At 36.0% G+C, this 62,667-nt stretch overlaps 4 protein-coding genes across 18 annotated transcripts; all 4 read right to left on the minus strand.

The window, feature by feature from the left end:
- Positions 1 to 4,443: 4,443 nt before the first annotated feature.
- Positions 4,444 to 5,067, minus strand: LOC122304501. Its single transcript, XM_043116776.1, has one exon. It carries the CDS (start codon positions 5,065 to 5,067, stop codon positions 4,444 to 4,446), a length of 624 nt encoding a protein of 207 aa, XP_042972710.1.
- A 23,487-nt stretch (positions 5,068 to 28,554) lies between these two features.
- LOC122303290 (protein FAR1-RELATED SEQUENCE 2-like) lies at positions 28,555 to 33,535 on the minus strand. 9 transcript variants are annotated; one of them, XM_043114996.1, is made up of 10 exons: positions 33,388 to 33,535; positions 30,872 to 32,176; positions 30,028 to 30,784; positions 29,877 to 29,933; positions 29,714 to 29,782; positions 29,536 to 29,601; positions 29,382 to 29,450; positions 29,228 to 29,293; positions 29,060 to 29,134; positions 28,555 to 28,996 (listed from the first exon to the last, which is right to left on the minus strand). In XM_043114996.1, exons 2-10 carry the CDS (start codon positions 32,131 to 32,133, stop codon positions 28,895 to 28,897), a joined length of 2,523 nt encoding a protein of 840 aa, XP_042970930.1. In that variant the 5' UTR covers positions 32,134 to 32,176; positions 33,388 to 33,535; the 3' UTR covers positions 28,555 to 28,894. The 9 variants fall into 9 exon arrangements, 7 of the variants coding, with proteins under 7 accessions (XP_042970930.1, XP_042970925.1, XP_042970926.1 ...); XM_043114991.1 differs by adding an exon at positions 33,133 to 33,179 and having other exon boundaries at positions 30,028 to 32,176; positions 33,388 to 33,492; XM_043114992.1 differs by adding an exon at positions 33,108 to 33,179 and having other exon boundaries at positions 30,028 to 32,176; positions 33,388 to 33,484.
- An 807-nt stretch (positions 33,536 to 34,342) lies between these two features.
- Positions 34,343 to 40,257, minus strand: LOC122303292 (protein FAR-RED IMPAIRED RESPONSE 1-like). 4 transcript variants are annotated; one of them, XM_043114999.1, is made up of 8 exons: positions 40,066 to 40,254; positions 36,344 to 38,531; positions 36,166 to 36,222; positions 35,536 to 35,604; positions 35,369 to 35,437; positions 35,212 to 35,280; positions 35,061 to 35,108; positions 34,343 to 34,966 (listed from the first exon to the last, which is right to left on the minus strand). In XM_043114999.1, exons 2-8 carry the CDS (start codon positions 38,405 to 38,407, stop codon positions 34,910 to 34,912), a joined length of 2,433 nt encoding a protein of 810 aa, XP_042970933.1. In that variant the 5' UTR covers positions 38,408 to 38,531; positions 40,066 to 40,254; the 3' UTR covers positions 34,343 to 34,909. The 4 variants fall into 4 exon arrangements, with proteins under 4 accessions (XP_042970933.1, XP_042970932.1, XP_042970931.1 ...); XM_043114998.1 differs by having other exon boundaries at positions 34,343 to 34,972; positions 36,344 to 38,498; positions 40,066 to 40,253; XM_043114997.1 differs by having other exon boundaries at positions 34,343 to 34,972; positions 40,066 to 40,253.
- A 1,002-nt stretch (positions 40,258 to 41,259) lies between these two features.
- On the minus strand, positions 41,260 to 50,129 carry LOC122303295 (protein FAR-RED ELONGATED HYPOCOTYL 3). 4 transcript variants are annotated; one of them, XM_043115002.1, is made up of 10 exons: positions 49,850 to 50,129; positions 45,768 to 45,945; positions 42,884 to 45,095; positions 42,722 to 42,778; positions 42,441 to 42,509; positions 42,249 to 42,317; positions 42,099 to 42,167; positions 41,958 to 42,008; positions 41,791 to 41,870; positions 41,260 to 41,673 (listed from the first exon to the last, which is right to left on the minus strand). In XM_043115002.1, exons 3-9 carry the CDS (start codon positions 45,050 to 45,052, stop codon positions 41,814 to 41,816), a joined length of 2,541 nt encoding a protein of 846 aa, XP_042970936.1. In that variant the 5' UTR covers positions 45,053 to 45,095; positions 45,768 to 45,945; positions 49,850 to 50,129; the 3' UTR covers positions 41,260 to 41,673; positions 41,791 to 41,813. The 4 variants fall into 4 exon arrangements, with proteins under 4 accessions (XP_042970936.1, XP_042970939.1, XP_042970935.1 ...); XM_043115005.1 differs by having other exon boundaries at positions 45,787 to 45,945; positions 49,585 to 50,129; XM_043115001.1 differs by having other exon boundaries at positions 49,585 to 50,129.
- Positions 50,130 to 62,667: the final 12,538 nt, after the last annotated feature.

The raw sequence follows: 62,667 nt of genomic DNA on the forward strand, positions 1-62,667 counted from the left end.
CTCAATCGTACCATCTTCCCACCATAGCTTAACCTTTAACCCACTTTTCAATTCTGGATGAAACAAAACAATATCAAATCAAATCAAATAATAAAATAATACAATTTCAATTCAAATCAAGTCAAATTAAATAAAATAAATTAGAATTTACTACAATAATTTCAAATCAACTAAAATCGAATCCATTTAATTTAAAACAATTCAAATTAAATAAATAAAATAATTTCAAATCAAGCCTTTAAAATTTTCTAGTATTGTACCAATGAAATATGTGGTTTTACCTAGAGTTTAACTGCTCTGATACCACCTGTGACGACCCCAACTCCCAAATACGAACACGTAGAAATCGAGGCGTTAGGATGATAACAACACGGGTCACGCATCCTATCGCCAAGTGCTGAGTGTGTGTACATGCAACACGTGTACATAAAAAATAACGCAGCAGTAATAAAAAAAAGTCCTTCAACTAAGTACCAGAATTTTGTTTAAATACAAACTCGTTTAAAACAAGCGTAGTAAAATATTACAAGTTTAACATTGTCACAAATCTAAAATACATAAAAATAAAGGCAAGGGAAAATTATTTCCAACAATACAACTCCAAATAAATATTCTGGCGGAGCCGCCTTCTCGGGTTTAGCCTCCTCCGCCTCATCTGTATCAAAGTCTATGGTATTAAAGACGGTACTACAGGTAAGTAATGATCCAAACACTCACAAGATAAAAAAAATATATTAAAACTCAACAAGATGCATGAACAAGATGCCATATGCATATGTATCGAAAATTCACATTTTTTCACGCACGCCAAAAATTTCATTTTTGGCCCAAAAATAATTCATTTTCCAACTCACGCCAAAAGTCACATTTGGCCCAAAATATTTCCTTTAAAACTTTTTCTCACCATTTTTCTAGAAAATTGCTCAAAATATAATTCTCAAATCAATTTCCATTTTCATTAACCGAATGCACCATGGCCTTCCCTAAGGGTCAACCACACACCTTGGCTCCCTTCGTCACACCATGGGTAGACCATATATGTGACTTAGTAACGAACGATGTCCAATTCCGCACCCAGCGTGTACATAGTCAAGCATCCTCTAACCCCAGTCAGCAGAGGGGCCACGGAGTCGGTACGAAAGCGTTACCATCCCGTCCACTCCCGTTGTCGCCCAGTGACAACCCAGTGGATGTCACTCAGTATATTGCGCTCCCGAGTGACCAGAGGAGCTCTACCGAAATAATGTCTCATCTCAGCTTGGGGTCGTAATAGACACGCACCCAAAAATTCATTTACACATGAAAACCCAGTTTTCAATATTCAACACATGTACATACATGCCATTATGTGAAAAATCCAATTTTTCCTTTTTAATCAAGAACATGCATGCTCCATGCAATGCAAGCGTCAAGATACAAAATATCCAACAAATCTCAACATCAACCAACATACAAAAACTCCGTCCTCCAATCTATCCGACTCCCGACTCCTCGGACTCAGTCTAGCATAACCAACTAATCACAATTTATTGTTAAAGAAAAAATATATTTAAATCTAAAAAGAAGTTTGAAAAATACTTACAGTGCTATAAAGGCAAATTTCTGGAAGATCAAACACCAACTTTAACTCCCAAAAATTAGCTTGAAAATTAACTACCAAAATTCAATTTTTTTTAGACTAAAATGGGTTTTGAAAACAAATGAATTTAAAGGTGGAATTTTCGGGTTTACAAGGGTTGATTTTTACTTAAATAAAATAGGATGATGAAGGCTGGAAATAGAGACTCGCGACAGGAAAAATAATTAAGAAAATCCAAAGGAAAACCCAGCTCAACGTTCACGACTTCGGGTCAAAAACAGGGGCACGGGCTGGCTGAAAACAGGGCACGGTTGAGTCCAAGAACACCCGAAAATCACAAGGTTTTACCCAAAATCTTGTACACGAAAAATTATAGAGATAAAGAGAGGAAAACCGGACACAAAATGACCAAGAAAAACAGAGCATTTCCGGGTATAAAAACAGAGCATAAATTCGTGATCAACACAAGAAGAAGGCAGGAGTTTTACACCAAAATATCATGAAATAAACAAGGAATAAAGAAGAGGGAGGAGACACACAAAGAAGCTCGGCCAGACCTGCAACAATGGAGAAGAAACCATGAAATAAAATGCAGAAGAAAGAGAGAGAGAGAGAGAGTTCGGTTAACATCAAACGGAAACAAAACAAGAAGATGAAATTAAAGCAAGCTAACCACACGAAAATTTGAAGGATTCGGTGTCACAAAGAAGGAAGAAACAGCCGGTCTACTGCAGGAGAAGAGCAACAAAAATGAAGGAGAAAAATAGAGGTGAATGGCGCAAGAAGGAAGAAGAAAGAAGGAAAAGCCCCAGACACTAAAACGACGCCGTTTTTGGGTAAGTTGACGGACTGGGCTTTTGGGTCACGACTGGGCCCGAATTTGGGTGGGTTTGAGTCCAAAATGCACATTAAAAATAATTAAAAGTTAAATAAAAACACTACAACAAAATATTGATAAAATAAAATATTTAAAGCTCAATAATAGAATTTTTAAAGCTAAAGAGTAATTTATTTAAATGCAAAACAATGATTAATAATAAGAAAGCAAAATAAAATAATTTACACAACTTAAAATCTTAAAATAAATCCTACGAATAACATATTAAATTTAAAACAAGAGAGCCGTTAATTATAATAATTTAAATAATCATTCGTTAAAAATACATGTAAAAAGAAAATATTACACCACTAGACGCACGTCCCATGGAGAGACTGGCATGGACAGATAGGAGAATATAATTCTGTTACAATGAGCTGTAAATATAAATTATTTTATTCATCCCTTGGTATATATAAATAGTAGTCGTAGGTACTCGCACAAAGCGGTAGTGCAACATACATGCAATTCCAATTTTTCTCTCCGATAACAGCACTATGTTTTATCACCTTTTATCTTGCACTTGCATCGTTTGATTAATCTGCTCTGGATCTGTGCCATTTTCAATATATATCCACTCAAATAAACAATATTTTCCAATTATATTTTGATCTGGTGATTGATTAATACATCTAATTTTATCGATCCTCTTTAGTGTGCACCAATTAAGAGCGCTGTAGAACTAGCTATAGTAGTAGATGTGTAATATATATAAGCGGTTCTTTTAACGAAACCCGTACTCCAAATGAGGACGCACCTTAATTTATCTAATTGATGGCCTGGAGTTTGTTCATTTTTTTCTCAACGAATTTATTATGTGCTCAATCAATCAAACACGCAACGGAATAACTTAGGGTGATTGAGAAATTCTGGATCTCCATTGTAAGATCACACTTCGAGGGGTCCTAAATCTACCGATTAATTAACCAATAAAGTTTGCTAATAAATTAATTGATTCAACATGCAATTATGCCTTTATTATTAACATAGATGGCCTTACAAACTTACAAATACAAAAACAGATTAATTTAGAGAAAATGAAACACTATGTAACTTATTTAAAAGATCCATAATATATATCAAAGTAGCTAGCAAACACCTCATGCAGCTTGCCTTTGAATTAATTCACTATATATATCTCTCATAATTAATTAATATGATTGTGAGAAGATTTCTACCAACAATATTTTTAAAATATTTTCTCTCACTGTTTCTGTTAGGGTATTAAAGATATACACCAATATATTGCTTACATGCATGTCTTCACTTCCATGATTAAGAAAAATCATCGATCGTGGTCAACATTTCGTAGTTTTGTCGTATAAAATACCCAATTCTATCAAAGATTACAAATTAATAATATCTTCGAGTTGTAATTAATAATTCAAGTCTTCAGTGCAGTACTAATCTTATCATATGCACTTAAATCAAATTAATCGGAATAAATCAAATATGCAGTTAACCTAATTAGTTTGAGCAAGTTAAGAATAAGATCAGGGTTGTAATTGACCTTAGTTTGGGCGCCTTTGGGCAAGTTATGGCAGTCGAGCTTAGTTAGCTCGTCGACTTAATTAGCTTGCCTATACTGAAATTAAGCTCGAGCTCGTTTTATTTTTTTTAACAAGTTCGAGCTTGATCATATATACATGCATACACACACACACGTACATACATATATATATATAACATATTTTTGCATGTTATTAATGTATGGCGCGGCATATAATAAATCTCAAACAATGAAACAACTTTGCTTTTAAAAATGTGTCGACAAATTGGGTTTTTTATAAGGTATTATTTCATCCGATTAATTCCCAGCAGAAACAGATCACGATACGTACCAAAATCTATACAATAGCATACATCCGACCTAGTACTCATTAGAGTAGAGCCAACAGAATTTAACAAACGGTAAATACAATAGAATTACAAGCATATGCATCCTGCATGATCTAAAATCATTTCAACTTCTATGACAAATTTTCTTTTACACGTTGACGGCATCGTTTGCCGGATGCTTGGTAATTAACCAGAGAACGAATTTCAACAACAACTTCCCTATCCAAAATAACAGGCGGATTATGTGAACCGCACCAGCAGCCAAAAGCACTACACTAAAAATGTCCGCTAAATAGATTCCTACAAGATAGGTCGGGTTCACCAAATACAGTGCGTTGAAATAGGCAACTGCCATGGCCCAGATTGCAATAATCATGGTTAAGGCCAAAAGCCATATAAAAAACTTGTATCTCACAGGCAATCCACTAATTTCAACAAGTAGAACGCTAACAGCTGCAACAAAAGACACGGTGTTGAAATTCAAGAAATAATGGTAACCAATATCGGAATGCTTAGATAGAAGTATTGATGTGCCTGCTGCCTCAGTACCATTTTCAGAATCTTGTTGCCAAACGCCACCTGGGGGGTTGAGCCCAGCTTGGAAAGTCACGCTCGCGATCACAGTGGCCACCAACATCAATGTGCCACGTGTCTCATCAATCCAATTGCCGTGACGCTCCAAATGTTTAACCCACCGACACAAATAAAAGTATCCAATTGCCGTGACGCTCCAAATGTTCAATAATGGGTTGAGCTGATTGTGCTTCCTCATCATGTGATGCTGGTAGTAGAGGAGAATTTAGATCCTTAGATCTTCTAACACCTGCTGCCTGCAGAATGTCTTGGATTTTAAGATATTTGAAATCTCTATGACAAGTCTCTGAGACATCCAAAGCTGTCATGTTGCCAATCCTATTTTTGGCAATGGCCTTTCTTTTTAATTCTGGTATCGAAAGTAAGTATTCTATGGTCTGCATGATAAGTACAACAACCATTGTTTCATCCAATTACTACGTTAACAGGCAAACCCAAAAAAAATGATCAATTCAAAGATATAGAATAATTTTTCGTGGGCTTATTACTACTCATGTTTTGCATGATCTCGGAGTATACAAAGCGGCACAACAAACGACGTATGGTCTATTTTTAGGTGGTATGAAACCGCACTTTGTAATTTATAACGTCCAATTTAATTCACTTAATAAGTAACTAATGTTGAACTTAACGCTCATGACTATCTTTATGACCTATCGGCCAATTTATGTAAGTTATTCCTATTAATTCCCAAAATGGGACTGGGGAGTGCTACAAGTGGATATATGTTAGGGACCGGTGGCCGGTTTTTAGTTGGGCCACACAAGGGGTCCTTACAATATACCAACGTTCAACGGTCAATACCGTGCATCTCGATCGAGTACATGTTGCCGCCTGAGAAATTGGAGCCTGTCTGGTGTTGTCCAAGCAAAATAAAACCTACAGCCAAACCGTATCCGAAGAAGTGTCTAAAATCAATTGGGAGAATCCGCGCCCTAGCTGCCACTAATATCCTTACAATTGCATGGATAGTAGAAAGGAAGACTATGCGTCTATAAAGCAGAAAATTAGAGCCCAACTAGATTGGTTTACACATCGATCAACTAGACAGAAATAAAATTTTAAAAAGAAATTTGACCCAAATGATAAGAACGAGAGACAAGGATTGGCTAACCCAAGGAATCTGGCTATGCTCCGATGTCATGTAGAAAATCAAAGAGCAAGAGAAAGTGGAGGCAAATTTGCACAAGGGGTTTAAGAGGTTCGACGCATCAGTCAAGCCTACATCGATCATTTAGAACAATGAAGTCTTGTAGTCACATCCACCGGAAATTTCACTCTTGCTCGTATTTCAAATCATGACAAGATGTATCTTTATGGAAAATCACTAGCCGTTTGCTAAAACAAACAAAAAGAAAGAGACTTTAAGGCTTCCAGTGGAAAGTCCATATGGATCAACGGTCAACAAAAAGATGCAACTCTAGAGATTGTTAAACGTACCTTCATTTGCCCGAGCATCACAGCTAAATGCAACATGGAGTTACCATCATTGTCTTTGGAGTTGACGAAATCTTCATCATTTACGGATTCCACCAATAATTTCAGAGCATCCAAACAATTATACTGAACACACAAATGTAAAACATTGTCTCCATACAGATTCACCCGAGAGATTGAGCGTGGATGTGCAATAAGCAATTCTTTTATCACCTTTACGTGTCCTCTCATTGCGGCTAAGTGGAGAGGAATTCTCTCCTCTTGATCAGAAACCAAGCACATATCCATATTGGCTTGCAACAATGCTTTCACAACATGGGTGTGGCCCTCTGCACAGGCCAAGTGAAGGGCAGTTCGGCCTGATGAGTCCACTTTTTCCACAAGTTGGGGTTTCCTTCTTAGAAGAGCATTAGTAAATTCGAGGTGGCCAAGCAAAGATGAAATGTGTAAGGGGGTTTCGGTGAAGGATGTGAGTGAGATTTTGTGAAGAATGAGCCTATCCCTTTGCAACAAAGTGTCCAAGGTGCTTACAGTCCCATTAAGTGAGGCTTCATAGAGAGCTACTGTATAATCTTCATTACCATGACTTGTATCCATCATAGAAAGATTGATCAGGTGGTATTAAGACGTAAAAACTGAAGAAATTTCTCCAAAGAGATTATGGATTTAGTACAGAGTAGAGATCGGTGCTTCCCTTCCCCTTGTAAACTAGTAGAAAAATATATATATAACCATTAGTAATGATAATATAACTATTATAGTGATTAGTATAACTATATAATACTACTATTATTACGCATATAAACACTTACAATATATTACTAACACAACTATACTATATAGTATGGTAAGTGTTAGTAATACTCATATAATAATAATATATTACCCCGACTCTATAAAATAAAACTGTAGGGTATCAAATACCGTGAGATTATGAATCTCAGTAAATAATCAACCAAACAACTCAAGAGATAAAAATACATTCATGCGACCAACATATATGCATACACCACATGAAACATGTATGAGACACAAAACCATTATCTCTCCGAAAATAATTATTTTCCAACGCACACCAAAATCTCATTTGGCCAAAAACAAAATCCATTAAAATAATTATTCACCATTTTTCCAGAAAATGGCCTAATAAAAAATCCACAATTTTTCCAAAAAATGTTTCACATATCCATAAATCATGAATCCGCCATTGCCCATTAACTAATTATCAACTTATTGTAGGTGGGAATCACATGAGGGACTCTACCACGATCCCTACTTACCACTATCCTTATCGTATGTACTGTAGGTAGGAATAACAGGCGGGACTACCACCATCCCTATCGCGCGCAACGTAGGTGGGAATCATAGGCATGACTCTACCACTATCTCTGCTTACCACAATCCCTACCATTCTTTTCCACACAAGGGGTACCTATCAAAGCACTGTAGGTGGGAATCGCAGGCGGAACTCTACCACTATCTCTGCTTACCACCATCCCTACAGTCCATTTTTCCTCTCTCTCAATCCTTTCATTTCATTCATTACAGACATACCAAAATTCCTCTCTCACATGAAAACCTAATTTTCATTTACAACATATGAACATGCATGCCATAATGTAATCAAATATCATGATACCAAAACACAACATAATACACACAAGCATAATTCATCTCAATAAACAACCCATCCTTAAATCTAACCCAACCCCCATACTCCTCAGACTCAAATTCTGACACAACCAACCAACTGCAGAGAATTTGTTAGTACAAAAATATATTTAAATCTCAAGAAATTCTTTGGAAAGTTACTTACAGTGGTGAAATATAATTTTTGAAAGATCAAGGAGGTGCAATAGGTGGCGTCACAACAACACAAGAGTGTATTTTAAACTATGGCTGTAGGTCTCAAAAATGGTAAAATTCGAAGGGGAGCTATGGGAGGTTTGGATTGGTCACGGAGGGGCTTATGGAGGTCGGTGGAGTTGATGGTGGTAGCTGGTGGCCGTGGGTGGCAGTGCATGGCGGAGATCAACCAAGAGGAGTGGAGAGAGGCAGTGGGAGAGTGAAGGAAGGTGGAGGCTCGGTTGGGATTGGGGAGGCTAGAGGAGACTTGCTGGGGAGAAGGGAAGCTAATGGTGGTAGTACAGTTGCCAGTCGGTGGCGGATGGCGGTGGAAAGTGGAGAAAACCGTGGGCCTTTGTGGACTTTGTGGGACTGAAAGGTGGGGAGTTAGGGGCTGAACTTGGTGAATGATGATGGCTGGAGGGTGGGGAAGCTATGGTGGTAGTGCGGTGGCCAGTGAGTTTATAGCCCATTGGGCTCTACACAGCTAGGTGAGAGAAGGAGGGGGCGTGGGGGTGGTGGCCAAGGTGGGCGAGGTCGTGGGCTGGGTGGTGTCGGCTGGTGGTGGCGCACGATGGGGCTGGCTTAGGTAGAAGGGATGCACGGCATGAGGGAGGGGGAGGGTGTCATGCGGGAGAGTAGGGGAGAAAGGAAGAGAAAGAAATGAGATCCAGTCTTTTCATCATGGATCTCAAAACTGATCAAATGAAAAAGTTTTAAAAAGATAACTTAAATTAAAAGCACAGTAACTAAATAAAATAAAATAGTAAATCCAACAATCAAATAATTTAAAAATAAAGAGCAATTTACATATTAAACAATAATTAATAACAAAAAAGACACATTGAAATAAATTTCCGAACTTAAAAAAATCATTAAAAAAATAACAAAACTCATATAAATTTTAAAACAAGAGAACCAATAATAAAATAAATTAAATAATTATTTAATTAAAATACGCATAAATACAAGGTATCACATATACTATATAGTATAGTAACTATAACTAACACTCATATAATACAAATATATTACTTTAAAGTCTATAACTAATAGTGATAATATAACTATTATAGTGATTAGTATAACTATATAATATTACTAGTATTACTTATATAAACACTTATAATATATTACTAACACAACTATATAGTCTAGTAATTATTAGTAATACTCATATAATATTAAGGAAAAGTATAGTTGCAAGCACAATTGTGCACTAATCTGTACACCAATGTGATGTAATTGGTCAAAAAATAGATTTTATTGAAAATAGTGTTAATTTAAATTTTAAGTATGAATAAATCAGTGTTGGTACACAGATTAGTGCATGACTGTACTTATATGTAGCAAAACTCTAATATTAATATATTACTTACATGTCTATACTATATAGTATAATAACTATTACTAATACTCATATAATACTAATATATTACTTACAAGTCTATAACTAATAGTGATAATATAACTAATATAGTGATTAGTATAACTATATAATACTACTAATATTACTTATTTAAACACTTATAATATATTACTAACACAACTATACTATATAGTATAGTAACTATGAGTAATACTCATATAATAATATTACTTACAAGTCTATACTATATAGTATAGTAACTATTACTAATACTCATGATACTAATATGTTACTTACAAGTCTATAACTAATAGTGATAATATAACTTTATAGTGATTAGTATAATTATATAATACTGCTAGTATTACTTGTATAAACACTTATAATATATTACTAACACTATACTATATAGTATAGTAACTATTACTAATACTTATATAATAATAATATATTACTTACAAGTCTATAACTAATAGTAATAATATAACTATTATAGTGATTAGTATAACTATATAATACTACTAATATAATATCCGAAGGGATAGGCTTTGGATACCAATTACGAGTAATAGAAGTATGTCTTCCAGATTCCCTAACAAAATAATCTCTATTATGATTTCCCTTAATCTTGTTTATTTGTAAGTCTTTAAATTGATTTTCAATATTATTAATTTTAGAGTCAGATAGATCAAGTGAATCTGTTTTACTTAATACATTAATATGAGATTGTCTTGAAGTAGATATAGTATTATCATTACTTAATTTTTCTAGTTTGCTAGAGATTTGTTCTAGCAAATCGTCTTTGGTCTTAGAAAAACTAGATTTTAAGTAAGCAGGTATTTCATGGGGGATAAATAAAGGAATTTCCCTAACTTTTTTAATAGGAGTTTTAATAGGGGATATAGTTAATATATAATAGAATAAATAATAGTAATTAAATGCATGAAGTGTAGAAAATAAGGACAGGCGGTACAACCGTTCTTGATGCATGAATAAAAGTAAAGAATAATATACGATAAAATCAACTTCATTAAAAACATAATACTTATAATGAGATTAATTCTCAAATGATTGAAGAGCAGGAGACATGGAAATGAGTTTACAAGAGAGAGAATATTTGAGAATGACGAGAGAGAGAATGACTGGGAATGGCTTCAGATGGGAAATTCTGAATACATTTCTTTACTTACAACCTACCTATTTTTAGGCACCAAAACATTAGCTTACAATAATATTACTAACATGTACAGTGACTCCAATAACTCATATACAGTAAATAGGCAGCTACATTAATTAAATGTGGGAGGCTGAACAGTAAATAGATAGATAGACAATTCTTGACTAACGAGTATCTTGAACAGTGTTATGATAATAGACAAAAATGACAATAATCTTCTAGAATTACATAATTTGAGGGTCATAATTTTCAAATTCCAATTCAAATGGATCTTGAGAATCTATCATCTATGAGGGATAATATGGTGATTTGTCATGAGAATGAGAGGCCTGTTGAGAGGGAGAGACCTGTTATAATGGTGATGATATTGTCTGCTGTGCTGGAGATAATCTGGCTTGATGGTCTTCTTCTTCACCACTGTCCGAGACTTGTGACATATTACTTGTAATGCTCATATAATACCATTACTTACAAGTCTATACTATATAGTATAGTAACTATTACTAATACTCATATGATACTAATATGTTACTTACAAGTCTATAACTAATAGTGATAATATAACTATTATAGTGATTAGTATAACTATATAATATTACTAGTATTACTTTTATAAACACTTATAATATATTACTAACACAACTATACTATATAGTATAGTAACTATTACTAATACTCATATAATACTAATATATTACTTACAAGTCTATAACTAATAGTAATAATATAACTATTATAGTGATTAGTATAACTATATAATACTACTAGTATTACTACTTATAATATATTACTAACACAACTATACTATATAGTATAGTATAGTTGTGTTAGTAATACTCATATAACACTAATATATTAGTTATAGTGATTAGTATATGTGATACCCCATATTTACATGTATTTTAATTAAATATTTATTTCATTTATTAAGATTATGGGCTTTCTTGTTTCAATTTTTAAATGATTTACGTGGCAATTTAAATTTTAAAGTGCTTTCTTGTTATTAAATATTGTTCATTATTTAAATTGCCCTTTATTCTAAATTATTTTATTGTTTTATTATTTTATTTTATGTAGCTACTGCGTTTAAATTACCATTTTGAAATCATTTTTGTTAGATCAGTTTTGAGAGCCAAGATGAAAAGACTGGATCTCATTTCTTTCCGTTCATTTTTCCTTTTCCCCTTTTTCTTTTTACCCTCTTTTCCTTTTTCCCTTTTTCTATTTTCCTTCTTCCTTTTTTTTTTCCTTCTTTTCCTTTCTCTCCCTGATTCTTCCCACGCGCGACTCCCCTCCCTCCTCTTCTCCCCGTGTCTTGGTTTCTTTCCCCTAGCCCTGCCATGCGCCACCATAGTTCGTCACTGCTCCTTCCATTCTCCTCCCCACCTACCGGCTACCACTCCCCTTCAATTTCAGCCCAACCCGTTCCGCCGTTCTGCCCCATGCACAGCTTCAAGCAGCCCCTTAGAGCTCTAGAGCCGCCTGCCTCCACAGTTCACTGCCATCTTTTCACCACATCACCTACAACCCTCCAGCTACCTGACCCACCCATCATCAATCCCGATCCATTCCCTTTGAAGCCCATCTATCTCCATTTTCAATTTGTCCCTTTTGGCCACCAACTGCTGCCCACGCTACCACCCACGACCAACAACCACCACCATTTGCTTCTCCAAGATCTCTAAACTCTTCCATAGGCAGTCCAAGCCCTCGTTTGTTCCCATTCGAAATTTGGCATTTTGAGACCCACGGCTTTGTTTAAAAAAATACTATTACATCGTTGCGCTTCCACCTTTAACACCACCTTGATCCTCCAAAAAATATATTTCATCACTATAAGTAATTTTTCAAAGAATTTTCTTGAGATTTAAAGATATTTTTACACTAACATACTTTCTATAGTCTAGTTGGTTGTGCCTAACCTTGGGTTCGAGGAGTATGGAGGTTGGGTCGAATTGAAGGATATGATTGTTTGTAAAATTGGATTGTGTTTGGATTTTTAAGATGTTGTGTTGGTGTCATGACATTCATCATATGTTCATGAATGCTCACGTGTTATAAATGAAAACTGGGTTTTTATGTAAAAAAGATTTTGGGTATGTTTGTAATGAATGAATTGAAAGGAATAAAAGAAAGAAAAAAGGAACCGTAGGATGGTGATAAGCAGGGACGGTGGTAGAGTCCAGCCCGTGATTTCCGCCTACAGTACATGTGGTAGGGATAGTGGTAGAGTCACGCCTATTATTTCCACCTACAATGACTGATAAATGGATATGTTTGGCCATTTTCTAGTAAAATGACAGTTTATGATTAAATAGATACAATGACCATTTTCTGGGAAAATAATTTTTTGGAAAAATGGTGGTTTATGTTTGGACCATTTTCCAAGAAAATGACAGATAGTATTTAATTATGTGTTTTGGGTCAAATGGAATTTTGGCATGCATTGGAATAATGATCATTTTTTGGAAAAGTGACGGCTTTTGGTCTCGTGCATGTTTCAGCATATGCATGCATATATATTGGTTGCATTAATATATTTTTATCTCTTGGGTTGTTTGATTAGTTACTTACTGAAACTCATAATCTCACGTAATATTCTTCCCAACAGTTCCATTTTATGAAATTGTAGATTTTGATATAGATGATGACATTGAGTCTGAGGGATTGGCTCCACCAGAGAAGTGACATGTGATTGCTTTTTTTGGATCATGGGATTTGTTTCCCTTTTGTCTATGTACTGGCCTTTTACTTTATTTTTACGGATAACTGTATAACTTTTTTAAAGACACTTTATTTTGGAAAATCTGTGTTTCAAATTCATGTACTTAGTTGACTACCCTTTATTTATTCGTTGCGATTTATGTTATACACTTTTTGCATGTACACACAATTAGCACTTGTCGTTTAGAGTGTATGACACATGTTGTCATCATCCCGATGTCACGATTCCGCGTTTCCGTATGTGGGAGTCGGGGATGTCACAGTATACCTACATAATACTACTGATATTACTTATATAAACACTTGTAATATCTTACTAACACAACTATACTATATAGTATAATAACTATTAGCAATACTCATATAATACTAATAAATTACTTACAAGTCTGTACTATATAGTATAGTAACTATTACTAATACTCATATAATACTAATATATTACTTACAAGTCTATAAGTAATAGTGATACTATAACTATTATAGTGATTAGTATAACTATATAATACTACTAGTATGACTTATATAAACACTTATAATATATTACTAACACAACTACACTATATAGTACAGTAACTATTTAGTAATACTCATATAATACTAATATATTACTTACAAGTCTATCTACATAGTATAGTAACTATTACTAATACTCATATAATACTAATATATTGCTTAGAAGTCTATAACTAATAGTGACAATATAACTATTATTATAGTGATTAGTATAACTATATAATACTACTAGTATTACTTATATAAACACTCACAATATATTACTAACACAACTATACTATTTAGTATAGTAACTATTACTAATACTCATATAATACTAATATATTACTTACAAGTATATACTAATAGTGATACTATATACATAATATGAGTATTACTATAACTAATATTGATTAGTATAACTATATAATACTACTAGTGTTTGTATAGCTATATATGAGTACGTATAAGTTATAGTAATTTAATATAACAGCTTATATATACACTATTTATAACATATATTATATAATATAATACATACAATATTTATCTATACATCCATATATTATAGTTAATTATATTATATAATTGAAATATAAACGATATAATTATAAATTATTATTATATACTTGAAATATTATTATATAATATTTTTAGTTATAAATATTAATATATTTTAATGTTTGATTTTGATGCATGAAATTTTGAGATTAACTTAAAAAAAATAACTACTTTATAGAGTTGCGTTCGATCGGTAAACACCACCGTTCGAAGTTCGAACGATATTAATGGGTCTACCGTTCGAACCTTTTACGTACTATAAGAGGGCCCGAGCCGTCGAAAGTCATTTTCATTCCTTCAAAAAGTAAGATTCTGTAAAACTTCAAATGAGAGCCGTTTCAAGCCCATTTCAACGTCGTTTCAATATATTCATCACACTATCAATAGTCAAAAGGTATACTTTTTAATTATTATTTTTGTCCGTTTTGTTGTTATTTTCAATTATATCTTAGAGAATATATAATAATCATTTTAGATTAACATTTAACATTGTAAGACTGAAAAATACAAGCCCCAAATGCTTATATTGATATTTTAGGCCTTGTATATAGTATATTTTGTTAGAAAAATGCAAGAAATTTGGTAGGTTTCTTTCATTTTGAATGGCCATTGAGTCGACTTAGTCATAGGCACATCTTAATGGCACTGTTCGAACCTCTTTGTTGGGCATTCGAATGGTTGGCACCCAAGAGTCATTCTCGTGAGATATTTCATAGCTATTCGAATGGTAACAACTAGACCATTTGAAAGGTTATATAGCGTTCAAATGCCTTCAGCTGGAAATTCAAAGGAACTCTATGTCACATTAAATAGATTTATATGTTTAATTAATTGTGTAATTTTATGATTAATTTTTATATAGACGGCTCAATGTCGCCACTCCTAATGTCGATGGTAGATACAACATCAATGTTCGGGATTGTTCTGTTCCGTTCTCAGTCGACTTATTAGTCGAATTTATTGGCATCCACATATACCATCGGCATATCTGAACACGATGTCCACGGAGTCTACAACTGATGTGGAGATGGCTGAGGAGACAAGTGAGGACAAGAACACTATTGCTAATGGACTTGATGGCCTACCAAGTCATGAGGTTAGGCAATTGATTGTTCATCCCGATGCACCTCTTTATGATGGGATGAAGAGCATTAGACATGTTCGTTTGTTAGACTTCTTCAAGATGATGTACTTAATCATTGCATCCACCATTGACTCTCGGCAACACAAGACGGAGGTTAGCATAGATTGGGCAAGATTTATGATACGAGTCGCTCGTATGATGTCTATCGACCGACCAAGTGTTATATTCGCTAGGATGCGATCAGAGACTACATACGTTACGATGGATATATTGTCATATGTGATCATGATCATACGATACCTATTAAAGTCCGGGCTCTTACCTGATGTTGCTAAGCATGTCTGGGCACCCAGTATTTTACAGTGTTCTAAAATTGATTAGGTTGTTAAAGAAATTCTACATATGATTGTTATAAGGAATTTTATAATTGCTCAAACTTGTATAAGGTTGAATATCAGTTGTTTAGTTGACATCATTGGTTGTTGCCAAAGTAACCCAAAGATGTTTGACCCAAAAACTGTGAAAAGAGTGTAAAGTTATTGCAAGAAAATAAAGACTATATTGTTGTATTAAGAAGAACTAATACTCTTAAGGTAACTGGATATTCAAACCATATTTTGTGAGATTACTCTAATGATGAAAAATACAGTTATGGTTATATATTTTGCTATCTAATAGAGTTATTTTATAGAAAAATATGGGGCAAATCTCTTACTGCTTCATGTGCAATAGGGACTGAGTTTGTGGTATTCTTTGAGGCCAAAATATATGGTATCTGACTGAAAAAATTTATCTTAGGAATTGGAATTGTCGACATATAGCTAAGCCACTAAGAACGTATGGCAAGAATTCTTCAGAGTATTTTTCTCCGAATGATGAATATTTAATGAAATTTTAAATACCTAAGTGTTAAGGAAAAAGTACAGAAACAAATATATACATATTAATAGTATGTTAATGATTATAATTTAAAGAACATGTCTAAAAGATGGGTTCTATGCTTATACCCATAATGTGAATATGTTGCAGAGATCATTGATATGCCGAGTATTTTGTTACTAGATATTAAAATATATCTATTATGGTTATTTCTGTTTTCTTGTCTTTCCACTTTATATGTACATTAAATGGTGTGGATGAATGACGATAAGATAATATCTGCAACAAACATGAATTAGAACCCAAAGGTATTACAGTATTAGCCTTAATTGTCCCAATTAAAAATCGCGTTAAATTAGTTAATAGTGTTGTGGTACATGGAAGGGAGGTTGTTGGTTATATAACAGAGGACTGCCATGACTTGTATTGACAGCTGGTTTAACATTGATATTATAATCACATAAAATGTATTTTGAGCTATTAAAGTTTCAGGAAATGAATTTACGCAGTATGGTTAATTTTCTGTGATAAACCCATGAACAGAAAATCTTATTTTATGGACGTATGGGCTAAGTGGGAGAATGTAAGAGATTTATTGAAACTCTATGTCCCACACACCCATCTTAATAGAGTTTGGAATAGTTCAAACCTTATCAGTTAATAGATGAGTTATAATGTGATAAGAAAACTCCCAAGAGATAAGATTAAAACTCTATATCTCTAATTATAGTCAAATACCAAGTCCGAGATTTCTTGATGGTCAGAAATCTATAAATTGGTCTGAGGGGTTCAAGGTTTCTCGCCTATAATATTATTGTGCCTCTAGTCATCGAGAGACACTCAAAAGTAAAGTTGTTAAGGTAATACTTCCCTCATAGCCAGATCTAATTTTTCATCTTACTAATCGAGAAATATATGTGTTTATTTATCATTCTTTTATTATTGTAGATCATATAAAATCAAATATCAATTATTAATGTTCATGTTAAAATATTTAACACTAGTACTACCATAACTTGCCCAGACTAAGGTCTATAAAAATTTCATTCTCTTAAAAGTTAACCGCGATATTGTTAATTAGTTGGCCTCGTTGTCAAACAGCGTATGCGCTTGAGTAACAACTTCACCATCCAAACGAACAGGCGATATATGAGAACCACGTCACCATGCAATCAGAAGCACTACCATCCAAATTCCAAATACTAATGAGACGGAAGTCCAGTTGATTTTTCTATAACAGCATCCCAGGTCACCAAATGCGCAGCCAAAAAATAGGTGATTAGCATGAACGTGATTGCAATATATAAGCATGGCTAATGCCAAAAGCCATTCAAAATGTTTGCTTTTCTTAAGAATTCCAATGGTGACTAGAAATACAACGCTCAGAGCTGGAACAAAAGAGGTGGTGTTGACGTACGAAAGGACTTTGTAAGCATCTAGGTTGATATCAGAGAACATTGTAGTGCCTGTTGTACAATTCCGATTATTGTATTTTCTATCATCTTGCCAAACACCACCTAGAGGGTTGCTCCCAATTTGGAAAGTAACGGTTGCAATTATAGTGGCCACTAACATCGATGTGCCACGTGTTCAACGACCCAATCGGATTGATCCCAAGGCTTAAAATGCTTAACCCATCCGCACAAACAAAAGTATGCCCTCCATTTCTTTAACCTTGACTGAGCAGTAGGCGCTGGCTCTCCTTCAATTAATGTACCTTGCTGGTTCATATTGTGTTTTTGGTAGTAGATCAGGAGAATTTAGATTCTTGGATCTTCCAACACCAGTTGCCATTAGCTCGAGCAGGGTGTCGAGGGTGATACCCCGTATTTTAGTGTATTTTAATTAAATGATTATTTTCTTTAATTTAATATTGGTTCTCTTGAATTTCTCGTTGGATTTATTTTATAATTTTTTAAATTGTGAAATTTATTTTGATGTGCTTTCTTAATATTAATTATTGTTTTTCATTTAAAATACTCTTTATTTTAAATTAGTTTATCATTCGGTTTTATTATTTTATTTTATTAAGTTACTGCATTTAAATTATTTTATCTAACTCGCTGTTTTAAAATTTATTTTCGTTGGATTAGTTTGAAACCTTAAGCAGAAAATGTTGGATTTTATTTCTTTTTCCTTCATTTTCCTTTTTCTTCTTCTTTTCTTTTTTCTTCCTTTTTTCTTTCCTCCTTCCCTGCTTTCTCTCCCACACGCGAACCCTCCCCTTCCTCTCGCGCCATGCTCCTCTTCTTCCCCTAGCTAGCCATCGTGCACGACTCGTGGCTGCCACCGCCCACCTCAACCTCTCCCCCTCACGTCCGCGACCTCACCCACCCCAGCCACCACCTCCATGCCCCCTCCTTCTCTCTCCTAGCCTTGTAGAGTCCGAAAGGGCCAAAATTTTGTGAATAAAATAGAGGGATAAAAATAAACAAAAAGTGGTCAAAATTTATTATTCATTAAACTGAGGGACAAAAAGGTAAAAACACAAATAAAACAAAACAAACCTAGGGATAAAAAAAGGTAAACAAACAAAGAAAGGGGTAAAACTGTAAATATGCGAATAGAAGATAACAAAACTGAGGGACAGGAAGGGAAAACAAATAGAAAAGCAAGGATAAAATTGGAAAAAAATGTTATATGACACCTGCTTGCTTATTGGCACATATTAATATATAGATAACATATTTTTGAATGTTTTAATATATGGCGTGGGGCATATAATAAATCTCAAACGATGAAACAACTTTGCTTTTAAAAAAGTGTCGACAAATAAGGTATTATTTCATCCGATTAATTCCCAGCAGAAACAGATCACGATACGTACCAAAATCCATACAATAGCATGCATCCGACCTAGTACTCAATATTACAGTAGAGCCAACAGAATTTAACAAACGGTAAATGCAACCATTAATTTCTTGCAGCAAACTGCTTCACATATGTATAGAACTACAAAGATATGCATCCTGCATGATCTAAAATCATTTCAACTTCTATGACAAATTTTCTTTTAGACGTTGATGGCATCTTTTGCTGGACACTTGGTAATTAACTAGCGGATGAATTTCAACAACAACTTCCCTATCCAAAATAATAGGCGGATTATGTGAACCGCACCAGCTGCCATAAGCACTGCAATAAAAATGTACTGAAAATAGTCTTCTCCAAAATAGGTCGTCGGGTTCAACAAAAACAGTGCGTAGAAATAGGTGAGTGTCATGGCCGAGATTGCAATAAACATGGTTAAGGTCAAAAGCCGTATAGAAAACTTGTTTCTCAAAGGAAATCCACTAATTAACACAAGTAGAACGCTAATAGCTGCAACAAAAGAAATGGTGTTGGAATACAAGAAATATTGGTACGGGAGTTTATGATCTGAATCCTGAGATTGAAATATCGATGTGCCTGCTGTAACAGTATCATTTTTAGAATCTTGCCAAACACCACCTGGGGGGTTGATCCCAGCTTGGAAAGTCACGGTCGCCGTCACAGTGGCCACCAACATCAATGTGCCACGTGTCTCATCAATCCAATTGTCGTGACGCCGCAAATGTTTAACCCATCGACACAAATAAAAGTATCTCCACCATTTCCTAAACCTTGATAGAGCCGGCTGTTCTTCAATAATGGGTTGAGCTGATTGTGCTTCCTCATCATGTGATGCTGGTAGTAGAGGAGAACTTAGATCGTTGGATCTTCTAACACCTGCTGCCTTCAGAATGTCTTGGATTTTAAGATATTTGAAATCTCTATGACAAGTCTCTGAGACATCCAAAGCTGTCATGTTGCCAATCCTATTTTTGGCATTGGCCTTTCTTTTTAACTCTGGTATCGAAAGTAAGTATTCAATGGTCTGCATGATAAGTACAACAACCATTGTTTCAGCCAATTACTACGTTAACAGGCAAACCTAAAAAAAATATCAATTCAAAGATCCAGAATGCTTTTTCGTGGGCTTATTACTCATGTTTTGCATGATCTCGGAGTATACAAGCGGCACAACAAACGACGTATCGTCTATTTTTAGGTGGTATGAAACCGCACTTTGTAATTTATAAAGTCCAATTTAATTCACTTAATAAGTAACTAATCATGTTGAACTTAACGCTCGTGACTATCTTTATGACCTATCGGCCAATTTATGTAAGTTATTCCTTTTAATTCCCGAAATGGGACTGGGGAGGGCTACAAGTGGATAAACCAACGTTCAACGGTCAAAACCATGCATCTCGGTCGAGTACATGTTGCCGCCTGAGAAATTGGAGCCTGTCTGGTGTTGTCCAAGCAAAATAAAACCTACAGCCAAACCGTATCCGAAAAAGTGTGTAAAATCAAATGGGAGAATCCGGACCCAAGCTGCCACTAATATCCTTACAATTGCATGGATAGTAGAAAGGAAGACCATGCGTCTATAAAGCAGAAAATTAGAGCCCAAAACCCCAAGGGTCGTGATCTCGAGACTGTTTACACATCGATTGACTAGACAGAAATAAAATTAAAAAAAAAAAAAAAAATTAACCCAAATGATAAGAACGAGAGACAAGGATTGGCTAACCCAAGGAATCTGGCTATGCTCCAATGTCATGTAGAAAATCAAAGAGCAAGAGAAATTGGAGGCAAATTTGCACAAGGGGTTTAAGAGGTTTAACGCATCAGTCAAGCCTACATCGATCATTTAGAGCAACGAAGTCTTGTAGTCACATCCACCGGAAATTTCTCTCTTGCTTGTATTTCAAATCATGACAAGATGCATCTTTATGGAAAATCACTAGCCGTTTGCTAAAACAAACAAAATAAAAGAGACGTTAAGGCTTCCAGAGGTTGTTTTAAAAACCCACTTGCATGGTATGATGTTGGTGGCAGTGTTGGCAGGAACAAGATCCCACGTTGCATTGCTAATAAGTGCATTGAATTCTTTGGTCATGGCAGCTCGCCATTCTATATATTTCTGGGCCGTGGTGAAGCAAGATGGACTTTCGGGAGGGATTGAGCTGTCGGTGAAGTGAGCACGAGGTGGAGGCCAGTTTATGGTGCCATCGGTGAATCGTCTAGGCCGTGACGAACCAGTCTGTGATCTTGTCAAGATGGAACGTGCATGCTGCAGAACAGGAGGTCTTGGCAAGTTTGGTCGTGCAGGTTGTATATCGATAGGGGTGGGAGGTTGAGAGGGTGTAGATGAACTGGGAGCAGAAGCAGTTGGAATGGGCCCAAGAAGGGACGGAGTTATGGATGAAGGACCCATCAGTGAAGTAAAAATTAGAAGGGGTACGTGAGTTGCTTCAGAGGAATGGATGGGTTCGGAGGAAGTGACAAAAGGAAAATGAGTTTCATTGAACTTGATGTCTTTGGATATGTAGATTCGGTGTGTGGGAATGTGGTAGCAGATGGATCCATTATGTTTTGGACTTTGACCAAAGTAAACACACTCCATAGACCGATAGTTGAATTTGTTAGAATTGAAGGGTCGAGTGAGAGGCCAGCAGGCTGAGCCGAAGACATGGAGTGTTTTAAAATCTGGGTTGGATTTGTGAAGTGTGTAAAATGGAGAGGTGTTTGCCAGAGAGGTGGATGGAAGAAGGTTAATGAGTTTCACGGCATGTTGGAATGCATATGGCCAGAATCGAAGAGGGACAGAAGCATGAGCTAGAAGAGCTAAGCCTGAATCAACTATATGCCTATGTTTCCGCTCAATAATGCCATTTTGAGTGTGGGCATGAGGGCAAGTGAGTCTATGTTTGATCCCTGATGTGGAGAGTATTTCAGAGAATGGTCTAAATTCCCCTCCCCAGTCTGTTTGAATTTGTTTTATTTGAGTGTTAAATTTTAATTCAACATAGGCTTTGAACTTTAGAAACGTGGAGAGGGCTTGTGATTTGTGTTGTAATGGAAACAACCAAGTGTACCGTGAAAAGTCATCAACAAACGAAATGTAGTATCGAAAGTTTTCATTGGATATATGAGGGGAAGGACCCCATAAATCACTAAAGACTAGATGAAAAGGTGCTACAGATCGATTGATACGAATGGGGGAAGGTATGCGATGGTGTTTAGCCATTGCACACGCATTACAAAATAAAGGTAATGATAAGGGATCAAATGGTATGCCGTGTTGCTGAAGTGTAGATTGGACAACTTTGAAGGAGGGGTGACCGAGTCTGGAGTGCCATAGTGAAAGAGAAGAAGGGCCATGTGCGAGGTTGCTTGAGTGAGCTTGGAAGGAGGTCGGTGTGAAGACGTAGAGGCCATTGCTAGTTTTGCCTTGAAGAAGATGACTCCCCGTGTTGCAATCCTTAACAGAAAAATGATCAGAGTAAAAGGTGAAGTAAACGTTGTTGTCTCGACAAAATTATTGTACTGAAATGAGGTTTTTGTTAAATGAAGGGACACACAATAGTTTAGTTAAAATAAAAGGGGAAGTGGAGGAAGGGAAAGTGGCAGAACCAGAATGGGATATAGTGATTGGAGAACCATCACCGACGCGAAGATGTTCATCGCCATGGTGTTCTGCTGCATGCAAATTTAAATTGGCAAGTTCACTTGTGACGTGGTTGGTTGCGGCAGTGTCGGGATACCAAGCATTGTCAGGCATGAAGGTGTTGGAGCTGTAATGTGCAGCAGGTGGTGGTGATGCCGTGTAGGCTTGATTGAAGCGGTACAGACACGAGAGAGCAATGTGGCCAGCTCTGTTGCACACTTGACAGATTGGGCGACCATCAGTATATGAAGATGGTGATGTGTTAGAGAAAGTACCTGTATAACCACGACCACGAGTTGATGGATAACGGCCTCCACGCCCACGATTAGTATTATTTCGTCCCCGGGTTCCATTGTTTCGACCACGACCACGAGCCGAAAAATTTGCAGAGAGTTCTGGAGAGAACAGTGATAGATTAGCTGCATGATGCTGCAGTCGTGCCTCATGCGCAAGAAGGTGACTGATTAGCTCCTCAGTGGAAATAGGGTCGATGCGACTAGTGACAGAGGGCACTAAGGCATCAAAATCTGGGCCAAGTCCAGCTAAAAGATATGGGACAAAGTCTTGGGATGGTAAGGGACGACCGGCGGCACTCATAGTGTCCGCAAGGGATTTAGCTTTCCGAAAATACACGGAAATAGAGTCAGAGCCCTTTTTAAGGGAGGCTAGTTGAAACTGGGTTTGAATAAGTCGAGCTTGAGATGTAGAGGCGAAGGTTTTCTCAAGGGAGATCCAGACATGTCATGCAGAGAGACATCCTACTGCTTGAGCCATGACCGGCTCGGAGAGGGATGAGATTAACACAGACATGACAAGTTGGTCAAGCTACATCCATTCATCGTGTGCTGGATTAGGAGTGTTATCGGGTAATATGGAGGGAGGAGGGGGATGAGATCCATCAACAAATTTGAAGAGGCGTTGGCCTTTCAAATAGGGAACAATTTGCACTTTCCACAACAAGTAGTTCTCGGGACTAAGTTTTACCGAGATAATATGAGAAAGATTTGGAAGGGAAGTTGAGGAAGGTGGAGTAGGAGGGGGAGGGGGAGGAGGTGGGGGAGGGGGAGAAGGGGGAGGAGAGGGAGGAGGAGTATCGATCATGGTGGACAGTTAGTCCTGGTATTGCTCTGATACCATGTTATAATGAATAAAACTCTGTATATTTCACTCTCCTTTACAGTGGGCTTTAGCCTCTATTTATATGTACATTGTTCAGACAAAGACAAGAGAGAATACTACGGACTACGTACAATGACAGTGCAGTGTGAGTGCTATAGTGGATGGTTGGTTGCAGGCAGCTTGGTGGGTGCAAGGCCTGCATGGGGTGCATGGACTACGGACGTGCTCTGGTCTGCTGCATGTTGGTCTGCTGCATACGCACCATCGTTGGTGGTGGACGTTGTATGTACTGGGTGTGAAGATGTAGCTTTAACAAAAGTCGATATGGATCAAGTGCCGTCAACAAAAAGATTTAACTCTAGAGATTGTTAACATACCTTCGTTTGCCCGAGCATCACAGCTATTCAATATTTTAAAACTATTATTTATTATTATTTAATATTTTATCTATAATTTTTTATCAATTTTTTATTTCTACTAACAGATCGAGATTATCTCACTATTTAAATGCAGCCTAAAACCCTTATTAACTAGTATGTTCCAAAATATTATTAATAAGGAATATTTTAGGCACAAATAGATTATACAAAACTAAACCCAGAAATAGATTATTTTAAAAATATTTCCAACATTTGCGCAATTAAGAGATTCTACTCAGTCACAAGCAGCCTACATCGATCATTTAGAAGTTAGAACAATTAATTAAGTCTTTGTAGTTACATCCACCGGAAATTTCTCGATCTCTTGCTCGTATTTCATGACAAGATGCATCTTTATGGAAAATCACTAGCCATTTACTAAAACAAACAAAAAGAAAGAGACTTTAAGGCTTCCAGTGGAAAGTCGAAAGGGATTAACGGTCAACAAAAAGATGTAACTCTAGAGATTGTTAAAGGTAACAAAAAGATGAAGGTACGTACCTTCATTTGCCCGAGCATCACAGCTAAATGCAATATGGAGTTACCATCATTGTCTTTGGAGTTGACGAAATCTTCATTATTTATGGATTCGGCCACCAATCATTTCAGAGCATCCAAACAATTATGCCGAACACACAAATGTAAAACATTGTCTCCATACATATTCATCCGAGAGATTGAGCGTGGATGTGCAATAAGCAATTCTTTTATCACCTCTACGTGTCCTCTCATTGCGGCTAAGTGGAGAGGAATTCTCTCCTCTTGATCAGAAACCAAGCACATATCCATATTGGCTTGCAACAATGCTTTCACAACCTGGGTGTGGCCCTCTGCACAGGCCAAGTGAAGGGCAGTTCAGCCTGATGAGTCCACTTTTTCCACAAGTTGTGGTTTTCTTCGTAGAAGAGCATTAGTAAATTGGAGGTGGCCAAGTAAAGCTGCTATGTGTAAGGGGGTTTCGGTGAAGGATGTGAGTGAGATTTTGTGAAGAATGAGCCTATCCCTTTGCATCAAAGTGTCCAAGGTGCTTACAGACCCATCAAGTGAGGCTTCATAGAGTGCTACTGTATAATAATCTTCATTACCATGACTTGTATCCATCATAGAAAGTTTCAGCTGGTATTAAAATGTAAGAATTGAAGAAATTTCACCAAGGAGATTATGGACATGGTAGAGATCGGTGCTTCCCTTCCCTTGTGAACTAGTAGAAAATATAACCTTTATAGAGCGACCAAATCAGGGCGGTGTGTTTGGGAAGAAATTAAATGAAGGGAAAGAATCGTACGTGCACGATGATGGTGATGATGAAGCTCTACAGAGCGGCTAAAAAATAAATAAACATAAATATTAAAAAAATGAAACGGTACAAATGTCAGTGTACCTACCATTTTCATATTTATTAAGAAATTTGTTATAATTAAAGAAAAGAAAAAAATATATAGATTTTTTTTTTTTTTTTTATCATTATGAGACATGCATCACCATGCAAAAACCAAGTTTGCTATATTTCAAAAAATACTAGTTGAGTTGATAAAAGTGATTGGTTGAATTTTTTTTTAAATTTCAATTTTTACTTAATGGTAAAAGAATTGAATGTTAGTGAATTAATTAAATATTTTTTTAATTTTTAAAAATATTTAAAATTATGTAAAAAATGATTATAAGAAAAGAAGGAAAAAAAAAATACATTTGCATTTATCAGTTCACTTCTTTGGCTGTTTCATCGCCCCCCGTAGCACTGTCCATATATTTTTCGTAGAATTATAATTTCTAAGACAGAACCGGCCAGCCATAAATTTCCTCAACCAGCCCATCAGGATGCAGAACTGCTAATGCAAGGGCGTGTCGGTGAAGGACGTCGATGAAATTTTGTTAAGAATGAGAGCTTCCCTTTGCATCAACGAGTTCAAAGTGCTTTCCCACCCTTTATGTGAAGCTTCATAGAGTGCAGCTACGTTATCTTCTTCAATATCATGAGTACTTTGGTCCATCGTGAGGCAGGGTGTCGATCGAAGAAAACAAAAGGAAAAAATCCTTATGACATGGTGCTCTTTGGTAATAGGCCATGCTTGTTGCTGAGCACAAATAAAAAAAAAGAAATCGGTTTAGAATGTTAGAAAACATTGTAATAATTTTGATTATTTGTTAGAATACCTCAAAAAAAATAAAAATAAAAAAGCGACCAGAGACTGTTTTTACCAATTTAATAAAAGTTATAAACTCATATGAAATATATCATATGAAATCACGTTAATGTATAAGTTTATTTTTATAAAATATCTATATGACTTTGAACTAGTTTACTGTTCCAACAAAAAAAATAGTCACAAAGAAATTCATTAAAAGAAATTCATAAACTAACATCATTTGATGTAATACTTAAACTAAAAAATTATTTTATTATAAAAAAAAATCTAATATATCATATAAATTTAGAAATTTATTTTATAAAATCTCCTTATATTATAACACTTAAAAAATATTCGTGAAAAGTAGCGAGTGGAAGACAACGTGTGCGAGTGGAAGACAGCGTGCCTTCCATACGCCATTGGCAAAAAGCTAGAAATGCTATCACTTTCCACGGTTTAATATTAGTCCCCACCCCATTTGCTGACCTAATTTCAAGAATAACACCTTAATTCCCAGTTCTCGACCCCATATTTATGACCAAAAATTTTATTTACTGTTCCCACTCGAGTTACAACATGCACACTCCTGTTTAATGAGACTATTGTTTCGTTAAACGACATCGTTTTGAACACTACCAACCCCTTCTCCCTTCCTCAGCTTCAGACTTCATTTTCCCATCTCAGCTAGACCCATTTGAGGCCTTCGTCCGTGCGAGTTGAATCCACCACCCCCATCCCACCACTAGTCGCCCGTTCATCTCTTAATAATTAAATCATAATGGAGGGAGCATTGAGTGAATTTCTGATAGTTTGAAGATATAATGTGTCAGTGTTGATAGTTTGGAATATAAAAAATAAATAAATAAATAAATTCTTAAGAGTTTAAAGAGTGAAAAATATAATTTTGAACTTCGTTCCATTCTGATTGGAATAGTCAGAATTTTTTATTTTGGCACAGTAATTGATATACCATGCATTCTCATTCTATTTCGTTCTAAATTTCAGCCTATTCCTATCAACTCTACACTACATTCTATTCTAAACTGTTTTAATGACCATTTTGTAATTTTCTTTAGTTTAGATAGGAATTGGTAAATTTCAAATCTAGATGTCATTTGTATAATTTTAAAATCTAAAATAGATTTATATAATTTAAACTTTTTTTGTAACTTTAAATATTTCTCATCATTTTTTTAAATCTTATTATTTTAAATAATTTCTCACCTTTCTTTTTTTTTTCTTTTTTATTGTCTCAACTTAAGTTGTGATTTTTTTAATTTTATCATTTGACACCAATATGTCTACCCTTTTTTAATAGTTTTAATGTATATTCATTTTAGAAATCTTCAATTCTACCATATATACACAAATATATATAATACACACTTACATATACATGTATTTCTTTTATTAATTATTAGTTTACATATAGATAATATATAATTAATCCTGAAACGGAATACCGAAATGCTCCAATACTAAAAATATTCCATTCTTGTACTTTAGCAGGAATGATACTAAAATGAAATTTAAGACATTGGTAAAAGGTGTATACATCCTCTTTCTTAAAGATCCTCCCACATTTTTCGACCTATCCAAGCTACAACATTCACACCATACGTTCATAGTTAAAACCCAATTTAGGTGGAAATGGTCTTGGTGTGCCACAATACTTCTCAACTAAGGCTTATTTACTGCAGCCGGTTGTTTTTTGTTGAAATTCATGAGCACAAAAAGTTGCTTAGACGTATATATATTTTATGAACAATTAATTTGTTTGTAATCTTTTTCAGAATCGTTTCATGGCGAGTTAGATGGGATTCCGATAGGTTGAAATCAATGCGGAGATAGAGCTCCTAGCGTTAAGTTTCATGCATTGGATATTCACTAAGTCTCTCACGCTGTCTCATTGTGTTTTTCAAGCTACGATGAGAGTTCATACAAAAATATAACAATAAAAACAGTGCGTGGTTTGTGCTTATAAAAGTACAGACAAGCTGATTTGACAAGAAATGAGATGAAATGAACAAAGGGGGATCACAATAATTCTCGATGAGGTGGCCTTCAGTGAACTGTTTCGGGTGGGCTTTAGTTTGTGTGTGTGTGTGTATATTCTTTTGGGGATAGAAGATTTTATTGAATACAAGACATAAACGTTCTATAACTTACACATACATAAAGCTTCTACCCAAAGAAAAATATATATATATATATACATTAAACTTGAGAATGGATGAATAGACAAGTGCTCTATCTGTCCCCATCTAGTGTTAGTGCATGGGCATGCTGCTATCTTTCCAACTGCCGAGAAAGCTGCTTATTATGTAGATGCTTTGGTGCATTATTGAGAAACTGTGAGGAGCCAATTGACTGTTCCTGCATATAAGGAGTCTATTCCTTGTGAATAAAATCCATTTGTAAGTGGAAATCCACAACCCCAATTTAAAAGCATACCATATCTTGCAGATTGTCCTGAATGTCAAAACACCCGTGTATGGCTGGTGCTTTGTAACTAAGCTGACCGTGCAACTGCAAAAACCCAATTCAAGAAATACTGCTTATTAGCATTTAATAAATTAAACAAAATTGCTTTAAATGAAGAAATTGATTATTAACCACAACCAGTCCTTGCATGCTCTGTTGAGTGCCATATTGACCAAGACGTGTCGCTACCGAATGCAGCTGTCCCTGAGAAAATGAAGACAATTTGTCAAAATTATATGCGTTCTTTCTCCTGAAAATTAGGCTAAGTTATCAACATTGAAGAACAGCATACCATCCCCTGTATACACTGTTGATTGCCATAAAAATCATCACGTAGAGGAGAACTTGAGTTCAACTGTCCCTGTGTAAAGTATGCAATGCACTTGGTATTAACTATCATCAATTAGATGATTCAAAACAAGTATCCCGACTAGATGATATCATACCAGAGCATGTATACTTTGTTGAGCATCGAAATATCCATCTAGTGTAGGAGCTCTAGAACTCAGTTCCTACAAAAATGTAACAAGCCCACTTGATAAACATCAATATTTATGACAACTCAAATATTTCCTATAAAAAAATCATTTTTAAATTACTTAGGTGATACATGATATTTCATACCACCCCTTGCACCTCCTGTTGAGGTATGTAACAATTATCCAGGTCGTGTGGTCTTGAGTTCATCTGCTCCTACATATGTAAAACCCATAATAAATTGATACCATTATAACCATTATCATGCAACTTAAAATAACATATTTCTGAATATGAAAATGGGACAAACCATCTGCTCGCAGCTCTCTTGCATCCCAATCGTTATTCCTTCTGGCTTAGACTGTCCCTACAATAAACATATGACCTACTTTAGGGTGCCTCACTACACAGCTTAGGACAACTTAAAACACCCGCATGTTATTCATCAAGCCCAAACTAACCTTTCTTTTTTTATAGGTTTTCTTTTTTTTAGATAACTTGGCCATGCTGCTGTTATGATTCTCTTCATCAACATCAAGAAAACGATGAATTGCCATTGTGTTGGGCTCTGAAACACTCCTAACAGAGTTGTTCGCGCCCACACAATGTTTCAATACTTCTTCTAATGCTTGAAATGCTATATGGTATGTTTCTTCAGATAAAGACCCTTCTTCAACCAATCTAGTGGCACGTTTACACAGATGATTGAAACGTTGTACCCGGTAGTGAAGCCCATTAGACATTTGACTACTAGTTTGCCGGACCTTTGCATCCTTGGTCCAGCGCTTCAAAATATATTTGGATGGGATGTTGGTAACACCAGACCTTTGAAGAACAAGAAGTGCATGTCTACATAGAAAGCCCTTGTATTCAAATGAACGACATAAACAACATATATCCACCTCTGCTTCATTCCAAGCAACAATGAAATTCCGGTGTTCTTTAAAATCATCCACTCGAAATATCATAGTTCCTTCATCTTCACTTTCCTTTTGCAGATGACAAGAAACTACTCCCAAAACCTCAGCCTCAAATTTCTTAAATATAGCGTCAGTATAAACTCTCAACATTTGTTTCTCAAAAGGTGAGAGGGATCTTAAAGCGGGTTGTTTGTCATGTTTTTCAAAATCAGCTTCAATTTCCATTTCATATCTGTCTTCCAGAAATGTTTTATACTGCTCAATAAACTCCTTGAATGTTGTCTCCTGACATATGTACCTGTCAAAGAACGAGGTTATGCTTTCAGATCTTTCAGTTGTAGAAAGTCCAGCTAAAAATGAATTCTGCAAGTAAGTTGGGACCCACTTATTACGATCTTCATACAACGAGTGGAACCATTCATCCTTCTTCAGTTCAAATTTATCGACCATTTTCCACCATCTTTTTTCAAAATGTTCATCTGTCCAAGACTGGAAAATGCATTTATTGAACTTTTCCATAAAATTTTCATTCTCATTTAGGATACTGCCCAAATTTTCAGGAATCCTTGTCAATATATGCCATAGACAAAAGGAATGGCGTGAGTCGGGGAATGCATCTGCAACAGCTTCTTTCAAGAACTTGTCATGATCAGTGATTATTACTGTTGGAGCTTGGCTACCTACTGCTTTGAGCCATGTCCGCATTAACCAAACATAAGTTGGTGTAGTCATCTCACCAATCAATGCGCATCCCAGCAAAATGTACTGGAAGTGATGATTAACTCCAATAATAGGAACAAAAGGAACTTTATATTTGTTTCTAACATAAAATGTATCAAAGAAGACTACATCACAGAAACTGCTGTAATCATGCCTACCCTTTGAATCAACCCAGAACACACTTCTCAAACGCTTTTCATGGTCCAAGTCTATTGCATAAAAGAAGTTGGGATTGGCATCCTGCATATGCATGAAAATATCAAGCAACACTTGTACATCTCCCTCATCTAAAGCCAACTGCAAACCCTTTTTTTGACAAGCAACAACATCAGATTGCTTGTTATGCCCCCTGACAGAATTATAAAAGTCATAGTGACAAATCTCATGGTTATGCTCCTTGATAAAACTATGCACAACCCATTTTCCATCAGCCATCCTCTTGATATGCATGCCTGCCTTGCAATCTGTCTTTATACATGGCCGTGCTTGCACAGTGGTACTAGAGGCACGCTTGCTTCCAAACCTTGAACACGCAATTTTTATATCAATAAACTTTCCTGATTTTTTTGAGCGTCGACTGGCTTTTATGGTGATGCCAAATCCCACAGACCTAGCATATTCCCTGTAGAAAGAATATGCAGCCTCCTTTGACTCAAATTCTATTCCACTATGGGGTTCATTATTGGCCCCTTTATTAACAGCAGTCATCCCAACAGTGTTAACATCATCCTCATTACAAAAACTGATGGCACTTTCACTAGCAATCAGCCCATGGACTTCCTCAACGTGTTCACTCAGTGTAAGAGAATTTACATCATGTTCCTCAACTTGCACTCCATCTGCACCATCCACATCATCGATATATGCATTTGATCCAATGCCTAATTTCTTCTGTTTGCATGATGGCAGTTCAAGATCTATCTCCATGACATATTGTTACTCAACTAAAAATGTCATTTTGAAAAAATACCTAAAAGGATAAAAAAAATGTATTAGTTTCCAGCCAAATGATGATTGAGAAACTTCTGCCATCTAATTTTGAGGAATAATCTTGTACCAAATGATATCTAGAATAGTAGCAATGAAGTAGCAATGAAAAGAGCAAGATCTGCATTGGTATGACTCCCATATCTTGAATAAAAAAATAAATATAAGAAAAAATAGAAACGTTTAAGCCTTGCTAGCAGATCTAAACAGAATTTATGACATGCAAAATATAAAAAATTTAGGTTTGAGTGCTAGGCCAAAAAGTAAAACTTTTCCACCCAAATTTTAAAACAGCATCAGAATATATAAGACGAGTAACCACAATTGCCTAGGTCAACTAACACCTTGCTTCCACTATAAGAGGTCCAGTGTGAATCAAAAAAGCCAAATCAGTCGGTTGCTACTTTAAAAAAAAAAAGTTTTTGAAACCATGTTAAACCATCCATCTAGAAATCTTCAACCAGTCACTTCCTTGGCCATAGAATAGTTGATAGCATAGGTTCCCACATTTTTGTTCCATTTGTTTTCTTTCCAATGCACTCTCCTTAACTCTCTACTAAATCAACCTCGCCATCTAATGTAGAAAGCTAGGCCTAATACATGGAGTCCAAGTACAAATTAAGCTTTAAAACCATATTGAAGCATCCGAGCCAAAAATTGAGCTCATTGGTGGTGAGGCTCAACTAGTACGTATACTCATAACCAAGCCCACACCACAACATGCAGAGCTCTCTAATGCTAGAACAGATAATACAGTGTCATCCAATTTTCTTTTTTGAAGTAATTATAAACATCGCACTCTCCTGCCCTTGACTCTTGCTAATATCTATAAAAATTTGAAATGATAATTCATGAAACAACAAAAATTGAGGACTGTATCAACAATATCACATCCATATATACATATATAGAACCTGCAATCAAGAGCCCAATTCCTAACAAAGAACATTACGAAAATGTTGAAGAAGATTCATTGTACCCAGAATCTACAAGTAAAATAAAAATAGATATATATAAGAAGCCGAAAAACACTTAAAGAGAAATCTGAAAGCAAAAATAAAAGAATCTGTAAAGAGTTCGAACTACACTTCACGCTCTCTTTTCTTTTCCAGCATTTTCTAAATATCTAAACACAGAGAACAACGAGTCCAAAGACAAGGAAAATAATCAAATTCAAAGAATTCGATACATCACCTGCTCAAACGTTAGCACAAGATTCTTCGAAATGAGAGAGCGAGGATACTAATCCCAAGTCTGAATCAAAGATGAGAGTCTTTTTTCTTTCTTTTTTTTGCATTTGGGCAAGGCTGTACCCGTGAAGTGTTTGTTTATTTAGATTAGGAAGAGTCGGGTCGGGTTTATTTAGATATTTTTACCGGGTCAAAACTACTGCTGCACGGTTTCTTTACAGACCCACGGACCAAACAAACGACAAGTGGTGCAATTTTTTCTCTTTTGGGGTTTTTTTTTTTTTTCCTTTTCTTTTCCTTCAATACTTGATAAATAAGAGTTTTAGTTTTATAAATAATAGTAAAATAATTTGAGTTAAAATTTTATTGATTTTTAAAAAATAAGAGAGAAAAAACTGAATAAAAAATATTATAAAGATAGCATATTGTTAAAATATAATTTTTTACTATTATTTTTATTTTAAGATTTAAAAAAAATTAAATTATTTTTTATGTTTTATTTAGAAATTTAAAAAAATTATAATGATTTAATAATAATTAGATAAAAAAGTTGAATATTTAAAATTAAAAATTGTTTATATTTTAGTAATGTGAGGAAAGAAAATTATTTAAGACGATATTAAATGAATTGAGTTATGTTTTCCAAACAACCCTTTACTCTCTCCTTAGGAAAGCGAATCAATGGTTGTTGTATAAATTTTTCTTTGTAAAATGAAAGGATCACAATCCTTGAAGTTCATATTTAAGAATTTAATTTTGGCATCAATCCCATATATCTGTACAAAAAATTTATGATTTATAAAGATTGTGATTGAATATTTATTTTTCCCGATCTAATAAATAATATTTTTTCTTCCTTGGCAGGGTGTTCGTTGGACATAATATGTGTTTAGAAAATCCTGCTGATTATAAATTCCCAAGAAAGGATCCCCTCTGGTATAAGAGCTATTTACAAATGATTTCTTTTGGAGAATCTCAGAAACTCCATTATTTGAAAAAACAAAAATCACGTCAACTTCTACATAAAACATACACATCTAGCTGAACATATCTAACCCATAATACGCATCATTCCCAGCATAATGATACAAAGATCATTTACAAAAGTGTCTTGCCGTGATTCCATGAAACAATAATGTACAATGAAACTTGCATTCTTTATATTGACTCCAACTCCAACTCCGAGGCAAGACGTATTTCGCACCTCACCAGTCAGAAGCATGCATGTTTCTTCTCAAACAGCATCGACCTTCAATTCCTTGTGCTTAAAAGCACTAAATGCCCTTCAAGAGATGCATACATTTTTCCAGATCACTGCTTCCCTCTAATTGAATTGCCAAACAGCTATAATGATCATACATAAAATGTGAATATTTTGTCCTGAAAAGTAAGGCATTTCGCTTCTTTTGGTAATGAATCTTCTTCCGGAAGGGAAGCTGTACCAATTACCCAGCAAAACATGGGTACAAATTTAGCAACCTCCGTGAGGCAACTACCATTACAGATGCCATGAAAATGTTTCTTCCTCATGCATGCCTTGAAGCACTGTTGTGCAACTGTGAGGATCTCAAATCAGGGTCATCCTGCAACTATGGTTGCAAACACAACTGATTAAAACCACGCATGAAAAAGTGCAATTCAACATGTCAATGTGACCACGATATGTTGCACACAAACCTGAAGGCTATAACTGAAATTTGTTGGTGGTCGAAAATCCAATTGTCCCTGTGTGAATAAAAGCATAATTGACGAACTTAAATCACATGAATGATATTTACATAACTGAAAATATCTATAAACCAAGTATGTGATCATAAAAATACTATACCAGCCCATGAATGCTTTGTTGAGTGCCAAAAAAACCATCATGGCTGGGGGCTAACGAATTCAATTGTCCCTACAACCATATAATTTCACAACATGAAGACAAAACAACAGGTACATATAGATAAGTATATCACGATCTTGACTTCAGCATGAATTACCAGGCCCTGCATGCTATGTTGATTAACATAGTATCCATCATGGGGTGGCTCCATCAAGTTCAACTGCACCTACAATCAGCACCATTTACAAGTATGATACTTCATGTTGCTCTTTTTTATAAAAATTTCCAAAAGCTCAGTCCAATAAAATTGGCCCAAGATAATACCAGTCCTTGAACATTCTGTTGAGCACCATAGTATCCACTAAGGGTCATTCCATCCGAGCTTAGACCATCCTAAAAGCACAAAAGCCCAAGATAACCGATTAGTGAAACATAGTGCAGATATATGCAGAACGTCTATTTTCACAAGCAACAAAAATGCTGCCCAATTTTTTTCACCACTTTTCAGTCACAAATATGTATTTAGTATCATTTTTATATAATCCTAGATGTTCTCGATACAAAGTGGGGTTGCATTTGATGGACATTGTAATAAAATTCCTAATAGGATCCTATGCATTTTCCTAAGCATTGTAATTCTAAGAGTCATTCCATCCGAGCTTAGACCATCCTAAAAGCACAAAAGCCCAAGATAACCGATTAGTGAAATCATAGTGCAGATATATGCAGAACGTCTATTTTCTCAAGCAGCAAAAAAAGCTGCCCAATTTTTTCACAACTTTTCAGTCACAAATATGTATTTAGTATCATTTTTATATGATCCTAGGTGTTCTCGATACAAAGTGGGGCTGCATTTGATGAACATTGTAATAAATTATAAAATTCCTAATATGATCCTGCACATTTTCCTAAGCATTGCAACTAGATCATTACAAGAATGAAGATTAGACAAACCATTGGTTGCAAGCTTTCTTGTGCCTCAACAACTATAGCATCTGGCTCTGAGGGTACCTAATATATAAAGGCATTCCTTAATCAATTGAAACAAAAACAAAAGAAAAGAAAAAAATACATGTAGTGACTGAGATAGAAAGCAAGCATAGGCAAATGAAACATCAAATATAGGACTAACCTTTCTTTTCTTATATGTATTCTTCCTCTTACTTGTTTTAGCCCTCAGACTTCTTTGATTCTCCTCTTCTTCACGAAGACCAAGAGCATTGCAACTAGTTTCTGCAGCATTGATAGTAGAGTTGTTCACATTCACACAATTTTTCAGAGCTTCCACTAGTGCCCGAAAAGCAATACTATAACTCTCTTCAGATAATGATCCTTCTTCACTCAATTCAATGGCTTGTTTACATAAATCATTGTAACGCTGTACCCTAGTCTGCATCCTTTCTGTTCCTTCAACCTTTGATTGCCTGTTCTTAGCATCTTTTGTCCACCTCTTCAAAATATAATTAGGTGGGATGCTTGAAAGACCACAGATTTGGAGAACAATCATTGCATGCCTACAAAGGAAACCTCTGTATTCAAACAAGCGACAGAAACAAGAAACCTCTAACTTTATTTCATTCCATGTTACCATAAAATATTCACCCTTTTCACAATCTTGAACTCTAAATGTAGTAGTTGTTCCATCGTCACTTTCTTTTTTAGGATGGCAGCCAACTACACCTAAAACCTCAACTTGAAACTTCTTGAATATTGCATGTGTGTAAACTGTTGACAATTGTTTTTCCCAAGGTGAAGGAGACCTTAATGCAGGCTGTTTATGACATGTATCAAAATCTGCTATTGCTTCCTCTTCATACCTATTTTGTAGAATTATCCCATATTGTTTCACAAACTCTTTTAGAGTTATTTTCTTATGAATGTATTTGTCAAAAAAAGAGTTCATACTTTCAGAGCGCTGAGGTGTAGACATTCCAGCTAAAAAGGTATCACCCATATAAGTAGGGACCCACTTTTTTCGATCTTCATACAAGGACCGTATCCATTCATCATCTTGAAGTTCAAACCTAGTGACTATTTTCCACCATCTCATGTCGAACTTTTCATCTGTCCATGACTTGAGAATGCACTTATTAAATTTTGGCAGAAAATTTTCATGCTGTTTGATCACGTGAGCCAGGCTTTCAGGGATTTTTTCCAATACATGCCAAAGAGAAAAGCAATGGCGTGTATTCAGGAAGACTTCCTCAATGGCTGCCTTCAAGGCATTATCTTGATCAGTGATTAGCACTTTGGGAGCTTGCCCACCCATTGCCCTGAGCCATGTCTTCATTAACCAAACAAATGTCGTTTTAGTCTCATCTGCAATCAATGCACATCCAAGCAACATGGATTGAGAGTGATGATTCACTCCAACAAAAGGAGCAAATGGAAACTTATCATTGCTTTTGATATACGAAGTATCAAAAGAAACAACATCGTTAAAACTGATGTAATCATGCCTACTTTTGGCATCAACCCAAAAAAGATTTCTCAATTGCTGCTCCTCGTTAAGATCCATCGCATAGAAGAAGTTAGGATTTTCCTTTTGGATACGCTTAAAAAACTCGAGCATAACTTGTGCATCTCCCTCATCCAAAGTCAAGTGCTGGCCTTTATCTAACGGATAACTTATGTCACTCTGAAGAAGCCCAATATTTTGGTATCCACCAGATTGTCTAGACATCTCAACATACATCTTTCTTGTTCGTTCACTAACAGCATGTAAAATGTCAATATTATTCTTCTCAGCTAACTTTACATTTCTATGAATCCGAAAATGATATGCTAGAGCAGGTAAAAGTTCATGATTATGCTCCTTTAGAAATTCATGAATGATCCACTTCCCATCTGGTCTTCTCTTCACATGCATGCTGGCTTTGCAGTCTGTTTTTTTCACACTTGGTCGCCGACTACTCCCACCATCTGATTCCGGAGTGACTCCATATCTAGAACATGCAAATTTGGCATCAATAAACTCTTTTGATTTCTTCGATCGACGACTGTTTTTAATTGAAGTGGTGAATCCCATAGATTTAGCATATTCTTGATAGAATGAGTATGCTGCCTCATGCGATTCAAATTCGATGCCATTCCGTGGCTCAAAATCTGTATCTCCTTCAAATGCTATAACATCCCTTTTAGAAGAACTAACAGCCCCACCATCTCTATTATGGACTTCATCCACAAAACCACTCATGCTTCACTTACTCTAACACCATGCACATTGTCTTGACAGTCCAAATGGTATGAACTGCATTTTGAATACTGCTTGCCCTTAAGGTTACAGCCTAAAGATTTTTTTTGATAGGTAAGGTTACAACCTAAAGATGAAAACAAAATCCTATTTCAGAAAATACAATTAAATCATAGAAATTTAAAACAAAAGGCACATGAACAAAATCATCAAAACATCTTTGCACTTTCTCCTCATCAAATTCTGAAGATCTACAAACCAAGCCATATGAAATGAAATTTAGACTACCCACCATGTAAAGATAATCTTTTCAGTAAACATCACTCATATTGATATCTCAACATAACTCAATCAAACCTAAATGGGGCTAGCTACTCATAGAGATATATCATATGAGAATCATACAACAATGGCTCCCAACAGGTCAAGTATTTTTTTTTATAAATGTGATCAAAGATTTGATTAGAAAACACAAAAGGCATGCCAATGTACACAAAATGTATACAAGATGAGCACTTAACTAGAAATAGAAAAAGAGACAAAACAATCATGAAAACTCATCCTATTAAAATATATAGAAGCTTTCCAAAGTAAGAGAGTGATTAAAAAGAAAGTTTTAAGCTCCTAGGTTTTTATGGAAGTCTTACAAGCCAAGTATTTAAGCAATTAGATTTCAAGGAAATACTTTATGATGGCGTGAATCCTCACCAAGGCAGGGTCTTCTAGAGCAAACCCTAGGAATATTCTGAATGCATTATGAGATAACAATGCATACATTCATTGAAGAAGAAAATGATTCCTTTTTTATGAAACGCTTTATCATGTGCACTTCATTTGATGCCTGAAGCCAAAGTACTGATAGAATATGTCTAGGTGATTCATAAGACTTCCACAAGTAATTCTCATTAGTGAAACTGTTTCTGCTACAAAGTAATGTTGAAATTGTATGAATATCAACCATCCATTTTTCTGGACAATATATGGAAAGCAATGTGGTATCCACCCAAATGATGGTCAACAACAAACATTTTCATATTGAAGGAAGTGTGGGAACCAAAGTTGTAGAGGAAATGCTCCATCACTATAGCGTACTACAACAGGTAAAATCATATCCAAGAAATACATTGTCCGCAACAGTAATCAAATGGTCATTGCAAAGTAGTTTTTGCATTATTCAAGTTACTTAGAGCTCTAACGAAACTGAATAACTCGAGGCAATAACTACACACTAAATATTTCTAGACCTTCGACAACCTTGGCTAAGTCGGCTTGTTTCCCAAGAAAGCCAATGAAATGGGAAGAAATTCTAATCCTTAATGCTTCGACGCTCATTCTTGAGAAACACTACGTTAAAATCAGCCAACAAGTACGAATAGGCTAGGCCATAACTAAGCTCTCAAAAGCTCACTCAAGGTTCCACCTCCCTCAGGTTCAAAGATAAAAAATCATAAAATTCAATAACCCCATTCCGTCCCACACTTTCTCAAAATTAAGAAAAGAAAAGACAGGTTATATATTATTTTTACATACAAAAAACGGAATATCAAGCTGATAATATTAAAAACAACAACATCCAAACAAACTACGGTGAAAAATTTTTAAAAAAAAAAAAAACAATTGAAGAAAATTTTCAATTTAAGAGAGACAGACTAGAGAGATACCTCGAGAGTGGAGGTTTATACGCCGGTGGAGAAGAGAGTTCAGAAAAGGCTTTAGGGTTTGGGGATAATCACACAAATAGGTAGCGAACAGACCTTAGGGTTCTTTTTTTCCTTTTCTGGGAAGGAAGTAAAATGTACTAATTTTTCGCATTTTAATTTCCCGGCGCGTTGGCGATGGCGATGAAGGAATTTCGTCTTTCCATCCTCGCACGTGCGTGGGTGTGCGGCACTTGCATCATGCACTGCGATTGGCGAGCGTGATTATATTTGATTTTTGAGCTAATTCAATTTTAATTATAATACATCTATTTTCTGTATTTTTATTTTTTGAAAAATGATAACTTATAATTTTATAATTTTTTAGACTCTATATTATTATAAATAAAGATTTCAAAAGATAAAAGAGCATTAAATTTGTCATTAGTTGTTTTTTTCCAGCAACGTGAGAAATCTATGCACCAGAAGCGCCACAAATACTCAAAACCTATATTTATCTTAGCATTATTTAGTTTGAATATCATTGTTTTAATTTATCTCAAATCAATTATTAATAAGATTTATTATTTTTTTAATTTTTTATCAAAAATTAAATTCATTTCAACATATTTCATATATTTAAAGATTTTTCAATAAAATTTATAAAATATTACTATTTACAGATCAACTCAAATTATCTGAAATTGTCTCAACCTCCAAAAGCAACAATTCAAGTACACGTGTGGAGGATTTAACCTGACCATAACAGGAATAATCCAATGGAAAAAAAAGATACTGCTTACTTTTTCCGCCAACTATTTTGTTTTTTTAATTTTGTTTCATTTCTTAGACAAAAATCATTTATACCAAGCAAGCGTTATAAGACTTCTTTTTCTTTTTCTTTTTTTGCATCTAATTTTCTTTCAAGAAAGCATATTAAGATCATCCATAAGAAGTTAGATAAATAGTTATTTATGGTCTTATTTATTTTATTCTCCTTAAAATCAATTTAGTACTAACCATTATATTTTTTTTTTCCCCCAAATTACCTATATTATAGAAAAGTTATCAAAATGAAATGTCCTGTAAATATGTTCTGGTGCGTGATTTCCCACATCAAATCCTCTATTCAAGAATAAAAGGTAGATAGGTCCTCATTCAGAAGGCACCACAACAACCCAGACATAAGGACAATAATGATATAACAAGGGGAAAAGATAAAATAGAAATTGTTTTTTTATATAAACTAAAAAGAGTAAACAGAAGTTGTACATCAAAGTGAACTAATTTTCAACATTCTTGCACCTGCTAACACTTGTGGGCTACAAAATACATAGATGGCATATTAGCCAATGATAATGAACTAGTTAAGTTGTACCGATTTCGACTGCTCCTATCAGAGATACAATAATACAAGAAACTTTACAAGAGATACAACCCTACCTCGAATCTGTTCCAACTCTCAGGGAATAATCAAAAGAAACGGTGCACATAACAGCCTAGTCAATCTTATCTTATTTTACAGACAACAAAGGAAGAGGCTACATCGTGATCCTTCCATCCACCAGGCATGATAGATTTTTTCAGTTCTTCACAGAGACAATTAGCTTCAATGTATTGTCTAGGTCTCACCTACAAGTTAATGCACTCTAGCTTATAACTCAGGAAGTCATGGGATTCCAGTGAATAATTACTTTTCTCTTTTCTTTTGGGGACCAAAAGATGACATTCATCTCAAATGTGAACTACCTTCATGATGAGAAACGTGCTTCTCAGGCATGTCTGGATGCATCATCATGCAACTGTGCAGCCCTCACATTGGGATCATCCTGCCATGAGGAAGAAAACTCCAATGTAAGTCATGTAGTATAAATAGCATGATTCTGCAGAATTGTAGAACAACCAAGCAAACTTACTCGAATGCCATAAGTGAAACCAGTAGGAGCTCGGAAGAAATCCATCTGTCCCTGCAAACACAAAACCCCAATTGGTAAAAGAATGCCATTTGAACAAGATCATAGACTGAGAATTCCGGCTAGCATCATAGGTTGCCATACCAGCCCATGCATGCTCTGTGGAGCACTGTAATAACCATCGTGGCTTGGTGCTATTGAGTTCAATTGCCCCTACAAATGGGAAACCTAGATTTCAACATTAACATCTATGGTACACTATGACTAGCAAATTCATTTATGTATTAAATGTACCAGCCCCTGAATGGTCTGTTGATTCCCATAGTAATTATCACGTGTTGGTGCCATTAAGTTCAGTTGTACCTGCATAATAATAATAATGATAAAATAACAATAGCAATAATACTAATAATAATAAATCAAGTATAAAATCAGCAATATTCTCAACTGAAAAAGAAAAACTTCATAATTGTATGGCAATCATACCATTCCTTGCATCCCCTGTTGTGTGCTGTAGTAGCTATCAAGGGTTACTGCTCTTGAGCTTAATTTGTCCTACAAAATTCCTTGATTTTAGTTTTTTTTTTTTTTTATGGCACTCTATAGCATAATCAACTCGGTAGCCTCAAGACAAATTTTTGTTAATCTCACCAAGCACAATTGAACCACATATAAAAGGTCAAGTTTGATACAATTTAATGCACCACTTTAATGTATCTAATTTAAAAGTCTTTCTTAACAGGCTAAATTATTTATAAGGGACAAACCATTTGCTGCAAGCTTTCTTGTGCCCCAACAGTCATAACGTCAGATTCAGAGTTCACCTACAATATATAAATAGGTTATATTTGGCATATATCACATGGATAAGGACATAAGCAAGCCAGTTTTGTCTTCCTTTTTTTTTTTTTAATTGATGATGAGCAAACCTTTCTTTTCTTCGTTGGATTCTTTTTTTTATTTGTCTTCCCCGTGCTTCTACTTTGGTTGTCTTCTTCAATGCAGAGTAGACCATGTGTGTCTGATGTGCCAGCTTCTGTGAGGCTCTTACTAGAATTATTCATATTCACACAGGTTCCAAAAGCTTCCTCTAGTGCACCCATTGCATAACTAAAACTGTCCAGAGAAAGAGATCCCTCTTCACTCAGTTTCATTGCCCGTTGACATAAATCATTGTATCGTTGCACCCTAGATTGTACGAGTCCCAATTCTTCTCCCAACAAATGCTTGCTCTTTGCATCTTTTGTCCACCGTTTCAATATATATTGGGATGGGATGGCAGAAAGGCCACAAATTTGAAGAACAATCATTGCATGTCTACAAAGATAACCCTTGTATTCATATAACCCACATATACAGGAAATTTCAGGTTTCATTTCATTATATATAACAATAAAGTCTTGACTCCTTTCAAATTCTTGAACTCGGAAAGTAATGATTGTATCATCTTGTCTTTCTCTTTTAGGATGACAAGCAACTACTCCTAGAAGCTCAGCCTGAAATTTCTTGAAAACTGCATGTGTGTACACCCCTGAAACACTCTTCTCCAAAGGTGAAGGAGATTTTAATGCAGGCTGTTTGTTCCAAGTGTCAGAATCTGCTTTGGCTTCCTCTTCATACCGATCTTGCAGAATTGATTCATACTGTTTCACAAATTCCTGAACAGTGGTCTTCTTATGCACATACTTATCAAAATAGGAATTAACACTTTCTGATCGCTGAACTGTGCACAACCCAGCCAAACACACATCTTTCATATATGTTGGCACCCATAGTTTACGATCTTCATATAGTGACTGCATCCATTCATCCTCTTTGAGTTCAAATCTATCAAGAAATTTCCACCACCTTTTTTCAAACTCTTCATTTGTCCATGACTTGAAGATGCATTTTTCAAATTTTGCCATAAAATTTTCATGCTGTTTGATTACATGACCAAAATTTTCAGAAACTTTCCCCAATATATGCCACAAACAAAAGCAATGACGAGCATCAGGAAAGACCTCCAAAACAGCTGATTTAATGGCTTTGTCATGGTCAGCAATTATTACTTTCGGAGCTTGCCCACCCATTGCTTTCAGCCACATCCGCATTAACCAAGAAAATGTTGCTGCACTTTCATCTGATATCAAGGCACATCCAAGCAACATGAACTGATAGTGTTGATTCACCCCAACAAATAAAGCGAGAGGCATCTTGTATTTGTTTCTAACGTAAGTAGTATCAAACGACACTACATCACTGAAAGTGTTATAGTCATGCCTACTTTTGGCATCAACCCAGAACAAATTTTTCAGCCGCTGGTCTTCTCCCAGATCTACTGTGTAAAAGAAGTTAGAATTCATACTTTGCATCTGTGTAAAAAAATCAAGTAAAATCTTAGCATCTCCTGCCTCTAGTGCCAAATTCCGACCTTTATTGAATGGGTTTTTGGGGTCATTCTTGAGACCAACCACATTTTTGTATTCGGCAAATTGTCTAGCCATTGCAGCATACATCTTCCTTGTTTGTTCACTCACAGCCTGGGCTGGTAATAGCTCATGGTTATGCTCCTTGACGAAACTATGTATAACCCATTTTCCATCTGCCCTTCTCTTCACATGCATACTTGCTTTGCAGTCTGTCTTTGCACATGACCGTCGGCCAGTCACATTTTCTGAATCTTGCTTGTTCTGTCTGGAACGTGGTCTATTGAAGGATTTGTCATACTCTCGCTTGGTCCCATATCGAGAACAAGCAAATTTGGCATCGATAAATTCTCTTGAAGTCTTAGAACGCCGGCTGTTTTGTATTGCAGTGTTGAATCCCTTAGACCGAGCATATTCCTGATAGAATGAATAAGCTTCTCCATGAGATTCAAATTCCATACCAGAAAGAGGCTCAAGATTTGTTTCCTCTTTAAACACTACCATATCCAATGTGGGAGAATTCAAATCCCCACCATCGTCAATGCGTACGTCCACTCCAACATCAACCATATTTTCACCATCTACATCTCCATTATGCAGTTTCTCATCACCATTCAAGATGTTATCGATTGCATTTGGTTCATCTTCCTTATCATGGTCACCAGAAGGGAGTCTAAGATCTATGTCCATGATAAGAATAAATCACGTCTGGCAAATGACCATCCAATGTTACCTGATGAGGGCAAAGATAAACTAAAATCATGCAATTAACATTGATGAGAATTACAACAGTGGTTAATTAAATGAAAGAATCTACTTTTCTTAATACATGCTTGACCTTCAAATATTCATGATAACAACGGGCCCCAAGATAATAATGAAAGGAAAAAAAAAGTCTGTAAACTGCTTTTAAACACAGTTAATCAAAATATACCAAAAATGCCTAGCATGTTCTGACCAAGTGCATGCCACTCTTAACACGTTATTTGACAATAATAAAGGCAGCTAACTCCAGTTGAGTGCACTAAGGGCCTATGACTTCTCACTGAGATGTGATTAACATTGACCGATATTATCCAACAGTATTTAGCAGCAATAGTTGTGCACATGAGTGCAGATTTGGGACTATGATTCAAAGTCTTCAACTACTAGGCTCGTAGCACCCGAGATTTTCTTGTAACAGCAGTTCAATCTGATCCAATCACCAGACAAGCAGAGCCAATCAAGGATATAATATGTTTTAATGTATTTAAAATATCTCACTACTAGGAGAAAAGAAAATATGCATCCTTTGACTACATTCTTCATATGAAATAATTGTTTTCATCTAGATATATACATAAAGGGCATGCACCCACACACACATATATGTTTTAAAACACAGTTACAGAAAATATCTGGAGACCTTCAAACACTCTTAAAACCTTGAATCTGGCAAAGTTTGTCCCTTCTTGTTCTGGCTCACATTCTGCTCATGCTCACATTCTGAGACCTGCCTTGTGCTTCTAAACTGTGTCAATAGCTTTAGGTTCATTTGCTGAAAGGAACTTTGATATCCCAGTCAAAATTTAAAAGCCTTCATTCTGCAGCAAGAAATTGTTAACCAAAATTAGGAGAACAATGATGCATCCAAAATGCAACAAAATTTAACAACGAAAAATGTTGCCTATACTTCAATGTCCACGTCCGCATTAGCATTCTCAAGGTGGGTTGCATGACCTTCAAACTACTGCCATTGAAATAGGGAAAAAAGAAGACTATGCAGAAAATATTGCTTTCATCTTTGCAAGGCATGAACTTCCAAAATTTTATATGTGGTTGCTTTGATATTTGATTTAACTGAAGGAGAGTCACTAGGTTCTGCTAAAACATTTGTACAGCTTTAGAGAAAGACAACTTTTCCACATTTATTTATAAAGATTAGAAGTGTATCACCAAGTGAGCAACAATTGCTTTTAATTTGTACAACCAATGTGGAAAAGGAATGTCCAATACTAATATATGATCGTTTTGAATAAGGGTAATGCCCACAAATTCTACAACCACCTATTTACTCAAATTTTTTGCCAAATAAAACAGATAACTCACAAACAGCATCTCATATTACATGAGTGATCGCCTTGGTCCACAACGCCTATATGTTCATCTCAGTAGGATCTATGTTCAGAAGATATTACAAGAGTTTTATATGATGGCTACCCCAAACCTCTACTAATCGGGCTTCAGACCACCTAAAAAGATGACACCAACGTATGGCATGGAGTTCTGAAAATGCCAATATGTATCAATAGCAAATCTGTGTATATGATACCCCATACTAAGTGATAATTGAAAGTGCTGTATAGGATCTCAAATTGCTTGAAATGAGAAGTTCTTGCCCTTTATAATAGTTCCAATGGGGTTCCAATTGTATTAGTGACTAGTCCTTTTGGAGTATAAACCCAGATGTGGCTTGGGCCTCCCTTAGGGCATTACAAATGATATCAAAACCTATCCCAACTAGAAATATAGGACTTGAGTTATACCACCTACAAGGGGCGGGCTCTATGAGAACGTCAAGAATTTAGGGGAGGAGGGGGGGAGATTGTGATACACCATACCAAGTGATAAAGGTAACTGGTGTATGGAGTCCCATATTACTTGGGAATGAGAAGTTCTTACTCTTTATAAAAGTTTCAATAGAGCTCCAAATATATCATTGGCTAGTCTTTTTGGAGTATAGGCCCAGATGTGGCTTGGGCCTCCTTTGGTGCATTGCAGTGTAATATCAATGCTATGAAATATACAGGTGGTTCAAAAATGTATAATGTTTCCCATGCAAACAAATATGACATAAATCCACGAAATATCATTTCTTTGAAACATATTCACATTTGAAGTACGATCGAAACTACATGTGCTCAATTAAATTTAACATTAAAATCAACAGTTGCAAAATCCAAAAAGAAATTGTGAGGCCTATTAAGAAAATGCTCCAAACCTTCAAATTAAAGACCAGATTTCAACCAAAGAATTTCAATAGTCGCTCAAAGAATCTTAACAACAATGGCCTAAACAAATAACCATCCAGTGTTACTATCCCCAAAATCTTTAAAAGCGTTGTTAGACCCACATCATCGGCAATCACCACTGACTTACTACACAGGTTTGTTGTAGTTTCCCGCCTCCTTCCTACTGCCTCTTTTAGTGAAAAGCTCCCTTACTTAGTCGGGACAATCATGAATGGCAAGCCCAAATAATAAGATCCCACTCTATCCAGATATGTTATAAAGGTCCGAGAAGAGAACAGTGCACTAGGAAAACAAATTTAAAACACGGGGGAATTTTTTTTCTCCACCAAAGTACATGGAAATGATCTTTTAAAAATGCATTCCCTCTATATAAAAATTGAATCGCACACAACAAATTTGGGATAAACAACTTTAATATTGAGCCAACAACATCAAGCTACTCAGAATAAACTGCAGTTCAAAACATCAGCAAGTATTCAACTCTCTGATCAACACTCAGACTCCGCAAACTATAAGGTCAAGAAAAAATTTTTACATAGAAATTAAAAAATCTGTTACAAATTTACAGTGGAGAAATGATTCGATATCATCTGAAATGCAGGAGACAGAAATATAATATAAAAGCTTAACCATGAGCAAAATGTGCATAGCTTAGAGCATATAGTATAATATATAAGTTCAACATGCAACGCTCCAAGAGAAGACCCAAGCCACATATGGGCCATACTCCAAAAAGACTAGTCAACATTACAATTGAAGCCCATTGAAATCATTATAAAGAGTAACTTCTCCCTCCCAAGCAATGTGAGATCATATACACCCCACACTTATCAGTCAGTAAGGGGTATCACAGAACACCTGGTTTAGAAATTAAGTATCTGTCATGACAGTAAACAGGCACATAATTAAATTAAACAGAGCATATACCTCTTACATTTCACTAACCTATTCTTTTTAACATTAACCAATCTTGAAGTTGGCAAAATAATATAATTCAGAACCCTCCATTTTTAATCAAGGAGTTCATCAACTAATCTCTTATTCTGCAGTAATAGAATAAAGGTTTGTAGGATGCAAATATATTGGGTTTATCAACATATATTTACTTGTCACAATGATAATCATGCATGAAAGGATTAATATGGGTAGACATAAGTAGCAAATGGTAAAAAATCATATCAGGAAACTAACCCTTGTGGAACCAGATTAATAATAATACATACCAGCCAGTACTTACCTCGATCTTGTTGCAACCAATAAGGTACAATGATGTTCATAAAAGTATTGATATGGTAATCGAATACTATTTATATGTTTTTATAAGTAAAATGAAATTATATTAAAACAAGTAAATAGTTGATGCTCAAGTACACATGAAACAAAAGAGAACACTAATTTATATATATATATATATATATATATATATATATATATATTTATAAGTAAGAAAGAATTTTATTCATTGAATAAAATAGGTGAAGCCCATGCACACAATAAGTATACAAAAGAAAACACCTAATTACATTCTATAAAGAAGAAATCGAAAACAACAAATCATGAGATAAAGCCCCATTAAGCGCTGTAGCAGAAAACCATTGAAATAAAGAGAACACAGAATTTCCAAATTTCCTCCATAGTGCGCTCCCTATTGTTAAAGCATCGTTCCTTTCCCACCAAATACACCACATATTTATATTACTAACGTAAATTCAAAATATTGTCATTGGACAATTCCCAATTCAACAAGGACATAGCTTTTTTTTTTAAAGCAAAGTCACAAGGACATAACTGCACAACTAACACCTTATATGCTTCACAGTTTACTCGCATACACATTAAAAAACAGTTGCAAACATGTTGACATTGGTTGGCCTTCCACTCCGAGCCATAAGTCATCTCCATAGTTTGCCACATACGTGGGTTTCTCCAGTCTGACAAAGTTGGAGAAACACCAGATACCTCGCAATTGCTAAACAGGCGAAGGCCCGAACTCAGCACACAAGTTTTCACTAGTGGTTTCATATAGCAAATCAAAAATTGATCCCCGGTCCTTCCGCACACATTCTCGGAATGAATACAGATCAGCAATGTAAATCAATATAATACCACAGTGAACAGATAAGAAAATGAGCACAATTAAACTAATTACAGTAAGAAATAATTGAATTTGAGATTTATCAAACAAAAATTGAGAGAGAAAGAGAGCTCAACTCGTCAAGTATGAAGTACGGCATCTGAGGAAAAAAAGCTGGGAAGCAGGGCGCGCGTGTGGGGAAGAGCGTTTTTATTGAAAAGGGGGAAATGTTTTAGGGTTTGGGTCACGCACGCTGAGCGAGTAGCAAGTCAAATTAGGGAATGAGGTTTTGTCTGTTGGGTCTATCTGTCCGACACTCACCGCTTTACCACCACAACATACTCCCAATAAAAACACCACTAGAAATGAAAACAAGATCTTCCCACAGTAATTGAAGAGTACCTCTCTGGGTAATAATCACTCTCCGCACGCAGAAGATGAAGATTCAGCAAGGCGAAGATGGGTCTGAGTTCAAAAGAGAGTACAGAAAAAAATTTCTCACGCGACGCGGTGAAGCGAGTGGACCAAACCGAAGCAAGCAAGCTCCCCCAAAATCAAAGGCTCCCTCTTTCTTTCATTCTCTTTTGGAATATAAGATTCTAGGGTTTCAATCTGAGTCTCACATCCCCCACTCGCTGTTTTCGTGTTTTCGTCTCACACGCATCGCGCGTGCCAGCTCAGACTTTCTTACGTCCGTTTATGTGAGTACGTGATTTCGGAAGTCCCAATTAACTTTGTTGGTTGATGGAATACAGCTCGTCCAAAATAAAAATAAAAAGCTTTAAACTTTTTTTCAGTTATTTTTATTTTAAGTCGATATATAAAATATTAAAAATTTTATTTATTATCTTCTACACTAATATTAATATGTGATTTATTATTTTTATTATATTTAAACACATATATTAATGTGTAAATATATATATTTTAATAGAATGACGAAAATAACAAGTCACATGTTAGTATATGGTTTGGGAATAATGTATAGTATTTTTATATAAATTATATCATCTTGTTATAGATGTGTTTTGTAGCTTCTCACATACGATTACCTGCAACTAAAGAAGTGTGTGGCTTGGAAGTTCGGGAGAACACCTCTAATACCTAAGTCACTAATAACAACGAAGATTTATCTATAGCCAATTAATCAAATGAATTTCATTGTCATTTTTAGGAGGTATATGTAGAACTCATGATGTTTATGTTGTTACGTAATAATTGTCATTTTGGTTGTTAATAGTCTTTTCGTTATTATTAATTGGTCGCAATTGCCCGTTTTTCTTGTAGTGTATTTGAAATTCAACTCTTGGAATATTGGGGGATTAATTTATTCCAAATAAACCAATAACTCATCTTACCCGAAGCTTTCAGCCAATTATTCTTTCTATATTTGGGATGGATTAGGCTCTAGGTTGATTAGGTTATTGGGATGAGCTGTAGTTCAGGCTCATGGTACGACCCGACGGGCCCTAGGGATACTAAGCTCCTTCCATTTACCCCACAAAGTCTCATCATATGCAGCGTGATGGAACTTGTAATCATAGCATCACTTCGTTGTCTAGGGTTTTTCGTCACTTCATGCCTCCTTGTCATAACGTCGCTTCGTCTTTGGGCCCTTTCGCATACTCCACTTGTGATACCTCGTATTTACGTATATTTTTAATGAATAATTATTTAAATTATTATAATTAGTGGTTCTCTTATTTTAAATCAAACATATTTATCATTGTATTGTTTTTTTTTTATTTTTAAGTTGTGAGATTTAAATAATATGCTTTCTTTATATTAATAATTATTTCATATTTAAATTGCTCTCTAGCTTAAATTATTTTATTGTTGGGCTTTAGTTGTTTTATTTTATTAATGTTTAGTTGTAGTGTTTTTACTTAGCGTTTATTTATTTTTATTGTACCTTTTTATTATGTGGACTCCCTATTTTCAGATTAGACTCATTTTAGTGAATTTTTCCTTTCTTTTTGGGCCAAGCCCCTTCAATTTCGAGCCCAGTCGTTGCCTCAAGAACCCACCCCCTTTCACTCCTCAAAACGGCACCATTTTGCACCTAGCCCTAAGGGCTTTTCATCTTTCTTTCTTCTTCCTCCAGTCGCATGCCCTGCCTCCTTTTCTCCTTCATTTTCGTTCATTTCCTCTGATCTTGGTTGCCGCTGCTGCTTCTCCTTGTTTCTACTTCTCTTCATTTCTTCTGTTTTATCTTCTTTTCTCCTATTGCAGCGTGCCCCCTTCTTCTTCTTCCCTCCACTTTCGATTCTTCTCCTCTGTAAAATCAGTGAGCACTTCAACTCTTTCCTCAAATTTTGTCTGGTCCTTGCCATAAGCTCCAATCTCAGGCCTGAATTGGTTACATAAAATCAAAAATCTCATCTCAACTCATTATTACAATTTTTTTAAATTCACATACAAAATACAATAAATAATTTAATTTTTTTAAATTCCAATACAAAATTAATATTAAAAAATTATATTAAAATAATATTTTATTTATTACTATTTAAAACATCTCATCTCATTTGTGTAATCAAACGGGACCTCAGTTTTTCTTCTTTCTTTTATTTTTTCTTTCCACTCATTTCTTCTCCTGTAGAAGTTGTGGATCTCTTCTCTCTTTGTGAAAATTTTACCCTCTACTTTGCCTTGCTATCCAGCCATGTAGCTGCCCATTTTCACCTCCGAACCCTATCATTCAGGCGCAGATACCAGCCTTACACCCTCCGCTCGCGCCACCTCCATTTCTTCCCCAACCCATGTTCTGTTTTGGCCCCTCAACATGCCTCTATTTTGATCCAAGCCATGGGTTTCCTTTCTGTTTTGCTTGGCTATTTTTTTCATCTTGTCATGTCCCTATTTTTGGTCTATCGGTGAGCCTCATTTTTTGTTTTGGTGATTTTTGTTCCAGTAGTGAGTCTCACATCTTTCCAGCCATCATCTTCTATTTTATTTCAATAAAATCAATCATTTCTTCCGAAAATATCACTTCAAAATCTCATTGTTTTCGAAACCCATTTTAGTCCAAAAAATTTTAATTTTTGGCGATTTATTTTAGAGATAACTTTTGACATTAAATCGAGTGTTTGTGCACTTTTACTTTCAAATTTTATTGCCTTTAAAACACTGTAAGTATTTTCCGAATAATTTCTGAGATTTAAATATATTTTGCATCAACAAATATTCTATGAAATTGGCTGGTTGTGCTGGACTGAGTCCGAGGAGTCGGGGTCGGTTAAAATGGATAACGGAGTTGTTTGTATGTTTGGTTGATGTTGGGATTTGTTAATTGTTAATATTTGTTTTGTGTCATACATTGCATGGTGTACGCATGTTCATATTTTAAATGAAAACTGGGTTTTCATGTGTTAAATAATTTTTGGGTGGGTGTATATTACAACTCCAAGCCGAGAATGAGCATTATCTCAATAGAGCTCCTCTAATTATTCGGGAGTGGAATATACTAAGTGACGTCCCTGGGTTATCTCTAGGTGACAATGGGATCAAACAAGATGATAACGCTCTTGTGCCAATTCTGTGGCCTCTCTACTGGCGGGGGCTAGAGGATGCTTGACCACGAACACACTGGGCGTGAAACTGGGCATCGCTCGTTACGAAATCACATGTACAGTTGTTTCCCGTTGTGTAGCGAAGGGAGCCAGTGTGTACGGATGATCCCTAGAGGAGATCATGATGCATACAGATTAAAATTGAATATTGGTTTTGATAAATGGATAATGGGCAATTTTCTGAAAAAATTGTGAGATTTGATTAATGGATTTATGTAAACCATTTTTTAAAAAAATGATGGATTTTTTAATGAATTGGATATGTTTTAGGGCCGAAAAAGAGATTTTGGCGTGCGTTGGAAAATATTCATTTTTGGGTATTTTTGGGTCTCATGCATATATCATCATGTGCATGTATATTATTATTACATGAATGTATTTTTATCTTGCAAGCTGTTTAGATTATTACTTACATGCGGTATCGTTTCTTAATACCGTAATTTTGATACAGGTGTTGAGGAGGTTGAGCCTGAGGATACGGTTCTGCTGGAGGAGTGATTGTGAATCACTTTCTCGTGAGATGGGATTTGGTTCCCGCTTTTGGACATTGTATTTTGGTTTATTTATGTTTTCATCGGATAATTATTATACTTTTGAAACGTTTGTATTTAAATGAATTTGTATTTAAAAATTCTGGTACTTATTTGACTGACTTGAATTATTTCGCTGCATTTTTGTTATACACTTTTTGCATGTACACAGACTTGGCATTTATCATTGGGATGCGTGACTTGTGTTGTCATCATCTTGACACCTCAATTCCCGTGTTTCCATATGTGGGAGTTGGGGGTGTCACACCACTTAATCGTTGTGAGTATTTATTATCTTTAGGCATTCTTTTTTCCACTTCTCCCCTTTTGGCTTCCCTATCTCCTTTCTCAAACAATCTGCTTCTTTGTATCTTCTCTCCCTCTTCTTTGTGAATCTATGGCTTCCTCTAAAGGCTACTCTCTGTCTTTATCTCGTGGTGCTGATTCTTCATGACCGTGCAATCCTCCTGCTCTCACTGAAGGGGTTCACCGTTAACCCTATTGCAGAGAGGAAATCTATTCCCCGTTTGATTTTCAAAGGCCATCGATGGTCTTCAACCATCTCCCATCATGAATTGGATTATGCAAGGGATAACTTCAATATCCTAGAATCAGTGGCTCTAGGTCTGCCTGACTAGCGTCGTGGTGACGTCAACATGAGAGGTATGGCCATTTCCGTTGCTTTGTACATAGCTATGTTTGTAATGGGGCTCCATTTTCCCTTTGTTCGAACCGTTTGTGATGTACTAGTAATGTCTTGGGTCTTGCTCCAACCCAACTTGTGCCCAATGCCTAGTGGATTCTGATCGGTTGTTGCATTCTTTGGCGTCGAGTGTTAGAGCCCACAGGTGATGACTACCCCAATCTCACGACTCATGAGTTCCTTTCCCTACATGGTTTCAAACATTTAAAAGGAAATCTTTGTAGTTTTAGTGCTCACAAAAAAATTGGTCTTGTTGGAGCGCAAATATTCCCACACCACAGATTGGTAGAGGAAATTTTTATTTGTTTCAAGTGACAGATGGGAGTTTCCCATGGATGAGGCTGCGACTTAAGAATTCCCCATCAATGCTTCGTGGACTCTATTTCTCATTAAACGTGGGTTTAAGATCATTCTTTCTTCCCTAACGGCTAGTTGGTGCAAGCTTAGGTAGATCAAAACAACCATTCCACCTGGTTAGATGTCATTTTGACCCCTTCTAACATCAATAGATTTTTTATGTTACCTAACAGGGCATATGTTCTCAGTTGTGAGTTTCTGGGTGCTCCACCAATGGCAGGTGGTTTGAAAAGAGACCCACTGCCAACGGTAAGGGGAAAGAAAAAGAAGAAAGCTCGTTTGGTGGTGGCAACCTCAAATGAGTCCAATTCCACAAGGGGTGTGCCCTTGCCACTACCTTTGGCGAGTGGCAGAGGAACCCCATATCACCCCCCGGTACCTCCAACCAGCTTTCTTGACGATTTCATGGCTCAGGCTAAGGTTGATCTTGAATTGGTGATAAAGGCTGAGGTTGCCTTGTCGTCCAATGTTCCTCCTAGAGTGGCTCAGTAGACGAAAGACTATGCTAACTTGGATAAGGGCGATGACATTGTGACCTTGAACCCAGAGTTCCTCAATGTGCCTCCCACTATACCGAGCAACTTTCCTCTTTTTGATGCCTTTAGGGAGTCCCTACAAGTCAAGAATGTTGAAGACCCACTAGCGTGGGCTGTTACCATTGTCATTGACTTGCCACTTGCCTTGACCATCTAGGGTGAAATCACCCCCGAGATGCCCTTCATCTTTCCAATTCTATCCCTCGCTGGTGGAAGCAGGGTGTTGATCCCTTCTTTGTCCCTCAACATCTCCCTCGCTAAGGGTGGTGAACCCTCTCCAAATTTCCCGGTGGACAATACTCTCATCAATCTTTCTTGGGAATCACCTACTCAGGAAGATGACTTAGAGTTACCTCCCGATCAACAGGCAAGAACGAAGACTATCATTCCAACTCCCATTTTCTCTAATCCTTCCACTGTTTTGCCTATGTCTGTTTAGGATACCCCTACCTTGAAGGGACTTATTGGCATTTCCTTTAAAGTCCTTGATCCCTATGGTTCGTTGAGCTCTCACCTACCCAGTTCCTCTCGACCTTCATGTGCCCATCGAGAAGAGACATTTAACTCCACCATTCATAACCTTCGAAGCATCCATTCACTTGTTAGTTCCTTTGTCTTAAGGTTTTGGTTTTTCCTTTCCTATTGCTTTTGACTTGGTTGGGTTCCATAGGGAGTTGATTGCCCGGCAGCCGCTTTGGTTGACGACCACTTGGAGTTGGAGGAAGAGAACCAATCCATGCGGTCTTCTATCAGTAGTGCTCATAGCTGTCCTTGCTGCTCGCACTAAGAAGGGGGAGATGGTTGGTGAGTTATCCCTAGCTGAGTCTCGCTCTCATAAACTCAAGGACGAGGTGGTATCTTTGTGTGTCCAAGTTGATTCACTTAGATTGGAGTTGGCGAGCTCCTTAAAGGAAGCCAGTCGTTGTCGTCACAAAGCTAATGGAACAAAACGGGATAGTCTAGCCACACGCCTCAAACAAATGAAGGAGGTTGATGAACTTAAAAAGGCAAAGACTAATTATGCCACTCATTTGTTAAACTCTAAAGAAGAATGCCGAGAAGCCAATACTCTAATTAGCATAGCGGAGGGAGAGAAAGTCAAGGGGAACGAGATCTGGTAGTAGTGAAAAAGCACTTTAAGGAGTATGATCCCCATTATTTGCAGCTAAACTAGATCTTGGAGTCCCACAACAAGTAGTTGTCAGACTCAAAATTGAAGGTGACTAAGTTGAATGTCGAGTTAGGTCACTTTTAAGGTCAGGTTGCTCTTATTCCCTAAATTAACAGCTGTCCACTTCATTCGAGGCTGAGCTTGGGGTCTTGGATTTAAGATCAGGATCAAACAGTTGTGGAAACTCCTAATTAATCATCCCAAGACAGATCTTCGTACCTTGGACTAGGAGTCAATCCGAGCCAGCTCCTCTGCTTACCATGTCTTCAATTCCCTTGGGAGGAACACCATGTTGAATGCCTTTCCTCCTTCTCACAACTCCTGAAATTTTTATTTTAATGTTTGTATTAGGAATGAGATATTTTACATGTTTGGAGAATTGTGTTTTGAAGAATTATCCTAATTTTAATGATGTGAACGTTGTTTCAATGGATGTTATTTTGTTGCATTGTGTTGTGTTTCAAAATAAATTCAATTAAAATGTTGAATAGATGTGTTTCTAACCAGTGACTTCCCTTCCCCAAGAGAGGCGTTAGACCATTAGGCTAGGCATGCCTTCATTTTTGAATGTTTTGTTAGAGTGAGGTTAATCGACTGAGTAATTCTGACAATTGGTGTAGCAAGAGGGTGCCTCAACCGTGCAACCTTGGCGACAAGCATGTAGTGGAAAGGAGCCTCGACTGCACAACTTTGGCACTCGGATTGTAACTGGAGGGAGCCTCGACCGCATAAACTTGGCGATAAGAGTGTAGTAGGAAGTAGCCTCAACCTCGTAACTTTGGCGAATTGTGTAGTGAGAGGATGACTTGACCATGTAACCTTGGGGATAAGAGTGTAGAGGAAGGGAGCCTCAACTACATAACTCTGGCGATTGGTGTAGAGGGAGAATGCATTGACCGTGTAACCTTGGCGACAAGAGTTTAGTGGGAGGTAGCCTCCACCGCGTAACTTTGGCTATAAGAGTGTAATAGGAGGCAGCCTCAATCATGTAATTCTTGCAATTGGTGTAGTGAGAGGATGCCACGACCAATAGCTTTGGCAGTAAGAGTGTAGCGGGAGGAAGCCTTGATTGCGTAACTGTGCCAATTGGTGTAGCGGGAGAACGCCTCGACCACGTAACTGTAGTAATTGGTGTAGTGGAAGGATGCCTCGACTGCATAATCTTGGCGATAAGAGTGTAGCAGGAGGTAACCTCGATTGCGTAACTCTAGCGATTAGTGTAGAGGGAGGATGTCTCGGCCATGTAACCTTGCAATAAGAGTGTAGCTGGAGGTAGCCTTGACAACATAACTCTGGTGATTAATGTAGCAGGAGGATGCCTAAACCATGTAAAGACCTATGGCGTGTTTAAGATAATAGGCTTTAGGGTGATGACTGGCCACCACGACGTATGGCCCTTCCCATCGCAGCCCCAACTTCCATTCCTCTACTGTAATTACTCTGGTTTCCTTTACGACTAGGTCGTCCATATTAAAGGACCTTGGTCTCACCTTTTTTGTTGAAGTACTACTTCATCTTCTTTTTGTAGGCTGCCACTCTTGTTTTGGCATCTACCCTCACTTCTTCCAACAGATTCAGATTTTCTTCAAGGTTTTTGTCATTTGCTTTGACATCAAAGCCTTTTCTCCTGTGGCTTGGCAATCTCACTTCCATTGGTATCATTGTTTCGCTCATGTATGCTAAGAAAAAAGATTATTGTCCTATACGCCCACAAGATTCCAGGAAGCTCATCCACCCATGTCCTTTCCTTTAACCTACCTTCTTCTTTAATATTCCAACAATAGTTTTGTTGGTTGCTTCAACCTGTCCATTTGCTTACGGGTGCCTTGGAGATGAGTATTTGACTTGATCCCAAGTTCGGTGCATTACTTGTGATAATATTTAGAGTCAAACTGTTTGCCATTGTCTGAGATAATGCTTTGTGGTACCTCGAATCTACATCTTATAGCTTTCCATAAGAACCCCACCATGCTTTGGGCCGTCATCATTGCCATCGCTTCAGCTTCTGCTCACTTGGTAAAGTAATCAATGATGACAATGATGAATTTGGTGCCCCCTTTGCTAGGGGGCATAGGGCCAACTAGATCTACACCCCATTGTGCGAATGGCCAATGGGAGATTATTGACCTTAGTTCTTTAGGAGGGTTGTTTGGGATTGGTGCGTGTAGCTGGCATTGGATCATCTTTTTACGAATTCTTTTGCATCTCTTAGGGTGTTTGCCAAGTAGTATCCCACTCTCATGATCTTCATGGTGAGGGACCTCCCTCATGAGTGGTTTCCGCATACTCAATCATGCACCTTTCTCTTGATGTATTCGGCCTCCTCCTTTGAGATGCATCTTAACAATAGGGTCAAAAAGCCTTGCCTGTATAGTGTCCCGTCTATCATAGTGGACTGGGACGCCTTGCTTCTGACCTTCCTTTCTTCCTCCCGGTAGGTGGGAAGGTTTCTAGTCTCCAAGTATTCAAGTATATCATCTGCCCACTCTGGCATGCCCTTTCCTACCTTCAAGACCTCATTTCCTATAGCCGGTGTGTTAACTGCTCGACACTGACCTCCCACCACAAAGTTTCTTCTTACTTTGTAGAGGCTGCTCGTGCTAATTGATCGGCTTTCCAGTTGTCAACTCAAGAAATCCACTCAATTAAAAAATATTGAAGCCAACTGGACCCTTCCTGAATCTGATGGAGGTACTTTATCAGTTTTTGTCCTTTCACCAAATATTCCCCTGTGATTTGGCCTAACATAATTTTTGAGTCTGCTCTCATCTCAACTTTTTCCCTGCTTGACGCCTCCATTATGGCCAACCTTGTGAGTATTACTTCATATTCGGCTTCGTTGTTTGTTATTATGAAGTTCAGTGGTATTAAATGGTTTGACTCAATCCCGTTGCCCTTTACTAGGTGCACACCTACGCCACGTCCTCGTCGACAAGATGACCCGTCGACATACACTTGCCATGGTGTCTTCCCGGTAGCCTTGGGTACTTCTTTTTGGAAATTTATGAATTATGCTACAAAGTCAACTATGACTTGTTTTTTTATAGCAATTTTGAGAACGTAACTGATATCGTATTCACTCAATTTGATAAACCACTTAACCAGCTGTCCTGAGGTGTTGGGCTTTTGCAGCATCTTCTGTAAGGGACGTGAGGTAACAACTTTTATTGTGTGGGCCTGAAAATAGGGGCACAAGCGCCCCACCCTAACATTGTGGCAAAATAGTATTCCGAGCAACAATGCGCTCTAGCTCGCCATTTCCCATCATCTCCTATATCTTTTCCTTCAATGTGCGACAATCTTCCGTTCTATGTCCACTCGTATTGTGATAGGTGTAGTATTTCTAGGCCTGTTGCCCCTACTGCCCTCATTCCTCACCGCACATGGCGTATTTGAAGTCAAAGAGAAAGCCTTACATGCAATCTCTTTGGAGAACCCATGAAGCATCATGTGCGTTTTGAAGATCTCCAAATGCTCGATTGATCTTTAGATCCATCACACATATTTATTGCTGTGACTTTGAACTTCGATGGCAATGGTACCGCCATAATTTTTACGCTATATCACATATTGATGCTGGTCAACAACTTATCAACCGAGGAAGACATCGCTATCTTCTTGGCCATCTCCTTGTATTTATCCATCAAACTGTGCAGGTCATGGTGCATCTTTTTCATTTCCTCATTTTCTTAGGAGATTTGCTTTGGCATGCACTTCCGTCTCAACCCTATCGGCCTGGTTGGGTGCTGTGTTCTCCCTTGATGGCTCATTCTTTAGTTTAAGGGCCTTGTTCTGCTTCCACAGTGACTCTACCTCAACAGTAGTTTCTTCACTACTTCCTCTATCTCTGCGAGCCTTCCCTCCATATTTCGTGACGTCATCTCTTGGTCTCTGGTTGCTCGAGATCGAGTAGTGGTAGGAATGTGAAAAGCACGCTGATTGTAGGACAAAAAAAAAAAAAATCCCATAGATGGTGTCAAGTGTTATGGACGCATTTCACCGCTTCTTACACACGATCACCTAGAACCAAAGAAGTGTCTGGGTTGAGGGTTCGGGGGAACACTTCTGATGCCTAAATCAGTAATAATAGTGAAGATTTCTCTCTAACTAATGAATCATATGGGTTTCATTGTCATACCTGGGTGGTATATATAGGGCCTATGAATCATGGTGTTTTTGTTGCTATGCGATAAACCGATGGCTCCTCTTACCTGAAGCTCTCTTACAGTTATTCTTTCGTACTTGGGATGGACTAGGCTCTTGGTTAATTGGGCTATTGGGCTGAGTTGTAGTTCAACCCAGGATATGACTCGACAAGCCTTGGGGGGTATTAAGCCACTTCCACATCTATATCATTTTAATGATTAAATTTAATTTATAAGATTAAAATTTTAAAATTGAATTTTCAAATCAAATTATGATATATATAAACACTCTACTAAGTGTGCTCTACACACCCACTTAAATAAAATCTTGGTTATTTATTAGTTTAGCACGAAGTTTAATATGTTGTGAATCGTGATAGTTATGTTTCATAATTTGAAAGAGAAACTAAATGATAATAATTTAAAGCAAAATATTTATTATTCTTTAAATATTTATTATTCGATGATTTTGTTTTTTTACAACAGGGTTAGAACATGGAAATTCTAATGTTAAATACTTAAATATTCTTTGTGAGAAATAAATGTCTCGTCCTATACAACCATTGGTCAGTGATTGTGTTTCCAAATAAATATATGGATGATTAACGTATCGAAAATAGCAATATTATATATAGTCTTTATTTGGAGACTGTAATACATGTTTAAGTAATTTTATTTTTAAAATTATAAAAATATTCATTTTAAAATGATTTTTTTCTCATTTAATAAAAGATCTACACATACAATCCTTAAGTAAAGACTGTAAATAGAATTTCTCTATTGAAAATAACTTACTTTTGTGTCAAAAGGGGCATTCCCATTTTTTGTAAAGTATTGAGGCGAATCATTTTCCTACTTGGGGTGTTAAATTGAGATGCAAGTGCGTGCAATCATGTCTTGGGAGAGACCAAGTTATTACTTGCCTTTCGTTGTTATCCACATGTGACAACCCTAATTTAGTCCCAAGTTTGATGATTGATGAAAATCTTCGCTTTAGAGGTGTTCATCTTCTTATGCCTATTTGGCTCCATGTCCAATAAATAAATAAATATTTTTATTTTATTTTTGATACTCGAAGTTATATTTGGTAATTTAAAGATAAAATTGGATTCAACATTGATTTTCTAAATTTATACCATCTCATTTTCTATTCTTATAAAGTTTTAATAGGCAGCCCAATTGGCATTTTCAAATCAAGAAGTTTGCTTCAAGGCAACCCCTTTTACTGCTAGCTTCATTATCATACTCGTATGAGAAAATGACAAAAGTTAAATTTATGATAGTGTAAAAATCTGATTATTTGACACTGATTTCTTACCGTCGGAGTTTTAAGTATCAATCAAGTCGGAGTCAAACTTGATTCCTGACTGGCCTCGACTCCGATTCTGACTCTAACATCCAATTTGATACTCTGAATCTGCTCTAAAATCTGCATTCGACTTATACCTCTGACTTTGAAATTAATATAAATAAATTATAAAATATGTATTATTTATATAGTGATTATATATACTCATATTAAAAGTATATAACTTATATAGTTATATTGAATACTCTACTTATATGTGATAATTATTAAATACTAATATTAATAATAGACTAATAATCTAGTATATGTACACACTACGTATCATATGTTAGGGTAGATGAAAGTTGACTAGCTAATAGTGAGTCATGTACTATGTATAATATATATAAATATATATATATATATATATATTTATATATATTGTCTAAGACTATCAATCTATTATTTATATTCTAATATAGTAGTATGTAATTAGAAAAATGATGGTGTGTAATTGTATATATAGAGCAATTGTTAATAGTTAAAATTTATAAACTTCACATAACTCAATGCTAATAAATTAGTAATTGTTAATTATCAATAATTGAATACTAAAAATTAAATTTAGTGTTTAAAAAAAATACAAAAATGTGTTTTTTGTAATAAAAAAACTAGGGTTTAAACAAAATGACTTACTATATATTTAAATTTATTTTTTATTTTTCAGATTTACATAGCATATGAAATATTTTTAGTTATATTTTTTGTTTTTGCATATCTAAAATCGATTTTTTAATATTTTTAGTAAGCTTGAAACTTGAAAGACTACAAAAATAAAATAAAAAAAATAAAAAAAATGATTTATTAATATGTAAAGTCTCATTGAAAAATTGGCTAAATATGGAGCTCAATGTGAGT

This window comes from Carya illinoinensis, chromosome 3 (assembly GCF_018687715.1).
Source record: "Carya illinoinensis cultivar Pawnee chromosome 3, C.illinoinensisPawnee_v1, whole genome shotgun sequence".
Taxonomy (NCBI): domain Eukaryota; kingdom Viridiplantae; phylum Streptophyta; class Magnoliopsida; order Fagales; family Juglandaceae; genus Carya; species Carya illinoinensis.

Bases quoted from the DNA above. Each gene is read 5' to 3' on its own strand.
- LOC122303290 (XM_043114990.1), bottom strand. From the start codon at position 32,133: ATGGAGATAGATCTTGAACTGCCATCATGCAAACAGAAGAAATTAGGC. The intron at 29,294-29,381 runs GTATGCTGTTCT...TCATTTTCTCAG, and splicing joins AACAGTGTATACAGGGGATG to GGACAGCTGCATTCGGTAGC. The intron at 28,997-29,059 runs GTATGCTTTTAA...CACAAGGAATAG, and splicing joins AGGACAATCTGCAAGATATG to ACTCCTTATATGCAGGAACA.
- LOC122304501 (XM_043116776.1), bottom strand. From the start codon at position 5,067: ATGAGGAAGCACAATCAGCTCAACCCATTATTGAACATTTGGAGCGTC.
- LOC122303292 (XM_043114998.1), bottom strand. From the start codon at position 38,407: ATGAGTGGTTTTGTGGATGAAGTCCATAATAGAGATGGTGGGGCTGTT. The intron at 35,281-35,368 runs GTAATTCATGCT...ATATGGTTGTAG, and splicing joins AACATAGCATGCAGGGCCTG to GGACAATTGAATTCGTTAGC. The intron at 35,109-35,211 runs GTATAGTATTTT...TTATTCACACAG, and splicing joins AACAAAGCATTCATGGGCTG to GGACAATTGGATTTTCGACC.
- LOC122303295 (XM_043115002.1), bottom strand. From the start codon at position 45,052: ATGGACATAGATCTTAGACTCCCTTCTGGTGACCATGATAAGGAAGAT. The intron at 42,168-42,248 runs GTACATTTAATA...TCCCATTTGTAG, and splicing joins AACAGACCATTCAGGGGCTG to GGGCAATTGAACTCAATAGC. The intron at 41,871-41,957 runs GTAAGTTTGCTT...TCCTCATGGCAG, and splicing joins GTTTCACTTATGGCATTCGA to GATGATCCCAATGTGAGGGC.